The sequence below is a fragment of the Vespa velutina genome, chromosome 15 (assembly GCF_912470025.1).
Source record: "Vespa velutina chromosome 15, iVesVel2.1, whole genome shotgun sequence".
Lineage (NCBI taxonomy): Eukaryota > Metazoa > Arthropoda > Insecta > Hymenoptera > Vespidae > Vespa > Vespa velutina.
In genome coordinates this window covers 3,317,020-3,388,787 of record NC_062202.1, presented here as the reverse complement: position 1 = coordinate 3,388,787, position 71,768 = coordinate 3,317,020, and the positions used below count along the sequence as shown (strand labels likewise).

At 37.2% G+C, this 71,768-nt stretch overlaps 2 protein-coding genes and 1 long non-coding RNA gene across 4 annotated transcripts in view; all 3 read left to right on the top strand.

Moving 5' to 3' along the window:
* Nucleotides 1-13,655: 13,655 nt before the first annotated feature.
* Nucleotides 13,656-53,663, top strand: LOC124954324. The gene is made up of 3 exons (XR_007102517.1): nt 13,656-13,735; nt 49,255-50,079; nt 50,507-53,663. It is a non-coding gene; the product is annotated as an uncharacterized LOC124954324 (long non-coding RNA).
* Nucleotides 53,664-67,694: 14,031 nt separating this feature from the next.
* LOC124954318 (histone acetyltransferase Tip60-like) lies at nt 67,695-69,974 on the top strand. 2 transcript variants are annotated; one of them, XM_047507087.1, is made up of 5 exons: nt 67,695-67,837; nt 67,936-67,993; nt 68,140-68,208; nt 68,280-69,360; nt 69,450-69,974. In XM_047507087.1, exons 1-5 carry the CDS (start codon nt 67,793-67,795, stop codon nt 69,556-69,558), a joined length of 1,362 nt encoding a protein of 453 aa, XP_047363043.1. In that variant the 5' UTR covers nt 67,695-67,792; the 3' UTR covers nt 69,559-69,974. The 2 variants fall into 2 exon arrangements, with proteins under 2 accessions (XP_047363043.1, XP_047363044.1); XM_047507088.1 differs by having other exon boundaries at nt 67,936-67,997.
* A 227-nt stretch (nt 69,975-70,201) lies between these two features.
* LOC124954319 (histone acetyltransferase Tip60-like) overlaps nt 70,202-71,768 on the top strand; it is a 2,843-nt gene continuing 1,276 nt past the window's right edge. The window contains exons 1-4 of the mRNA XM_047507089.1: nt 70,202-70,598; nt 70,701-70,758; nt 71,168-71,236; nt 71,336-71,768. The exon at nt 71,336-71,768 is cut by the window's right edge and continues 648 nt beyond it. Of these exons, the coding sequence (XP_047363045.1) occupies nt 70,554-70,598; nt 70,701-70,758; nt 71,168-71,236; nt 71,336-71,768 (605 nt within the window). The 5' untranslated portion in view covers nt 70,202-70,553. The remainder of the gene's footprint in view (nt 70,599-70,700; nt 70,759-71,167; nt 71,237-71,335) is intronic.

The window sequence follows — 71,768 nt, the reverse complement described above, 5'->3', positions numbered from 1 at the left end:
GTGCGTTCTCGTTCTCATAGAATCGTTTGAGAGACGAGAACATTTTAAAGAAGAAAATTCTTTATGTCCTGGAAAAGATATAAAAGAGAAAGAGAGAGACAGAGACAGAGAGAGAGAGAGAGAGAGATAAAAGAAGGACAAAACGACGATTATATCCTACGAAATGCAGTTTAGGCCAATGCATCCTTCTCGTCACTCCTCTCTTCAAAAGGGAATAACGCTCGTGCGTTATTGCGCGCGTGTTCCGCCGGAGAGAACTCGAGAGATGTCGGCTGACCCTTTTGCGCGAGAAAAGACGTATCAGGGAGAAAGAGAAAAAAGAAAGAAAGAAAGAAAGAGAGAGAGAGAGAGAGATAGAGAGAGCGACAGTTGCGCAAGGGACTTTCTTCTATAAAGGAAGAAAAGGACGGAGATAGAGTTCCTTAGGATGTTCAAACGTAGAAAAAGGGTTCGTGAAAAAAAAAAAGAAAAAGAAAAAAGAAGAAGAAAGAAAAAAAAATGATCAGGCAGGATCTAAGATATAAAAAAAAGATTTCGTCCCCTTTCGCACCCCTCATTTTATTTCCTTCTCTCTCTCTCTCTCTCTCTCTCTCTCTGTCTCTCACTCTTTCTCTTTTTTGCTCTCTTTCTCACACACGTTATCCTTTCTTGAGGGTAAGCCAGGAGGAGTGTAGGAACAGCGGAACGAGGACGGTCACGATGATCTTGGGGGTTTTTGCAGCTGGCTAAAGAGGCATCCCCCGTACGATTTACCAACGAAAAGGATTCTGTAGGCTCGGCTTCTCCATTCTTCTCATGTGGACGAACGAGCTCGAAAGAACCTGCGGAGTCCATGCTCTAGGATGCACCTCTGACCTGATCCATCCTTCTAATTCTCTATTTTTCGATTCAACTTAGATTCTCAGGTATCCACTTATCGTTGCCGTCGATATTCTCTTCTTCTCGATTTGATCCTTTAGATATTCTTTATAGTATCGCCATAAGGACAGGATATTTATACATACATACATACATACATATATATATATATATATATATATATATATATATATATATATATATATATATATATTACAGTTCTAGCTTTACGTGCTTTCTTTTTTATTTATTTATTTTCTTTCTCTTTTTTCTTTCTTTTTTCTTTTTTGTTTTTTACTTTCATTTTCTTTACCATTCTTCTTTTCTCGTAACATCGAATCAAGCGTAACATCCAATTAATTTATTTTTTTTTTTTTTTTTTTTTCTTTTTTGAACGAATCCAAATTCTCTTTTCGTAGATTCATCAAATCACGCATTACTTTGTTTTAAGGGGAATATCTTTTATTTTTCATTTAACTTTTACTTTTCTTTACTCTTTTTCTTTTTTATTTATTTATCTAATTTTCTTTTTTTTTTTTTTTTCGTTCTTTTCAATCTTCCTACATCATCGTATCAATCGTTTCAAAAATTCGAGCTCAATGTCATATTCCTAAGATACAGATTGATATGGAATACGCGTTTAACGAAGAAAAAAAATAATTACAATTTTTATCCCCCCCCAAAAAAAAAAAACAATAAAAAATATCATGTAATACAACGTGGCATTATTATTTTATTACGTTGTTGGTACACACGATCGTATCCTCACGAACGAATTTTTAGGTCATCCATTGATGTTCCCTTTTGTAGGTATGTTTTTTTTTCTTCCCTTTTCTTTTTGTATTTATCGAAACTCGGCCGTTCAACGTCCTACTCTTCTCCCTTGGGACACGTATCCTCTCGCGCCATCAGGATGCAGGACAAAGTGTACAGAAAAGCGTTCGACAGGATTATGTCACATGGTCTGGCACGTTTACTCTCTCTCTCTCTCTCTCTCTCTCTCTCTGTTAAGAAACGAGATTCGTTTTTGTGGTCCAACGAGGAACGTGAAAGATCACAAATTGCTCGGACAATTTTCTATGGGGGATCGATCTTCCTTACTAAAAACGCGGAGATCCGTAAGACGTATATTTCAAAGAAATCGCCGGGCGCGAAACTAAACGGATCTCTTTTTTGATTTTTTTTTTTTCGTTCCTTTTTACGCGAACTCTCCTGTTTTAGAAATTTTCTTTTCTTTTCTTCTGTTTTTTTTTTTTTTTTGGTTTCATTTTTCTCTTTTTCCTTTTGTTGTTCTTATATCTTTTTGTTTTTTATTACTAATAATTTATTTATCTCTAAATTAATTTACTAATAATCAGTAATAAGTTTATTAGCGATAATCAATTGATCTCTTAATTGTTTATTACTAATATAATTGTTCCTTAGAACTTTCCTTTTAATCTTTCTCTTTATTTTTTTTTTTTTCATTTTTCTTTTTCTTCCTTTCTCTCTCTCTCTCTCTCTCTCTCTCTCTCTCTCTGTCTCTCTCAGTCTCTTAGACAAAGTCAACTTATTATTATTATTATTATTATTATTATTATGATCGTTATTATTATTCTCTATCTTTTATTCATTATCTTAATTTTTATTAATTATAATTTTAATATAATTATAATTAATATTAATATAATTTTTATTAATTATAGTATATTGATATATACTATCTCAATATATTATATCTATATACTATATTAATTGTATATTATATACTATTTTTATTATTTATTATATTATTACGATTTATTATATTATTACGATGGTTTATTATTATTTATTTGGATTCATGTATGATAAATGAATCTGTTCGTATTTATATAAATTAATTCAAATGATAATTTTTTTCAATTTTATATATGACTTAATTAATTGAAAAAAAAATATTAATATTAATAAGATGTTATTTTTCTTGTCGAAAAATTGTCTCGTAGAATTGATCTCAAAAGGCAAAAAGAATACGAGGAAAAAGAAGAGGAATAAGAATCGTTTCAAAGAATCGTGCCAGTCTTATCTCGTGCAAACGTAGTCAGAATCAAAGTATATGTCCAACGATAAACATCCCGGGTTTTCGAAGTTTTGCATTTAGGCGAAGAAAAGAGTCACGTGATAGTATTTCGATAGGTGGGCCACGAGGAATGATTTAAATGATGGATCACGATGTCGACGACAGGGTCACCGTATCTTCTTCTTTATTTTCCAAGAAAGAGATGGAAAACTAAACAGAAGACGAAACGAAACGAAACGAAACGAAACGAAACGAAAGGAAACGAAAGGAAACGAAACGAAATGAAATGAAATGAAACGAAATGAAACGTAGAACGACGACGAAACGAGGCCGAATATTCTATCTTCGTCTTTCTCATTTATATCCCTACTCTTTACCTTCTTATTACGTATGTATGTATATTTGTTTATGTGTATATGTCTGTGTATGTGTGTGTATGTATATGAGTAATGCATATGTATTTGTGTGTGTATAACATGTGAATGTATTAGAGAACGGTACAATAAATTAATTCTAGTCCGAAAAACCTCCGTCCGGAATTTTTTCGTCCGTGGTCACGCAGAAGGTGGCGTCGCCAACGCAAACGGGGGAGCAAACAATTGTACAAATACCGCCGTATTTCATGATAACACATGTACAAACAGCCTTACGTAAAGCTGGCAATTACGATAAAACTGGACGGGCGAGAAAAAACATGCTCTTCGTCGCTCTGCGCTTTTCGTGTACACACAAAGAGAGAGAGAGAGAGAGGGGGGGAGGGGGAGAGGGAGGAAGAAAAAGAGAGAGAGAGAGAGAGAGAAAGAGACACGGAGAGAGAGAAGATCAGGCGTGGTTACTAAACACACGTGTGTGACCCTTTCTTAACTTCTTTTTTTCTTCTTCTCTTTTTTCTTTTTTATTTTCGTTCTTTTTTTATTTTTCTTCTCTCCCGACCTCCCCCTACTTCTCTCTCTCTCTCTCTCTCTCTCTCTCTCTCTCTTTTATGCAGAAACTAATTTTTTTCCTTCGATCTCATAGATCATTAACAATTTCAAATTTTAATATTAATTTTTTCACTTTGATTTTAAATACTTTATATATTTCATTACATAGGAATTTCTTACGCGCTATCATATTTATCGAAATAATTCAAATGATTTGATAAATTTGTATTTTTTACTAAATGACAAAGTGATAATAGTTTTCTACAATATCGACGGTAATGAATAGTGGTTGTTACGTTTGTGTATAAATAGTTGCCATTCTTCAGGCTTTTCTCATAGTAAATCATTTTCTATCACTTTTTTGCTATCACTTTTCTTTTGTTCTTTTTCTCCTTTTAATATATATATATATATATCTTTTCAATCGTTTACATGTCATCGTTTCAAGGACACTCGACGATGAACTTCAATCGTTCAATCGTTCCTCGATTATTTTCTTTTTTTTTTTTCTATAATTATTCATCATTAATAATGAAATATCGACGAAGACCTTTAAATAAATTTGATTCGTTTAATTAAATGTCAAAATTACTGTTAAATTAGAAACTTAAATGAAAGCAATATTACGATTATTTCCTTTGTACGATATCGTTTATTAATAAAAATTTTATATATTAGCTCTAACGAGCTTTATTCGCGCATTATGGAATAACGATGGATAGAAATAAATCATTGAATCGAAAACTATCGAATTGTTGAGAAAGGCAAGGAGGTCAAAGTTCAATCTAGGAAACGAACGCAGTCGACCTCTATCGTGAGAAGTATCAAGCACCGTGAACTAAAGAGTTAGCTAGCTGCCCAGAAAAGGGGGGGCACATGCGCCGAGCGTACGTCAGGCATCTGCCGTATCGATCGGGTGAGCCTGGAGTGGAGCCTAGGAGTCATACGAAGAAGGGCTCGTAGGACGTAGCAAAAGGGATAGGTAGGTAGGTAGGTAGGTAGGTAGGTAGGTAGGTAGATAGGTACAGATAGATAGAGAGAGAGAAAGAGAGAGAGAGAGAGAGAGAGAGAGAGAGAGAGAGAGAGTAGGGGAAAACGTTGCACGTATGTGAACGGGGATATCTCTCTTGGTGTGCTCCTGCGGCTAGGCAACCCAACTTACATGAGATTACGCGGAGCCAATAGCGTAGCAGGAGCGCCCGTCAAAGGCATATCTCAATGTGTGGCATGAGCCCAAGTCTCTAAAAGGGGATTAGAGCTCCTCGTATTCCAGGATATGTCACCCACGTTCGCTTGGAAGGCATATGTGTGTCTACATATATATATATATATGTATATATGTATATATATATATATACACGTGTATGTATATGTATAGCATATAAGTTGAACACCCAAAAGCAACCACCCACGAACCACCTCGTGTCTCTATATATTTCGTCGCTTGTACACGCGTGCAAGGGTGGTACAGGAAGTCTTTGCTCGAGGTACGGATTCACGAAGGCGCGATCAAAGGCGAATAAGGGAGAGACAGAGAGGAAGGGGTATTGCGGGGAAAATGTAGTAGGAGAGGAAGGATCGGGATGCTGAAGGATAGCGCGTTTTTCCTCGTATAAAGCGAAGTATTCGTTCTTATGGTCGTATCCAACAGACCTATCTCTTTCTCTCTCTTTCTCTCCTCTACATGGTCTTTTCTTTTCTTACGTTTAAGAAAAAAAAAAAAAAAAAAAAATAAAAATAAAAAAAAGATTCTTACGCGCGTGTCCACGTATTCTATATTTTTCCTTTTCCCTTATTTCTTTTTTGCTTTCTTTTTCTTTCTTTTCTTTTTTTTTTTTTTTGTTTTTAAAGAGAATCTCGTCTCAACAAAGATAAACAGGAACGATAAAAGTATAAAAGAGAAGAAAAGAAAAAACGAAGAAAAAAAGATCAAGGAATACATTATTAAAAATAAAAAAGGAAATAAATAAACAAAGGATACAATGAAAGGGTAAAAAAGAATCAAATCTCTCGGTTAGTGTCACCTTTTTCATTCGTTGCGAACTCGTTGTTATCGTTATTTTTCAGATAAAAAGAGCGAGAGAACGAGAGAGAGAGAGAGAGAGAGAGAGAGAATACGAAGTAAAAGTCGAGGTTAAAGTTATCGCCCGGAAAGTTTCTTGCCTTCCAACGTTACGAGACTCCAAAGAGAAATAACAGAGGAAAAGGTTCTCAAAGTCGTCGACTTTCACCCTCGGCAATTATGCCGGCGCGCTTTCGATTTTTCCGCCAGTTACGACGGAGTCCCCGACCGTAAGTTAATTTGAATAAATTTCTAAACGAAGGTTCTCTCTCTCTCTCTCTCTCTCTCTCCCTCTCTCTCTTTTTATCTATCTTTCTTTCTTTCTCTCTCGGTCTCTCTGTCTCTCTCTTTCTCTTTTTAGCTCTCGCTCTCTTTTACTTTCGTCTTCTCTCTCTCTCTCTCTCTCTCTCTCTCTCTCTTTCTCTATCGTCTGCCTCTTTCCGCGTGGCGCCGTAAATCGCGACTTCACTTTCAACACTTTTCACCTAGTTGGCGCGCCGCCAGTACGATGAGGGGGTGGGTGGAGGAAAAGGCATAAAAAAAAGAAAAGAAAGAAAGACAGAGAGAGAGAGAGAGAGAGAGAGGGAAAGAGAGAAGAAGGATCCAACCGAGGAACTTAACTTTTCGAGGCGCGAAACTTCCCCTTTAAGACGGTAGGACTTTAGTCGCATCTCGCAACGTCATTTTCCCGCGTTACTATTTTCCTCTTACCTTACGTTTCCGAACATGTGGAGAGAGGATGTGGAGAAGAAGAAAAAAAAAGAAAAGAAAAGAAAGAAAGAAAAAGAAAAAAAAATGTAGGGAAAAAAAAAGTGTGGAGTAGGGTGACGGGATAGGGCGGGTGGGTGGCTTTTGAGGGAGGCAACGGGGATTTTTATCTCTCTTACGGATAGCGATCGAACGAGCTCCCTGATTTCTTTGATCTCTCCTTATAGACTTTTATATCATACGGGATATACATCCCTGGTCTCTTGAAAATTTCTGCATCGTTGGCAGCTTCTTCGATACTTAACGCTCGGATAAATCTTGAACGATCTTGTTTCACAGATTATTGGATTAATAAGCAATTAAGATATAGAAATATTGCTCAGTTCGTTTATCCGCGTGCATTTGAGAACTAACATCGAATGACAAAGAACATTCATATAACTAATTGCGTGCTTCGAGGTGTATAGTATAGATAAACAAAAAATGAAAAAAGAAGAAAAACAAAAGAAAAAAAATTGGAACAATTCGAAACGAAACGAAACGAAACGAAACGAAAGAACGCAACCAAAAACAAAAAACAAAAATTGAAAAGAAATAAAAAGAAAAGATCATATTTCGTACAGCGAACACGAACGAACCCATGTATCTATGAATTATTACGGTATGTAGAAAAGTTTGAGGGAAACAAAAGAAATCCTCAAACGAAAAAAGAAAAAAAGGGAGAAAAAAAAAAAAGGAAGAAAAAAATATCAAACAGGAAAACAAAAGCGAGAGAGAAAAGGAAAAAACGAAAAAATCAACAAAGGAACAATGCCAATAGAAAATGTCCGATGAAACCGCAATGTCCAGTCGACACTGGTCGACAGGGTGGACCTGCGCGTGGAAAGAGCTTACGGTAGTACGGAATCGAGGCAGCTCATTGGAGCAGACTGGTACAGGGGGGCGGGTTCTAAGCCGGTTTAGGGGCAGTTTGCGCGCAGCAGAACCACCCTCCCTGACCATAAGGAGGGTGGAGGGTGGTTAAAGTAGGTACTAGCAGTAGAATAGGTAGTAACAATAGCAGTAGCAGTAGTAGTAGTAGTAATATTAGTATTTGTAGTAGTAGTAGTAGCAGTAGTAGTAGTAGTAGTAGTAGTAGTAGTAGTATAGTAATATTTGACAGCGTGCCTGACCCTTATACAGTTCAGGTGTAGTCTCGGTCAAACTTAAAGACTTGAAATAAAATCTTTCCTTGACGAAGATGATGGGCACGTGCCGTACCCTGATAGTTGCAGGTGTGAAGAAGGTAAACTAGTTGACTCGATCAAAAAATAAAAAAAGAGAGAGAGAGAGAGAGAGAGAGAGAGAGAGAGAAACAAAATGAGAAGAAGAGGAAGAAGAAAAAGAAGAAAATAAGAAAGAAGAGGAGGAAGAAGAAGATGTTTCAAGGGATGTCGTGTCTGGCACGAGTCAACGATTGTGAATGGCCGAGCGGGAGAGCCCGGCCGCCAAACAATCGATATATGCGTTCAAAATGGCCGCCAGGAACGCGACTCAGCCCACTTCGTCAGCCACCCTCTTACTCTCCTTTAGCCCACCCCCGCCTTTACCTCTCTCTCTCTCCCTCCCTCTCTCTTTCTCGGTCTCTTTCTCTCTCTCTTTTCTCCCTCTCCACATGGACTCAGTCTCTTTCTCTCTGTCTCTCTCTCTCTCTCTCTCTCTCTCTCTCTCTCTTTCTCTATCTATCTATCTCTATCTCTCTTTCGCTTTTTCTCTCTGTCTATCTCTACCATTATCTCTATCTTTCTCTTACTCGTTTCATCCCTCTCACGTATGCCCCCGAAGCTCTTTAACTCGGAGACCCAGCCACTGACTACTGCCAACCAGCCAATACTACTCACCCTTCTTCCTCCCTATCCTCCTCCTTCTAACTCTCTTCTATCTCTCTCTATCTCTTTATCTTTCTCTTTCTCTCTCTCTCTTTCTCTCTCTCTCTCTCTCTCTCTCTCTCTCTCTCTCTCTAGGGACGCAGAAACGATGCTCTTTTCCCTTAAAAATAATGCTGTCACAGATAAAGCGTCGAAATTTATTACTTACCCTACGGCATTGTTAGTATGCGTGAGATGCGTAGAAATCGACGTCCCTTTTATTTTCTCCCTTTCTCTCTCTCTCTCTCTCTCTCTCTTTTCATCGTAAAATTCTAATTCGTTCGATTTCGAAAATTCGAACGCCGGGGGTAAGGGAAGTAATCAAAATTCGACCGTATCACGGGTGAATACACGCTCCTATTCTCTTTTGGCCTTGATATTTTTACCAGATGAAAAAAAGAGAAAGAGTATGTATGTGTGTATGTGTATGTGTATGTGTATGTAAGAGAGATAGAGAGAGAGAGAGAGAAAAAGAGAGAGAAAGTAGCGGTGGTAAAAGGTAGGAGTTTATTAAAATATAATGGCGTTATCAGAAGAGCCGCGAGAGAGCGAAGGGAGCACCGTCAGCTTTAAGAGGGAAGTTTTCTTAAGTGTTCTTAATTAGAAGAGACCTGTTGCTTCGGAAAAAACCAGGTCACGGCCGTAGACACGCCGACGACTACGACGACGACGACTACGACGACGACTACGACGACGACGACGACGACGACGACGACGACGACGACGACAACGACGACGCAGACTCGCCCGAGAGCCCCCAGACTCTCTATCTCTCTCTTCTTTTTTTTTTCTCTCTCTTTCTTACTCACTCACTCACTCACTCACTCACTTTTCTGAGAGTCATTATTTTCTTCTTCTTATTCTTCTTCTTTAGTAACTCACCCCCTCTCTCTCTCTCTCTCTCTCTCTCTCTCTCTCTCTCTCTTTCTTTCACTTTCTCTCTCTCTCTCTCTCTCTCTCTCACACACTCTCTCACTCACTCTCTCTGTTCATTGAGTTCCTACTCCATCCTGTCTACCCACCATCCTACTCTTTCCTTCACTTTTTTCTTATACTTATCCTTGTTAATCTAAACTACCGCAATACTCCATGGAATATTTAACAGGTCACACTTTCCAGCTTTAAAGGGTCTTGAAAATGAACGGGAAGTAAAAAAAACACGACAAAAAAATGATCATCCGTGAAATAATTTCGTGAAGTTTTTCTTCATTTTGGATATCATTTCTTCATCGTTCATTCTCTCTCTCTCTCTCTCTTTCTCTCTCGTTCTACCTAAGGTTTATTATTGTCTTTTTTTTTTGTCTATCATCGTATAACTCGAAATTGTTTTAATGAAAAGAGATAATATCTGATAAAAGAAAGAGAGAAAAAGAAATTAAAATTAAAATTATAATTAAATATCTCAAGCAATCGTTCAATCGATCAAATATTATTCTTTAACCTCGTATAATTGTAAGTACGAAACGAAAGGATCCGTATCGAGAAATGACGAAGGAGACATTGAATCGTACAAAAAAAAAAAGAAAAAGAAAAGAAGAAGAAGAAAATCATTGTTTCATTTCTAATCAATCGCCATTAAAAAGATATACACATATATTTAATCGACGATACGTATTAGAAAATATTCTTTCAATTTCACGCAGTTCTTATTTCATTAATGTCAAATTCTTTTTTTCTCTCTTTTTTCTCTTTTTCCTTCTTCTTCCTAATCCTTGAAAATATTCCATCACTCCAATGAAGATTAAAAAATTATTCTTAAATTGACAATAAATGATAAACAGGATGACGATCGTAGAAAATTAATTCTTTCCTTTATACATTCGAATGATGATCTATTATTGAGAAATACATTCAAAATATATTTCCTATTACTGGTATATACATACGTAGAAAATGACACAGTTCTTGTTTGCAAGAGCAGACGTATTGCAGCTGCAGCCGTCGCTTCCGTTCCAGATTCGCGGACAAAAAGAAAAGGCAGAGAGAGAGAGAGAGAGAGAGAAAGAAGAAGAGTGAGTAAGAGACAGAGAGAGAGAGAGAGAGAGAGAGAGACAAAGAGGGTGAGAAAGAAAGAGATGCAAATTCTTTTCCTTCCTCGACTACCCCAATAATAAGCAGAGACGGTAAAACGTTTCTCTTAACGGTTTTTTTTCAACTCGAAGAAGGTGTATATATATATATATATATATAAAGAGAGAGAGAGAGTAAGAAGGAGAGAGAAACTCTGTCAAATAAATTTGAATATCGATGCCCATTGAATCCGATCGAAGGGTTCGTCAGAAGTCTCCTTTCATAAATAGGAAAAGGGTTGCAATTTGAATATTCTCGCCGGGGTAACTAGGAGGTATGTATCTTGGGCCGAAGAGTGGGGAAGGGGAGAGGATGGTGTAACACTACTAGGCCGGAGAAACGCAACCCTTTGCTTTCTCTCTCTCTCTCTCTCTCTCTCTCTCTTTTCCTTTTTTTTTCTTCCTTCTCTCCTTTTCTTTTCCTTTTCTGTCTATTTGTATACTTCGCGAAACGTATTGTATTCGAGTGAAAAAAAAAAAAAATAACACCCAATACCCGAGCCACCAAAGCCCCGAGGCCATTCTGTTCCATTATTAAAGTAATCAGCGTCATTGTAAAGGGCGTTCGGTTTTGACTAATACCTTTATGGGGAAAAAAAAAAGGGGAGTTGGATCGAAGTTGGATTGGCAGGTAACTAAGTAAAATTTAGTTTTCTTTTTCCTTGTTTTTCTTTCTCTCTCTCTATCTCTCTCTTCTCTTTTCCTCTTTTTTACTTACTGCTTACAATTAAAAACATTTCTTTTTGATTTTCTTCCGTTCCAAAGAAATAAAGAAATATATATATATATATATATAAGAAAATGAAAATGGAAGAAATGCAGAGAATTTAGAAGTTAGAAAAGAAAATTTCTATGATTTATTTATATTTAATATAATTGATTTCTAAAAAGCAATTTCTGTAAACAACTTTTAACGAAGAATTAAGATATTTGCATTGTATGATGACGAGAAGGACCATTAAAAAAAAAAAGATAGAAAAATTTTTTATAATCAATCCTTTATCAAGGAATGAAGTTATCGTCGTATGATGACGGGGAAAAAATTTCTAAAAGAAAATTTCTATAATCAATTTTTAATAAAAGAATTAAATTGTCGTCGTCAAAATTTACGACAAAAGTTTTCTAAAAAAAAAAAAAAAAAAAAAAACAAGAAGAAAGAAAGAAACAGAAAAAAAAAAGGAAGAATTCTATAGTCAATTTTTAACATTGAACTAAGTTATCGTCGCATGATGACGGGGAGAAAATTTCGAAAATGAAATTTCTACGATCAATTTTTAACAAAGAATAATGTTATCATCGAATGACAACGAATGAAAATTTCTAATAAATGATTTCTCCTAATCATTTTTTAAACGAAGAATTAAATTTGCATCGTACGATGGCGGCTAATTTTCATAAAAAGGAAACTCTTTGAATAATTTTTATTCAATGAATGAAGTTTTCATCGAATGTCGACGGAAAAAAAATTTCTAAAAAATAATTCTACGATCAAATTCCTTTCGACAAAGAATTGAATTTATTCGTCGTACGAGGACGAGCAAAAAAAAAATTGTAACAAAAAAAAAAAAAAAAAAACAAAAAAAGAAAAAGACCAGAAAATTCCTATAATCAATATTCAACGAAGAATCAAGTTTTCAGTCTCACGACGGCGAAATGGAAATGGCGTGGTTACATTTTCGAATGTGAAAATTCCCTTAACCGGAATCCGTCCGACGGCCGTGTTAAAAAGAGCGACCGTTCCTACCGAATAAGAGCCCTCGAGAGTTACGCAGGCTATCTCCAAATCGCGGGACCCATCGAGTGCCCTCAAAGATAAAAATCAAATTTCTATACAAGCGAAAGGTGCGAAGCCCGTGCATGCATGGCTGACCTTATTGTTCGCTCCGATGACGTCTTAACTAAGTCCTAGACGTACGAATGTACGTACGTGATGGAGGTGGGGAGATTAGAGGGGGAGGTGAAGAGAGAGAGAGAGAGAGAGAGAGAGAGAGAGAGAGAGAGAGAGAGGGAAAAAAGAAAAAAAAAAAAAGAAAAAGGTCGAGAAACTCGTTACGATCGTCTCTATGACTATATCTCTTTCTCTTTTCGTTCCTTCAATCCACATTGGTCAAACCTATCGAGATCTTTCGCATCTGTCCGCATTGTGGACAATGACACTTCCATAGGATGACCTTATATAATACATATCAATCGTATACGGGCGTTGGTTAATCAATTTTTAACGAAGAAAAGAAAAAAAAAAAAAAGAAAACAGAAAAAACGAGTATATAGATATGCCGTAGAATTCAGAAAAAAAAAAGAAAAGAAAAGAAAAGGAAAAAAAGAGAAGAAAAATATTATTACAAGGAGATTTAAATTAATTTCCGCAACAAACAGCCACGTTTCTCTTTTACTACAAATAACGATTTAAGGATCATCTATCATCGATAATCATTCATAAGTCATGAACTATAGAGTCAGTCATTCTATCCAGAATCTACAATCGAAAATCCATTATTGTCGAAAGTCGAATATGATAGAAAGAGAGAGAGAGAGAGAGAGAGAGAGAGTCGAATCAAATTTTTTACGGGATGGATAACGAGCTTTCTCATCTCTGAGATCATTAATTATGGTTGTAGGAAGGGATCGTAGAGATCTCTCTTCGTATGAAAGTCACATTACGATAAGCAATAGTTGTCAACTCAGAGTGAACGACTACCAACCAGGTTTGAGATCGTTTCTCCCCACTCTCTCTCTCTCTCTCTCTCTCTCTCTTTCTCTCTCTTTCTCTCTCTCTCTCTGTTTTTCTGTCTCGCACTAAGGAAAAAAAAAAGGAAAAAAATTCAGGTAGCAACTAGAACGGCATTCGTTTTCCATACGACGATACGGGGGGCCCCACCTGGGACCCATGTAAATGTGTGTACGTACGTATACATGTATGGAGTAGGTATATCTGTTCATATAGAAAACAGTAGGTACCATAAGCATGTATGCGTGAACGTGCTCTCCTATCAGGGTAGGAGAAACGCACATGGGACCCCATAGAATATGCATGTGTTTTGTATTCAGGAATATGTTAACCCTTTAGCTTAGTCTTTCGATTGGCACCGTAGAAGCAACACCTCGGACGAGGAGAATCATGGTGAAATTTGTGATCCGTCGGATCGACGATATATTTTACTGATCAGGTTAGATCTATTTTTTTCCTCTTTCGTTCTGACATTTTTCATCGCCCGCATCCTTCGCCTCTCCGGAGAGGTGCCTCCACCCTCCCCCGCCCAAATCCTATGCCTCTACCCTCCCGTTCAAATTCTATTCGTTCTTTTTTTTTTTTTTAATACGAGTGAAGAATCGAATTAGACCGATTGAAGTTTCGTAATATTTCAATTTCGTTGGAAATTTCATTAAAAAAAAAAACAAAAAAAAAACAAAAAAAAAAAAAAAAAAAAAAAAAAAAAAAGAAATAAAAATTTAAAGTATAAAACGAGCGAGATACATTTGGATTAGGTTTATTGTATTAAAATCGATGTTATAAGGATAATTAGAAGTAATTAACGTTCATTCGAGAATTAATTGAGAAATATTTTGTGGGAAAATATTTGGGAGTACGTTGAAACGACAAGAATGACGATCGTTCCTTCATGATTGTCAATTTCGTCGATGTCGGGTGCGTGCGTGGGTTCGACGTTTCTTAGAATAGGAAAATGGCGTGACGCCATTTTGTAAAGGTCACCCCATTCTAAATTGCCCCAACCAGACGAAGACTAGTCTCGACCACTGACTCTCGATTCGGTCGAATTAGTTCGAAATGGCGCGGTCTTTCGTTTATAAGACCGCCTGCTGAGAAACGCTTGACCGCTGGTCGAATCCTTGCTTGACCGTAAATAATTCGATTACCGAACTTAAAATGAAATCGAGCGAACGAAAGATTCGATTGGACGTACCAAACAAATCCCTAGATCCAACCTGTCGTTTGTTTGATCATTAAAGGCAAAAAAAAAATTCTAAACAAATTCAATCACGACAAATATAAATTTTATTTCGAAACTCTTAAAAAACGATTTAACGAAACGCAGCCAAATATAAACGTGAGTTTCGTAAAAATTCTAATGTTAATTTACAAATTTCTAATTCCAATTCTAATTCTATTATATAATTCAATAAAAAAATTGACTCGAGAAAAAAAATCAGAATATCCTTTCGAATTAACGTAAGGTAAACAATCGCCGTGAGTGCCATTAGAATTCGAAGAATAGAAAGGTTCGAATAAATAATTTGAAAATTTCAAATTCTAATTCTATTTCAATAAATAATATACTCGATGGAGGAAAACAAAAATTGCGAGAAATAATAATACCGAAAAGGATCGTTAAAGACGATTTAACGAAAGGCAAAGAATAAATGTGAGTCTCGTTAAAATTCGAAGTATAAAATGATACAAATAATTCGTCAATTTCTAATTCTAATTTTAATTAAATAAATGATTAATTCGATGGAAAAGGGAAAAGAAAAAAAAAAACAAAACAAAAAGAATCCACGATAAATAAGAATATTCTTCCGTAAAGTCCGACATAATGAGAAATAAAAATACTCGAAGATCCCTAAAGACGATTTAACGTAAGGCAAACAATAACCGTGAGTGTCATTAGAGATTAGAAAGGGTAGGAAGGTGCAAATGGGCGATTAATAATTTGACGATACGTGAAGGTTTAGAGCCATCGATAAATCATCGGAGGAGGATGTTCCTTGAGGCGCGTGCCATAAAAAAAGGAGTGACCGGCATTATCGTTGGCCTGAGTCCAGGTCAATCGTGGCAAGAACAAGCTAGAAAGAGATAGACAGATATACAGAGAAAGAATGAGAGAGAGAGAGAGAGAGAGAGAGAGAGAGAGAGAGAGAAAGAGAAAGAGTAGAAGAGTGGAAAATCCGGTTCCAGGTGGAGAGATTTCCGGTATTACGTCTCGTGGCCACTCTGATGAAGGTCAGCAAGGGCCCTGACCCTAAGGCCTAAGGGTCAGCCCAAACAAGCTCTCTTCGGGGTCAGCCCACTGCTTTAGCGTTTCTGATTTATGGCCGGCACTTATATGAGAGAAAGAGAGAGAGAGAGAGAGAAAGAGAAAATACAGTCGATAATCATTTTCTTACCGGAAACTAACCACTAACTCGTGATACCTCGAGAATGAGAAGTGGATGACTGATCGATTTGAGAAGACTTTGAAATGTCAAGAGGGATCGTTAAATAACCAGGTAATTACTTACATTGAAATGAAAATAAAAAAGGAATAAGAAGAAGAAGAAGAAAAGGGAAAGAAGAAAAAGAAAAAGAAACAGAAGAAGAAGAAGAAGAAGGTAAAGGACGAGTTTGATAGAAGGATATTCGTATATTCGGATAATTCGTATCAAACGAACCGAAGATACTTCTTGTGCATTTCATTTCGATGATGAAATTTCATCTCGTCGTACGAAAATATCTTTGCGCTTAGAACGATAGACGAGGATTGGGTAGAGAGTCTGGAAAAGGGTGGTGGTGTGGATGTAGGAGCGAAGAGGAAAAGAGAGAGAGAGGCAATGAGTAGGAGAAGTAAGGGGGAGGAAGGAGAAGGTTTTAGAACGATGGCAAAGCGTTCTAAAGAGCAATGCCAAACGCAAATTGGCGCAAATTGGCGTTGGCTTCCGCGCAGGACGCGCGACGCAAACCTGCATAAGATGCTGAGCCACTGGCAAGCAATTCGAAGTCTTCGCTACGTCGAGCCAACGAGAAAGAGAGAGAGATAGGGAGATAGAATAAGAGACTAAGAGAGAGAGAGAGAGAGAGAGAGAGAGAGAGAGAGAGAGAGAGAGAGAGAGAGAGAAGGAGGTTCCTTAGACATCTTACGTCTTACGTTCTGCCAAGACGAAGGAGCAGCAGACTCTAGCATGTACTATTGCACGTACAGCATGCCCCTTCTGTTCGTTGGCTGTATGTACGCGTAAGGAGGTAGGTACGCTAGGGTGGTTTTGGCAAGCCCATCCTCCAACGTCTCTCCAAAACCAAGCCCTCCGAAGCAAGCGAGAGTTGTGAACCGTTCTCGTGTTCGTTCAATCCTCCCAGTACGAATGATTTTCTCTCTCTCTCTCTCTCTCTCTCTCTCTCTCTCTCTCTCTCTCTCTCTCTCTCTCTCTCTCTTTCTATCTCTCTCTTTGTCTCTCTGTCTCCCTTTTAATTCCTTATTAAATAATTTCAATCCTAATTACGTACTTCAATATATGAATATTCTCCTTCTTTCATAATCGTCTTATTTGTTGTATATTCTTTCGTACGATATTCCATTCGATGATTACGACGGTTCCATCATTTAGTACGATGAACGAGCACATGCATCGAATCATTAGAGCAAAGGAAAGATTTGAAAAATTCACGACAAATGCGCGTGAACATTAGGGTAAAAAGGGATAAATGGATTTTAATAGATACTCTTAAGGTATTAACGTTAGAAAATGATAAATAACTTTAGCTCTTATCTAACATATCTTGGATTTCGTTCTTGATCCGTCAGATTTGTTTTCACGCGATATTCGTAAGTTTTAACATGTTTCATATTAATGTCCATGTATATATACGTACACATATATAAAGTACTTAGAGTTTCTTCGTATGACGCTTCTAATAAACGTTCACACGTTTCATATATGTACTTATTTTTATTTTTTTTTGGGGGGGGGGGGGTTTTTTTCTTTTCTTTCTTTTTTTTCTTCTTCTTTCATACGACGCTTCATACGTTCGCGCGTTTCATATACATAAATTTTTTCTCTTTTTTTTTTTTTTCTTTTTTTCTTCTTCTTTCACGCGACGCTTCATACGTTCACACGTTTCATACGCTCATTTTTTTTTCTTTTTCTTTTTTTTTTTTTTTTTTTTTTTTTCATACGTTCACGCGTTAACAGATATCTTTTCATACGATCTTCGTACGTTCACACGTTTCACGTTCGTTTGCACGCGTTGTTTACACATTTCACACGTTTCGTGTTTATTTCGTTCGTTTACATGTTTTTTCTACGACCGATCTTTTCTTTTCCTTTATTTCTTTTTCTTTCTTTTTTTTTCTCTTTTTTTTTTTTTTTTTTATGAAAACGCAAAAGATAATTTCTTCTAAATCAGCTGTTTCATAAATCGTTCTTAGATGTTCTTTCAACCGAAAATTGCTTCGTTGGCAAGTGTTCCTTACTGACTGGCATAAAGTGTGTTCAGGGCATTTTGGAATAGGCGAAGGGTTCCTTTAGGTAACTTTGAATTAATTTCAAACATAGGGAGAAACAATACCCTATGGCGAGACATTGCTACCACAGGGATCTCTCTTTCTCTCTCTCTTTCTCTGTCTCTATCTCTCCGAAGCTTCCCATAATAATTATTTTCAGATAGAAACTCAAAGTGCTCTTTGGATGATATTCAAACATCACAACAAAGAAAATGTCTGAATGAGGAGAAGGATTAAGGCTTCCTTATCATCAAGTTCAATACAAGACGAACTAAACGAACAATTTATTTATATTTTACGAAAAACGAAATGAACAAAATATAATATAATAATATAATAATGTAAATATAATCATATATATTATAAAATTAAAATTAACAAAAGGAATAAAAAAGAAAACGAAACCTTGCTGTGTCTCTTCACGAGTAGAAAAAAGAAAGGAAACAAAAAAAAGAAAAAAAAAAAGAAACAAAAAAGAAAAAAGAAAAAGAAGAAAATAAAAATAAAAGAAAAAGGATAGAATTCGTGTAATTTCAAGATAAAAGAAGGATCGAGAGTTGGAATCGATTATACGAAACGGGAGAGTTTCGTATGGAATTTGATTCAAATAGAAAAAGACAGGTAGATAGAGAGAAATAGAGAGAGAGAGAGAGAGAGAGAGAGAGAGAAAGAGAAAGAGAGAGAGACGAAAGGCGAGTCAAGACCTCGTGTAATTACGACGTGAGGATTCAGAGATGCCTCTGCTCCTTCTCCATGTTCATCCTCCACCTCCTCCTCCTCCTTCTTCCTTCATGGAAGTTGCGGTGAAGACGCATTTGGCTAAGGATAGAGGATGCCTTGCCTAAGGTAGGGAATGGTGGCATTGCAGACATTCGTGCGACGACCCCGAGGACACGAAATATTCCAACCTAGTATGGTACATTTCGGGGGCTTCCTTCGTCTTGGATACCAACCAAGCTCACAATTTCACAGTGCAAGGACACACGCGTACTAAATAACGTGTACAGTTAATCGTCGGATCCACGTCTTGGTAGTCTCTCGAAAATGCTCTTGTAAACTGGAATGTTTTAACCAAAATGATATTCTGAGAGTGGAACCGAATATCAGCAACGATCTACATTAAAGAAGGTTAAATTTATTTCTGAATGTTCAACGATTCAAATACTTCCTTCCTTTCCTCTTCTTCCTCTTCATTCGTTCATTCGTTCGTTCCTTACTTACTTCCTTCCTTCCTTCCTTCCTTCCTTCCTTCCTTCCTTCCTTCCTTCCTTCCTTCCTTCCTTATATCCTTACACATCCTTCCTCACGTTTCTTACTTCGCTCATCCGTAAATTAGAAATGGAAAAGGAAGCTTTAGCGTATATACGAACTTCAAATTCTAAGACACGCTTGCTTTTAGGATTCGATCAAATCTACAAAGCTTTCAAACTACGTCTCGAACGATATATCGTTTCGTATCTCTCTACGAGAAGTTAAAAAATAGGACGGGCGGAAAGGTTGGGGGGTAAGGGGCTGGAAATGGGGAAGAGAGGGGAGAAGGGAACATTTGAAATATTCGACAAAATAGCTATTGAATGTGTTTGCGTTGAATATCGGTTAGATATTACGACGAATCGATAAGAATAACGCGTTAATATAAAAAGCCAATGGAAAAATAAGATTAAACCGTAAGTAAGAATTTCTTTTCCCTTTTCTCTCTCTCTCTCTCTCTCTCTCTCTCTCTCTCTCTCTCTCTCTCTTTCTCTTCTTTTTTCTCAACAAATCTGAGAAGAGCGCGAAAAAAAAGAAGAAAGAAATAGGGTGAAAAAAAGAAGGATGTTATTTGAAAATACATTCCAACGTTTAATAAAAAAAATCGTTTGGAGCAATGAAATGACGTAAATAATATCTAATTTCTACGATATAATATAATATATGATTGTTCGATTAAATGACATTAATAGTAAAATATTAGATAGTAAGAGGTATATATATGTATGTATGTATATATATATATATATATATATATATACAGAAAGAGAGAGAGAGAGAGAGAGAGAGAGAGAGTGAGATAAAGAGGTTGAGGTTGAGGGTGAGGGGGAAGGGAAGGGATTCGTCGATCGAAAGACTTTGCCAGGGTATTCTCGAGTGTCCTACGATTTCGAATCCATGTGCGGCAAGCAGATCCTGTAGGATCAGAGTTCCTGGCCGCGTCTTAGCCGGCAATACGGTGCACCCCCTCTAGCTGCTGGGAACCCAGAGAGTTACCATGACGACCAACACGTGACGTAACCACCCACCGCCGTGCCCACTGAAACAAATGAAGGCACGTCCTCCACCTATACCACCCGCTCGCCATCTCCTCTCGTCCATCCTCTCTCTCTCCACCCTCTAACTCTATACCTATCCCCCTCTCTCTCTCTCTCTCTCTCTCTCTTTCTCTCCCCTCTAACTCTATACCTATCTTTCTCTCTCTTACATATACGTACGTACGTAGGTACATACATACGTATATACTATCGTGTTGGTCCACCTTCCTCTTCGCTCCCTCCCATCCTCCCACTCTCACCCAACCGCCCATTCTCTTCTCTTCTCTTCTCTTCTCTTCTCTTCTCCTCTCTTCTTCTCTCTTCTCCCGTAGCTAACGCTCGAGGAAACGCTTCGAAACGTGCTTTCGATCCTGCGGGAATAGAAATAGAACGTGGCTGAAGTTAGAACTTGTACAGAGTGAAAAACGAAGAGCGATCCATTTGCGAAATTATAATGGCTGCTCCAGAGAGACGTTAAGGAAAAGAAGGAGGAGTAGACGGGAGAAGAGGAGGAATTGGAGGAGAAGGAAAAAGGAGGAAGTGGAGATGGAGTAACACGAGACAGTCTCTTTAGTTTCTCATCAATGTTTCTTTCGGTCTAATTATGATTTTACATGATCGTTTTATTTTTCGATCATTATTATTATACGTATCAATATGTACTTCAATTCCTCCTTACTCTCTCTTTCTCTCTCTCTCTCTCTCTCTCTATCTATCTATCTATCTATCTATCTGTCTATTTATCTATCTATCTCTATATTCTTTTTCTTGTGCTTGTAAGATTAGCAAGATTATAAATAATCTTTCCGAGTTATTCATTGATCTTCGATTTTTTGTTTCTTTGTATAAATCATACGAACGTCATCTTTCGTTTATGAAAATACATAACGAAGAGACACGTGTAGACGATTTAGTACGAAAAGAAGAAGAAGAAAAAAAATGGGATGCCCGAAGGGACGGAAATCATTCTCTCTATCTGTCTCTCTCTCCCTCTCTCTCTCTCTCTTTCTTTTCTTTCCTTCTTTCTTTCATTCACTATCGACAAGTGGGTGGAGATCGACAGATTTTTCTACTTTTCTCTTTCCCTTTCTTTCTATACGTACGGGATTCGTACGTACCTTCTTTCGTACCCTTCGTACCTTCTTCTACTATTTCGACGTCGTTCGTTCGTTCGTTTCTTCGTTCGTTCCTCTCTTTCCTCTTCTTTCCTCTCCTCTCTTCTCCTCTCTCGTCTCGTCTTCTCTTCTCTTCTCTTCTCTTCTTTCCTCTCGTCTCGTCTCGTCTGGTCTCGTCTCGTCTCGTCTCGGCGATAGGAAAATTCCAATAGCTTTTTCAATAAAATCAACACGGCGTAAGGGGTAGAGAAAATTTACGTAGCAAAAGTCGTTGCTGATGAAACGCGCACTCGAACCCAAAAGAATATTCCTCCCTCCATTCTTTTCCGCAACGATACGCCTATTTCTTATATTTCCCTTTCTACTCGAATAAACCGCCGAGGCAAATTTTCGATAACGTTGGAATATCTCCGAACGTTCTTGTTATTTCGCCTTTTCACTTACATATATATATGTATAATATATACATTGATACGTATATACATATATATATATATATGTATGTATGTATATATAGATACATAGACATGTAGTATATACATATATACGCTACATAACTACCTAGAACATTTTAATATTTTGATTATTTATTATATATATATTATATATATATATATATATATATATATATATATATATATATATATATATATATATATGTGCGTGTTCAAAAGAATAGAAGTTTTAACATAAATTCTATAGTACGTCATGCGTTCGTATATTAAACGAAAAACAAAAAGAAAAAATATAACATTATTATGGCAAATCTTGTTTTAGAACTGAAGAATATGAATCTGATTTCGATTTCCTCTTTTTTACTTTCTTTTTTTTTCTTTTTTTTTTTTTTTAATTTAATTAGAAATCTTTGATATTCAATGAATATCGATGATCGATCAGAAGAGAAAAAGAGAGAGAGAGAGAGAGAGAGAGAGAAAGAAAGAGAAAGTAATTAATTGGAGGTGCATAAACGTTTCACACCACCGGATCCTTCGCCGACAAATCGATCACACTCTTCCGATTTCAATTAATCGAAAAATAATTAGCGGGAACCGAGGTAAATGAGAAATGAAGTAAAAAAGAGAAAGAGAAAGAGAGAGAGAGAGAGGAAGAGAGAAAGAGAAAGAGAGAAAATAAGAAAATAAAAGTTAGAGGGGTGTCGTCGATCGAAACGAAAACTCCTGTTCTGAGTGTCACGAGTCGTGCCATTATCCTTTTAAATTGCTTATTTTCGGTAAATACCATTTTGAAAAGCCAATAATGTTGTTTCCCTATTGTATCGGCTTACCCTGTGCTTTCTCCCTCTTTCAAACATACACTTTCTATCCTTATATCTTTCTCTCTCTCTCTCTCTCTCTCTCTCTCTCTCTATCTATCTATCTCTCTTTTCTTTGAGCCGATTTTTCAGAACAAACTCTTTTCCTTCTTTCTCACTCTCTCTCTCTCTCTCTCTGTCTGTTTGTCTGTCCGTCCGTCCGTCTGTCTCTTTTCCTTTCCCTTTTGCACATCGGGGTGTCCCGAATAGTGGAACCGACAAACGTAATCCCAAAAACGGTACAGGTGATGCTGCTTTCACAGTGGGGAGAAAAAAAAAACCGAGAAAGAAAGAGAAAAAAAATCAGTTCGAAAGTATAAGCAGAAGGATGAAAAAAAAAAATGGTGGAGGGGTATCGCCAGGTATAATAAACCAACCAACCAACCCAACCAACCCAACCAACCAACCAACCAACCAACCAACCTACCCCTCGTAAACTTTTCAAAGAGAGAAAAAGACTATGTGATAGAAAAAGAGAGAACGTCGATATTCGATGGATACCTGTGATAGTTTATCGTTACGTACTGTATGAAAAGAGAGAAGGAGAGAAGGAGAAATAGAAAGAGTGACAGAGAGAGAGACAGAGAGAGAGAGAGAGAGAGAGAGAGAGAGAGAGGATGAGAAACAGGTCGAAAGTACGAAAGGCAATTTTCGAGTGGCGTCAGGGGTTGCATCGGGGTTCATTCGTTGTAGGAAAAATGAAAAAGGAATCCTCGCTTTCTCTCTCTCTCTCTCTCTTTCTCTTTCTCTTTCCTTCTCTTTCTCTCTAACGTCGAAACGAATCACAAAGTCATGATCCGTCACCGTCTTTCAGAGACACTTCTGAAATAGGATAGACAGGTAGACGAGAAGAGGTCATTAGACTTTGATAATGCTGAGAATAATACGATATATTATACAGCGATGGAAAAGAAAAGAAAAGATAAAAAAGAAAAAAAGAAAGGAAGAATAAAAGATAAGATTAAATAAGGAAACAACGTAATTCTTATCTCTACGACTTATGTTAAAAAAGGAAATAAAGGGACTGATTGTATGTAATTATAAAAATACATTCATAGATATGAAGTATGAACATGTACGTTCTACGTAAATATATACATTGCAATTGCATTACGTTACGTTACATTCGTACGTAAAAAATGAAAGAACAGGAATGAATATTAATTTTATCCCGTGGTAAAGGTTGAATAGTAAAATAAAATTTCCATTATGAAATTACGATCTCGTCCTTCCCATTTATTATTATTATTATTATTATTTTTCTTTCTTTCTTTTTTTCTTGTTTCTCTTTGTGTCTTTTTTTTCTTTATTCTTTCTTTCTTCCTTTTTTTTTTTTTTTTTCGTCCTAACATTATCACACACGAACACGATGTATCGAGCGTGATAACTTATTAACAAGTAACTTTGAATAATTTTAAACGAACGATCTAATGATCTACGTTAAAAAAAGAAACACGAAAACTTTCTTTCGATCGATTAGCAATGAGTACACGATAGAGTAGGCCAAAGTCTTTCGCGTTCAACGATGAAAGAGTCGTCGGGTGGGCTGCTCGGAGAAAGTGAGAAGAACGCGGAAGAAGAGCGAAGAAGAGCGGCGTAAAACCCAGGCCGACGTGGGAGGAGGAGGAGGAGGAGGAGGGAGAAAAGGTGGGAAGGAAAGAAAGAGAGACAGAGAGAGAAAAAGAGAGAAAATGAGTGAGAAAGATAGAGAGAGAGAGAGAGAGAGAGAGAGAGAGAAAGAATAAGAGTGAGAAAGAGAGAGAGAGAGAGAGAGAGAGAAAGAGAGAGGAGTCAAGGTAAACTTCCCCCGAGGCGTCGACCTTGAACTACATTTTTAATTGCAACTTCCTCGCGCGCGCCTTTACCGCGTGTCCCCCTCTCCCGCCCCTTGGCCCTCCTCCTCGCCATCCTACGTAGCAATAGAGAGAAAAAGAGAGAGAGAAAGAGAAAAAGAGAAAGAGAGTATGGCGACGGCGCGGAACTTTTCCAGGCGATAAAAACAAAAGAGAAACAGTTTTCTGGCGGCGGGCGCCGACGTCGCGAGTTTCTCTATCTTTCTCTTTCTCTCTCTCTCTCTCTCTCTCTCTCTCTCTTTCTCTTCCATTCTTCCCCACCGCCCCCCTTCCCAACCGCGGATTTCTTTCACCCCTTCGATTCACCCCGGCACTCCCATTCGCGCTACCGTCGTCGACGGGGGCCAACCAACTTTTACCCTCTCTTCCTCTCCTCCTCCTCCTCCTCCTCCTCCTCCTCTTCCTCCTCCTCATCCAGCAACAGCAGAAGCAGCAGCATCACCGCCACCACCACCACCATCACCACCACCACCAGCACCTTCGTCTCTACTCTCTTCCACCTCCATCTCCAAGCACCTCCGAGCACCACCAGCGCACCTTCTCCCCCTTTTTTCTCCGGTGCAACAAGTAGCGCGTTCATTTAAGACGCGTCGGCGTTCTTTTGTTCGTTTTTAAAAGGCAAAGTTCCGCTTTAAGAGGGAGAAGCCGTTATACTTTACGAAGGAAGGAGGTTTGCCTAACTTTGTAATACCGGATATATCTTACGATCTATCTTTTATATAAATATATATATATATATATATATATATATTTTTTTTTTTTTATATATGTATACATATATATGTATAAAATATACTTATATCTATCTATTATTCTCTTTTGCCTTTATTGCTCTCTCTCTCTCTCTCCCTCGATCTCTCTCTCTCTCTCTCTCTCTCTCTTTCTCTTTCTCTTTCTCTATCCATCTTTCTTTCATTCTAACGAAAAGTAATTCGATGCTAGATAGGAACAAACACCATAACGTTTCCCGCGTCATTTTGATCGACACGAAAGAGAGAAGGGTAGGTTAGTCTTCTAAGTTAAGGGGTAAAAAAAAAGATAGGGCAGGTTCACGGCATATGGCTGCCGGTAGAACGGTATCCGCCTAGTTAGTGAAACCTTCACGATACACCTATGTAATATGTATGTATCTACATATCCAAGAATTAAAAGAGAGAGAGAGAGAGAGAGAGAGAGAGAGAGAAAAAGAAAGAGAGGATCGAGAAGGTCCCAGCATCCCATTCAAAACCATTCAATGGACCATCTCGCTTCGTTAACCAGTCTGTCGCATTTTTTACCCATCACCTATATATACATATATGTATATATATATATATATATATACCTAAATGTGCTCGCGCGCACACTAACCAACCCTTTTTCTCGCAATCTGAATACATTGTACCCTCTCCTAGGTCGGCATACATATGTATATCCAACCGATAGTTTCGTCTGTCTTTCTTCCTCCTCTTTTTTTTTTTCTTCGATTTTTCCTATACTCTCTCTGTCTCTCTCTCTTACACACACTCTCTTTCACTATTTCCATCTCTTTTACGAGTATCGCAGTTTCTACCTGGGTAAACCTACTGCTAAAAGGGGGGAGGTAGGTAAGGAGGGAGGGAGGGAGGTAAAAAGGGGGAGGGTTTTGTTGTAGCTTGACCGAGTTTTTCTTCCTTTCTTTTCTATCTTTCTCTCTCTCTATCTATCTCTCTCTCCCCACCCCTGGACCAAAAATAAGCTATACAATGCATCTGATTTTGATTTATATGACGCGACCGACAGCTCGAATCACCGAATCGTATGGAAAATGCAGGAGAGAGAGAGAGAGAGAGAGAGAGAAACAGATAAAAAAGGGTAGTTGCCAGAAGTTGGATGCGTGGAAATTATAAATTCATGTGTGCCCCCTCCCCTTCCTCCTCGATACCCCCTAAATCGTCCCCCTCCCACCGACGGAACAGGAGGCCGTGAAAAAAAAAAAGTTTCGCTTCGGGAAATCTACGTTATCGAGGCCCCTCCCTCTCCTCCTCTCTCTTGAATTTCTTTTCTCTCTCTCTCTCTCTCTCTTTTTATTTTTTTTCTCTCTCTTTCTCCTTTTTTTTCTTTTTTTTTTTTTTTTTTTTATTCCTCTCATATATCGTATTATGTATATGTATTCGACGTACTGTTCTCTTTTCGAGAACTAACAGTATAACGAATAATACGTGAACGATTGGGTGCGTCGATCAAATCTCGACGCGATGATTGATTTCTACGTGAATCATTTATATTTATATATTATACATGTATATATGTATGTAACGAGTGTGTAATTGAAGGAAGAAATATGCATAAGTTCAATAGAAAAGGAGGAGGAAAAAAAAAAGACAAAGAAGAAGAAAGAAAAGAAAAGATAAGATAAGAAAAGCATTCGACAAATAGACTTTAGTTTTCTATTTGACAATAACTTGAATATGAATATGTGTACTATTGTATAAAGGAAAAACAACATTGAGATCTTTTTTCTTTGTTATTTCATCGAATTACGTATATATGTATGCATGCATGTATGTATGTATGTAAGTAGAGATGTCAATGTTGTCGTTGTCGTTGACAACAACGATTCTGCACGAGAAAACGTATAACGATCGAGTTATCAGTCGTTGATAACGAGCAAGAAATAGCGCGATAGAAAGGAGAGAGTAGGTCGTTAGAAGAGAAATCTCGAAGTATATAGTGGGAGCAGGCGAGAAGGAGGGGACAAGGGGGGTAGCGAAGGGTGACGGGGGACGGGTTCCTCTCGTTGTTGTAACGTTCTTTCTATCGGTAGGTACTCTTACTCGTTAGAACGGATCACGTTTAATGCATTTTTCATACAGACGATGGAGTTCTATCATTAGAATGGCTAATATCGTTTCTTTTCAATTTGATCTAATAAATTCGATTTATTTTAATTGATAATATTTTTATGTATTGATAATATTTATATTATTACATAATAAGTATTTTTAATTAATTGTCGATCAATTGGTTTTGTTCTCTTTCTTTTTTACTTCTTTCTGTTTTCTTTTTTTTTTTTTTTTTTCTTTTTCCTTAGACTTCATAATTATTTAAACCACCTGTTAATCATACGTAAAAGTTCGAAAGACAAAATTTACACGAGATCATCTATAACAATCATTATTTTAATTTTCAACTTAATAATAATTAATCAATTAATTATTCACTCGTGTTTATATATAAAAAAAATCGATCGGTACCATTTCAAAACAATTAAAATCTATTAATGAATCAATAATAAAATTCTATCGTTGTAGTTTACGAATGGCTAATATAGAATTCATCTTTAAACACAAGAATAATTTTGTAATTCGATTGGTTCACCGAGAAAATTTAATTCTCACGAAAAGCTTTATAGCAAATATTATCTCCCTCTCTCTCTCTCTCTCTCTCTCTCTAAATTCTTCTTGGCACGCATTATATAAATCATCCGTGGATCGTTCGTTGAAGGGGAATCGAAAAAGGAATACGTTAGAAAAGCGCGACGAAAAGGGAAGAAGCTGAGAAGAACGAAACTCAAGGCGCGAAATATCGTGGCGCAGGTATGTATATAAGAGAAAGAGAGAAGGAAAGAGAAAGAGAAAAAAAAAGATAGAGAGAGAGAGAGAGAGTAGAGAGTAGAGAAATTCGAGATAAGGTCCCTTTTGTAGTCGAAAGACGAACGACTTTTCAAACCCTTAACCCTTTCGCCTGATCTCTCACGAATCGCATGTGCAGGAAAAGCGTGCGACCTTCGACAACCCTTTTCTTCACACACGCACACACATACACACACACACACATGCGTCTCTTCAATATCAAAATTGAAAAGAAAAAAAGAAAAGAAAATCATACAAACAGAAGGAAGAAAAAAACATGGTCGATAAAAAACGATTGAAATATTAAAGAAAAAAAGAAGAAAAATAAAGACCAAGAAAAAAAGAGAAAAAGAAAAAGAAGAAAGAAAATATTCCATCCGATTTCTCTTCATAAGGAAATTTTCTTACCTCCTCCCCCTCCCCCCTCTCTCACTCTCTCTCTCTCTCTCTCTCTCTCTCTCTCTCTCTCTCGTGCGTGCGCGTTGGCTTTCGACGTCTCTTTTCTTCTTCTTCTTCTTCTTCTTCTTCTTCTCTTTTTTCATTTTCTTCTCAAGGAAAGAAAAAGAAAAAGAAAAAAAAAAGAAGTAAAACGAAAAAAAACCGCGATCATTATTTTCACGAGGAAGGAAACATTGGTTAGTAGTCTTATTGTTACGTACGGCGGAGAATTCGTCATTTAAAATCCAAAGTGTTAAAGTAACAGTCGTTTTAAACCATGAATGTGGTTACGGCAAAACAACTCTCTTTCTTTCTTTCTTTCTCTCTCTCTCTCTCTCTCTCTCTCTCTCTCTCTCTCTCTCTCTCTCTCTCTCTCTCTCTCTCTTAAACAACCGTGTGTAAAGGAAACCCTCCTCGGAATCGTGGCAAAGTAGTTAGGAAAATGTCTTACTTAAGAGAAAGTTCGCCGACCGGCATCAGAAGAAATGAGGGATAAGGGGGGGAGGAGAGGTTGGTTGGTTGGTTGGTTCGTTGGTTGGTTAGAATAAGAAGAAGAAGAAGAAGAAGAAGAAGAAGAAGTAGAGTAGAAGTAGTAATAGTAGTAGTAGTAGTAGTAGTAGTAGTAGTAGTAGTAGTAGTAGTAGTAGTAGTAGTAGTAGTAGTAGTAGAGTACGAAGAAAGAGGGGTTGAAAGGTGGAAAGAGAGAAAGAACGTTAGTTCAAGGAAGATCGTTCTGAGGCGACCCTGGCCCAGAAACAAAAGCGAGAAGAAGCTTGTGAATAATTCAACTACGCGAGAAATGAGGAAGGAGTACGCTAAAAAGTTTTCACGAAAGAATTTTATGCCGGTTTTACTTCGACCTTACCTCTAACCCTCCCTCCCTCAATCCCTCTCGTCCTCCCTCTCCCCGTTCCTTCTACGCTCGTTCCACCGTTCAACCTTACCCCCGCCCACTCATCCCCAATTCATCCCCCTTCTTCACTCTTCTCGCTCCTATCTCAACCTTCTACCCTATCCCATTCTACTCGTATAATCGTCTTTTCGTCGTATTTCTTTTTCTTTTACGTCGACTGGATGGATACTCACTTATCTTTGGATTTAAATACGAATTTGATTATTCGTCACTTTCGATTATGTCTTTTTTCTTTTTTGTTTTTCTTTGTTTTTTTTTTTTTCGTTCTCTCTCTTTTTCTCTCTTTCGTTGTCGTTTACGTTGTTTTTCCCTTCGTTTCTTGATCATCGGTATATATATACTTAACACACTGCGGATCATTCAGTTTTATTTTATTGCTAGAATTATTCAATGATCGACTAGAGCTATACTTTTGATGAATGAATACAATAAAGATTTTACATAAATTTTAAAGGGTAACTTTAATATTAAATACCTATTGCATTTTGAAATTATATATTTTTATAAGATAATGTATTACTTACAAGATATAACATTTTTGATTAATTTTTTTTTATTGATATCGTCGTCTTCCTTCCTTCTTTCCTTCCCTCCTATTTATTCTTATAGTATTAAATCCACCCACTTTTCATAATGCACTTATTTTATATATAAACACAAAATTGATAAATTTCATACGATTAAATGATCTTTCAAACGAAATTAATATACAATAGTAAGAAAATTTTCTCAAGATGATACTTCGATAGACGTAAAAATCAGTACGATTCTTCTTTCTCGTTCTTTTTGTCCTTCGAAATCATTGAAAAAAGAAAGAAGAAGAATAAAAAGAAATAGAGGAGAAAAGACAAGGAACGAAAAGCAAAAGAAAAGTAAAATAAAAAAAAAAAAAAGACAGGAAAGAAAGAAGAAGGAAAAGATAAAAACGAAAAACGAAGAAATAGAAAAAAATAGAAACAAAAAAAAAACACAAGGAAAAAAAACGAAGAAGAAGAAGAAGAAGAAGAAGAAGACGTGTTATTTTTTAAAATAGTAAAAAAAAGAAAAAAAAAACAAGGAAAAAAAACGAAGAAGAAGAAGAAGAAGAAGAAGGCGTGTTATTTTCTAAAATAGTAAAAAAAAGAAAAAGAGAGAGAGAAAAAAAAAAGAAAAAAAGAAAAAAGGGCAAAACAATGATAGGAGTCAGTCACATCGAGCTGAAAGATTCGAGTCGACCAGATGAATTCGATCGCGAGGGTGAACGCGCGTCCGTTCGTTCGTTCGCTTCGTAAACGGGTTCTCGGGGTTTGGGCACGAATTTCGAGGTTCGGCTAGCATAGGTTTTGTTCGTTCGCGCGATATCCCGCGTACCTTGTCCTCTTTCTGTTGACATTTCAAACAGGAAACGTTTGCCGGGACCTACCGCAAAGTCGAGAGAAACGACTAGTACGAGAAGGAGAAGGACTCGCCGAGCGAGAAAGAAAAGAAAAGAAAGAAAAAAGGAATAAAGAGAAAAATAAAGAAAAAAAAAATAAATAAATAAATAAAAAAAGAAAGGAAGAAAGAAAGAAAGAAAGAAAGAAAGAAAAGGGTTTCGCTTCACGGCTGCCGCGACGACAGGGCCATAAAATTCACGTTGATGGCGGAGAGGTGAGGAAGGAGAGAAAGAGAGAGAGAGAGAGAGAAGAGAGGGCACCGCACGGTACCATAAAACAAAAGAGCGTGGGGGCAAATTATGGATTCAAACGGCTGCCTTTTGTCTTTTCATGTTTATTTCTTTGTTTTTGTGCCGCCTGCATTGTTTCAGGGGGAAACAAGAGAAGAGAGAGAGAGAGAGAGAGAGAGAGAGAAAGAGAGAAAGTGAAAGAGAGAGAGAGAGAGAGAGAGAGAGGGGCCAAGAGGAAAAGTGGAAGGCCAGGCTTTTGCTTTATATGTATGCATTGTTTGTTTGTGTATGTAAAAAAAAAAAAAAAAAAAGAGAGAGAGAGAGAGAAATCCCGGTAGCTTTGTTATTTCTTGAACTTTTCCTTCTTTCTGTCCTTTACCACTGACCCGTGCTCCCATACTTTTTTCTCCCCCCCCCCCCACCCCATTCCCCGCTAACTCTTCCTCCACCTTCTTTTCTTTCCTCTGCGTTTCTTTTTCTCTCTTCCTTTTTTTCCCCCTTTTTTTCTCTTTCTTGTCTTTTTTCTTTTTTTTTCGTTACCCCTTTTTGTTCCGACATACAATACATACGTACATACGTATGCATATATATATATATATATGTGTGTGTGTGTGTATATATACATATGTACGTGTCGCACAGCTGACAGCATGAACTATAAGAGAGATCCGTGGCAAAAGTCGATCGGTCCATGTCCTCCTTGACACTTGGTCGGACTCTTTCTTTCTCTCTCTCTCTCTCTGTCTGTCTGTCTGTCTATCTGACTATCTGTCTCTTTCTATCTCTCTCATTGTTGGACTCTCATCGTAGTCGTCGTTGTCACCTCCCTCTCTCTCTCTCTCTCTCTCTCTCTCTCTTTCTCTCTTTCTTTCTCATCCGTTAGACTCAGTGAATTCTAGAAAGAAGATAAAAGAAAAGAAAAAGAAAGGAAGAAAGAAAGAGAAAGAAAAAAATAAAAGAAACTACGATTTGTGATAGGTCTTCCGAAAGGAGGTCGACGATACATACATAAATATATACCATTCTTCCTTCGTTAACTCTTTTTCCTTCTCTTTCTTATACACGCGATCCTAAAAAAAAAAAAAAAAAAAAAAAGGAACAAAAAGAGAGAGAAGAAAAATTAAATTGAATTAAATTAAAAAAAGAAAAGAGAAAAATAAAGAAGAAGGTGTTCTGTCAGCTGAAACGGATGAAAAAGTAAAAAAAAAAAAAAAAAAAAAAAAAAAAAGAAAAAAGAAAGAAAAGAAAAAAAATCATTGGAAATAATTCAATGATCGAATCGTCCCAAATATTTGCGATGATATACGCGTTCGTACGATCGTGATTGAGTATTAATTTCTTTCAATTAATTTTCTTTCGATCAATTTGTTCGTTCGATTATTGTCATGGGTAAAAGAAAAAAAAAAACAAAAAAAGAGAAAAAGAAATGAAAAAAAATAATAATAATAATATTGAATTTTGTCAAACGTATCGTTCGTAATAATGTTCATCTTACGATATTATTTCGATCGTGTTTTCTATTATATTTGTTTTTTTATCTTTCTCTCCTTCTTCGTAATAAAACCAAGAAAAATCAAAATGAAGAAGAAGAAGAAGAAGAAGAAGAAGAATAAGAATAAAATGAAGAATAATATAGGTGAAATAATTTTAACTTGGGATAATATTGTGAGGATACGTTTATTTCAAGTCGATTAATTAACACGATTATTTGATAGGGCAAACGTTAAGAGGATAAATCCTTCTGTTAGGAACCCGATAAAATCGTGTTGGATGCTTGTCGGTCATGCTTTTGACGGGAGTAAGGAAGAAAGGCTGAAACGAGGTTGCAATTTAAACGTGCAAACGCGTGGCTTTGCGGTAAACTGACAACGAACGTGACGTTCTTCAAAAATTCAGAAGAATCTCTCTCTCTCTCTCTCTCTCTCTCTCTCTCTATCTCTTTCTTCTTCTGCATACGTACGTACACATACAAACACACATACAAACGGTGACATTAAATTCTAGACGTTTTCCAACAAACCGTCCGCGCCGAAAAGATATTTTCGTGTATGTACGTACGTATGTATGTATGTGTGTTTGTGTATGTGTGTCGTAATTCACAGTAGAAAAAGTTTCTCGACCAATATTACATGATTTCCTTTCGTGTACGAATGATTTCGATAAAATCAAACGACGAACAATTATTTAATATCAAATAAGTTTCTTTATTACACGTTGTAAAAACGCAATCGTCATCCCTCCTCCCTCTCTCTATCCTTCCATCCTTCCATCCCCCCTCCCCATTGATATAAAAATCATTGGAAAATATAAATTTCCACGTCCGATCGCAAATATATCCTCCTGATGGAAATGCGATCGAATTAAAAAAGAGATTCGGTGGGACGGGAGAAGAGGGGGCACGATTGTGGGACAAAAATAAAATTCGAACTTCTTCTCTTCTTCGTCTTCTTCAACCCCCTCCCCTCACTCCTATATATATATATATATATATATATATATATATGTACGTCACGAGTGATTTGATAAAAAGTTCAAATAAATGGCGTTCGTTTAATCCGACGTAAGAAGGATCTCTGTATCATTTGAGTTTCGTTGTTAACATAATTGCAAATATCTAAGCGGGCATATCGCTTTACGGATATCAGTTTGGCAATAGAACACGAAAATGTCGTTTATAACGACATTTAAAACGTTTCGAGTAGGATTAAACGTTATTCTATCCTTAATCGTCGAAACCGAGATAAAACGAGTTGAGACGTTGGAAAAAGAAAATAATTTCAAATGTAATAAGAAAAAGAAGAAGAAAAAGAAGAAAAAAATAAAAAGAGCGAGAGAGAGAGAGAGAGAGAGAGAAAAGAGAAAAAATGAGAGAATAAGTATTCAATTTTTTATTATTATTGTTTATCATTCGTTATAAGAATAAGTGCGGCGAGAAAGAAGGAAGAAAGAAAAAGAGACAAAAAAAAGAGAAAGAAAGAAACAAGAAAATAAGAAAAAAGAAGAAGAAGAAGAAGAAAAAAGAGCCCAAGAGAAGGTCTTCGTTCAGACAGGGTAGAGAATTGCATTGCTCGTTGGTCAGACTCGACGACCTTCGACCCTTCGAGTTCGTTCGAATAGGGGAAAACTCTGACGGTGGTTGCGCTAGTTGGGAGTGTAAAAGGGGTGCTTCGAGGAGAGTACGGTTGCAGGGAAGGAGGGAGGGAGGGAGTTGGGGCAGGGGGTAGTCGAGGGGGGAGGTTTGGTTGGATGAGGTGCGGCGGTCGGCAAGGACCACGAGATCAATATGTATGTTGGGGGATGTGGACCACGTGGGACGGGGGTGGCCAGCGAGTCTCGGCTGCTGATTGGCCAACGGCCACCCTAACGCCACGCCCACTCCCACACACGCTGTCTTTACACACACACCCCACCAACTCACCCCCGTGAGCTTCCATCAATCCTCCATCCTCTATCCTCCTCTGCCTCCTCCTCCTCCTTCTCATCCACCTCCTCCTTCTTCTCCTCCTCATCCTATTCCACCTGCCGGCCTCCCACCAACTTCGAAAGCGTCAGAGAAGAGCCACCGCAAAAGGGGGGAGGGGGTAACAGGGGGGGTGGAGTGTACGATGCCAAGAGACTACCCCCCTAACACTGTTACCGAATTCGCCGGAATCATCGAAAATTGAAAACCGGCTTAACTCCATACACGGGGAATACATAAACCCCCATCGATCTATGGAATGGACCTAAGTGTTATACGGCAAACGTATTGAATTTTAAAATACCTTTAGACATGTGAGAATTGATAATTTAACGTCGTCTTACATTATCTACGTATTTAACAAATAATAATATTTTAACGCACTTGTCAAGAATTCATGTCGTATGAATTTAAATCGTTGTTCTTATTAATTGTTATTTTTCTCTCTCTCTCTCTCTCTCTCTCTCTCTTCTTTTTTTTTTCGTTAAATACAATACATTCATTTGACATTCTTTGAGTCTTTTAAATTCGATTTGTAGATTAATCTCGATAATAACTTTTATCATCGACCAAACTCAAGTTCGATTTCCGTAGAACTTCCCTTTTATACACAGACACACAGACGCACATACAAACATATAGACATAGACACAGACACAGAAACACATGACTGACGCAATTTCCGATAGGTTCGAAAATGTACATTAGAAAGAAAAAAAAAAAAAAAAAAAGAAAAAAAAGAAAAGAAAAAAGTAAAAAAGAAAATAAAAAAAAAAGAAAATAAAGAAAGAAAAATCATCTCTATTCCATTTCGTTTATATCGTTGATGTAAATAAATAATATTCTACTCGAAAGACAAGAGATTTAATTAAGCGTTCTATAACAGATCTCGATATACGGAAGTGGAACGATCGACGACTACTAACAACGTTAGCCAACCCTTCGTTATGATCGTCGATAAACGGGAATCACCCCGGAGACTAATCCGTCGTCCCGTTCCCTTCGTGTCCCGGATATTACTGTTCGTTCAATAAGAAAAAGAAAAAAGAATCAAAAAAAAAAAGGAAAAAAAAACCGTAAAGTAAAGTAAAGAAAAGAAGAGAGAAAAACAAATCCTATATCGATTTTGATTACGGGAATATATCTTTTAAGTGTCATATGTTGTTGGAAAAAATTCGAATCAGAAAAAAAGGAGAAAAGGAAAGAAAAAAGGAATGACTAATTAATTTTAATTTAACGATCTCTCTCTCTCTCTCTCTCTCTCTCTCTCTCTCTCTCTTTTTAAATTCATTAAGTTGATATGAAAGTTCGACGATAATTTCGAATAAAAGTAATACGATCGTTTAATCGAATCTTTTTATATATCGTCAAATACATTCGATAAAATATTTATCGAAAGATAGAGTATAGAGAGCCTTAAAGTTTAAGTAACAACCAAAGTGGTAGAGTTTCGATGGGGTTAATGTAACCGCATAGACGTAATAGCTGCTTGGATACGTAATACGCGACACAGTTTTCATTTGATAGTCATCGATGAGTTCGATGTTTAATCGTGATATCGAGACGAAATCCATTCGTCCTCGATAATCCTTCGACGTTAACCGTCGTTCACCTAGAATCCGATAAGTTCGCTAATTAGTCGCCGTGGCGGCGCTTAAACGCGAAGAAAATTAATTATGCTACCGCATGCATCGGCATAGAGTAAACCGTTCCGTTCGTTAGTCGACGACGAGCGGACGTCTTTACGTTCAAAACCTTCCCTCTGTGCCTGTCCTTCGGTAAACGCTTATGATGATACGTCAACGTGATTAATTTCCTTTCGTAACTATCACGTAATATTCGATCTATATCTTATAATACTTATATCAATTATTATTCATCATCGAAATTCAATTAATAATGGATTAACGTGAAATAAAACGTAAACTTTTTACAATGAAGTTTATTGTCGTTTATCGTTCTCCGTTATTAGCGATAACGATTTAAATATTAAGAATCGTAATTAGGAAAAAAAAAAAAAAAAAAAAACAGGAAAAAACAAAAAGAAAAAAAGAAACATTTCAAAATCAAATCGAAACTCAATCGAAGTACAAGGAATTTTATCTTCGTTTATAAATTCTTCAATACGTTCCCTCGAGAAAATTTCAATTCTATTATTATAAAGAACGTTCATTGTAAACACTTTTGATGAGATATATGCATATCGCGTGTAAAAGAAATGTACGCGCGAGATTTTTCATTCACAAATTCATTCGACAATTCTTTGAAAGCTCGAAAATATTATTTTGAGAATGTACGCGAATCAAGCCTACAAACAAACTAACAAACAAACGAACAAATAGAATAAATAAATGAATGAATGAATAAATAAATAAATAAATAAAACAGCAAAAGGAATGAAATTGAAAACGTAAAAAGAAAAAAAGGGAAGAGAAAAAATAAATGGAAAAAAAAGAAAAAAGAAAGATAAAAAGAAAAACTTGACTCGTTTTATTCGCAAACCAAGCGGTATAACGATAGTAATAATAATAATGATAATAATAAAAAAAATGCGGAAATCAGAATATTATCATGAGATGAGTAATAAACGTAAGATATGGGGTGGGAGAGGGAGGCAGAGATTGGAAGTTGGGGAACACACACACACACACACACATACACATACAGTAATAGGGGAGAGAGAAAGAGAGAGAGAGAGAGAGAGAGAGAAAAGTGCAAAAAGAAAAGAGAAAGTTATCGGTTTGTACTTGGAAAAGAAATTTCTACGTTGTTAGGTAAGACGAGAGAAGGAAGCGATTATGTTCGCTGAGACGTTAGAAAGTAACGGGGGAGAGTTTAAGGAAGAAAAACTTAAAGTATCGCTATTAGTCGGCTCGTCGCGGTCGGGACGAAAAGAAAAGAGAATAAAAATAAGGAGTTTGAGTTGGAGGTGGAAGAATAAGGAAAAAGGAAGATGAAAAGAGGAGGAGGAAGAGGAAGAGAAAGAGAAAGAAAAAAGAGAAGAGAGAAAAAGAGGAGGAGGAGGAGGAGGAGGAGGAGGAGGAAGAAGAAGAAGAAGAAGAAGGAAAAGAAAAAGAAGGAGGTTGTGACCCAGCTCTTCTTTCCTCCCCTCCCTACCGCCCACCGTCACACCCCCCGCCCACTACCGCTACCACCACCGAGCTGGTTCAATGTGCTTCAACGACGTTTTCATTCATAATTAGAGAAAAAACAGAAGAGTTGCGGCAGCTCGGTCGGTGCAGCGCCGAGAATGAGAGAGAGAGAGAGAGAGAGAGAGAGAAGAAGGAAGAACGAAAGAAAGAAAGAGAGAGAGAGAGAGAGAAGGCGTAGTACGCTCGCGTAGTGGAAAGAAAGAGTCAATGAAGAAAGTGCCGTCTCGTGGTGGGGGTGACTGCTCAATGAATAAGAGAGTAAGGTTGCTGGCTGGTGCTGCTACTGAGGGGAGGGGGTGAGGAGGTAGTGAGAGATAGAGTGAGAGAGAGAGAGAGAGAGAGAGAAAGAGAGAGAGTGAGAGGTAAAGGGGGTGAGAACAGCCGCGTACTCCGTGAGAACGTGGAACGGGAAAGCCGGTCGCGGGGAATCTTAAAGACTTTCGCCATTCTGTTAATTTTCTTCTTAAAGTGGGTTAAATTATTTTATGACTTCCGCCGTTCCTCTCTTCTCGTTTCTTTCGCCCTATATAATCTAACGTTCCAATTGTCTTCGTTCAACGAACGACACAGGATATCCTTTTTTCTTTTTTTCTTTCTTTTTATTTATATTTATATATATACATATATATATATATATATATATATATATATATATATATAGAAAGAGAGAGAGAGAGAGAGAGAGATTATATTATTTTATATAATTATCATATATATATTTATATATCATTTATATATTATTATAAGTTATATATTTTATTTTTATTTGTAGTATATATATATATATATATATATATATATACAAATTTTTTTTCTTTTTCTTTTATATATCTACTTTAATATATTTGAGGTAAAATTTTCGAAGGATCAGAGATTTAAAGAAAAATCTGTAATGTAAACAAGAGATTCGTAAAAGGAAGGAATAAGAGGAAAAGAGAGATAGAGAGCTAGAGAGCTAGAGAGAGAGAGATAGAGAGAGAGAGAGAGAGAGAGAGACAAAGTGTCACGAAATTTATGGCTGCATCCTCGTGTATGTTTCCATTTTATTGAGTCCATAAAACTGAAGGAACACGGATAGAATTGGTCCGATTTTAAAGCAACGAAAAGTCCCCGTGGAATTTCTACGAGATAAACGAACTTGGTCGTCCTGAAGTTTATATAAAGTTTCTTTCTCCACTTACATAGTTGTAGAATTAGGCAAAGAGAAAGAGAGAGAGAGAGAGAGAGAGAGAGAGAGAGAGAGAAAGAAAAAAAGAAAAAGAAAAAAAACAAGAGAAATCAAACGACGAGAAAGAAAAAGAATCGAGGATACTCGAGTAAAAATATTTGTTTCATACAAACGATTATTATAACACGATCTTGAGACGTCGTGTTCTAATAACGATATGTTAAATCATTTTCTCCTAAAAAAGGAAAAAAACAAAAGGAAAAAAGAAAAGAAAAAAAAAAAAAAGAAAACAGAATAAAGAAAAAAGAAGAACAATGAAATAAAAACAACAAAAGGAAGAAAACAAAAAATGCGTACCAGCGCACATTCGTACTTGTATTATATTAACGCACATTAATACATTCATTTGAATAATGAATATTTATAAGGAATAATAAAGACACCCTATTTTCGATTGGTTTTCGATATGTTATGTAAATGTAGAAACGAGAACAGCGGGACGGGAAAGTTTTCTAAAGAGAAAAATAAATGCGAGAAAGAAAAAAAAAAAAAGAAATAAAAGAAAAAAGAAAAGAGGAGAAAGGAAAAAAGGAAAAAGGGGGAAGGAAAGAAAGAAACAGAAAGAAAAAAAAAAAACGTTCGAGCGTAAAAAGCATGAAGATTTCATCACGGACGAGTCGATCGGTAACGGTGGCGGTGACGGTACTGGAGGTGCTGGAGGTGGTGGTGGTGGTGGTGGTGGTGGTGGTTATCGAAAATAAGTCGAACCGATGGCAGAGACTCTCACAGTAGTAGCAGCAGCCATAGGAAAAGCGAGAGATCTCATATAGAAAGAGAGAGAAAGATAGAGATAGGTAGATAGATAGATAGAGAAAGAAAGAGAGTGAGAGAGAGAGAGAGAGAGAGAGAGAATATCTGTCCTCTTCCATCCCCTGTTGTCGTCGTCGTCGTCGTCGTCGTCGTCGTCATCGTCGTCGTCGTGGACAGAGGAGTACGGAAATAAAAGTGGCGAGCGCGAATGCACGTGCACGTGCGCGCACTCCATTCTCTCTCTGTCTCCCTTTATCTAGAGTACACGCGCGCGCGTATGTGTAGGGATGTGCCACGATCGGTCGAGGCCCTTGCGCCGGCCAATGGCGTTTCACCCCCGCGCTGAGGGTGAGTTGCCATGGTAACCCCTTGGCATGCACGTACGTACGAGCAAGAGAAAGAGAGAGAGAGAGAGAGAGAGAGAGAGAGAGAGAGAGAGAGAGAGAGAAAGGGAAGAGAAGAGAAGAGACGCGCATATATATACACACGCACGCACACGCGCGCGCGCACGTGAAGTCGAGTTAGAAGAGAACAGAAGAGAGAGAGAGAGAGAGAGAGAGGATAAGTAGGAGGAGGCTCTTCCACCCCTTGGACAAGCCCAATCGATCGAGGTGTGCTTCGGCCGGACGAAACTCACCCCCGGTCCACCCTCCTTCGGCTCGTTCCATCGGCGTCGTCGTCGTCCCGCCGTCGTCGTCGTCGTCGACGTCGTCCACCCCATACCACGCAAATCACCCCACTACCACCACTTCTTTCTCTCTCTCTCTCTCTCTCTCTTTTTCTCTCACTCTGCTACCCCATCCACGTTCTCCATCCCAAAGCAGCGATGCCTGTTATTTGAATGGGGGGCTGCCGACGGCGGTCGGGGGTTGAATGTGACAGAGTGCCACCCCCGAGGGCTTCTCCCGTCGAAAGTGCGGCGAGCTCTTTCCCTCTCTCTCTCTCTCTCTCTCTCTTTCTCCCTCTCTCTCTCTTTCACTCACCCACACCTGCTGCCACCTCCTACCCGTAGCGTAGCCTGACTCGCAGGGCTTGAGGAGAGACCCGCTGGGGGTGGCGTGGACAGAAATCAATATAAGACGGGCCTCTACGTACTATACCTCTTTCCCTCTCTCTCTCGTTTTCGCCATTCTCCTCTTCCTCCGTCTCTTTCTCCTCCTCCTCCTCTTTCTCTTCGTCCTCTTCCACCATCTCCTCTCTTCTTCTTCTCCCTCTTTCCATCCCTCATCCTCTCTCCATGGCACTACGTTCCCTCGAGGGTGGACTACACACAGACACACACAGACACACGCTCGCGCGCACATATATATATATATATACACGCACGCACACACGTACACATGTACGCACGTATACACGCGCTCCCACGCCCGCATACACACGGGTTACGGACACACGAGCTTTTGCTACCTTCTGCACGTATATATAAGAGCACGCCAGCGCACCGGCAAACCAAGCATTTCTGTACAGGGTGTGTTTCACCACCTAACGGGTGATACTATGATCTATAACAAATATCCATGATCGAAGCTTAACATCGATATATAAACGAGTTCTAATTATATCGTATTATTTTCATTTGTTACAGTGTCCCTCGATCTAATACGGATGGGTAGATGGTGGGGGGGTGTGTGTGTTAGAGAGTGGGGAGAATGCGAGTGGAGGGAAATATTTTTAATCATTTTCCCTCGTTCGATATCAAGCACAATCGTGAGAATTATCATCGACAGATATAATCGAAATTAATCGCAATCAAATTATTCTCTTTTCATTCGATCGATTTCATCTTTCTTTGTAATCCGTAAAAAAAAAAAAAAAGAAAAAGAGGAAGAGGAAACAACAAAAAAGAAAAAAAAAGAAACAACAAAAGCAATCCCCTAAATTTCATTGACGATTTCGACAACAATAACGAAATGTTTATAATAATCGTGATCGGGAGGAAAGGTTATTTTGCGGACACCCGTTGCCTCGTGTTATATAGGATCGATAGAGGGACAGCAAACGTGTGGGGAGAGTGGAGTTCGTATCCTGCGGATAAGGGAACGGCATCCATAAATTACGACGCAACTCTGCAGGGTAAAAGTCCTGTACAAGAGACCTCCTATGTACGGCTGAGGTCCCTTCTACCCTCTCTCTCCTTCTCTCTTTCTCTCTCTTTCTCTCTCTCTCTCTCTCTCTCTCTCTTTCCTGTCTTCGTCCCGTGCACAGTCGAGTCCTCCTCCGCACCGCCACCACCACCATCGCCACTACCACCATCAACACTGCCACCACTACTAGCACCAGCTCCAGCACCACCTCCTCCTCCTCCTCCTCCTTCTCTTTCGTCTCCACCTCCATAGCGAGCATCCCGAACGAACCACCCGAAGGGTTTCTAAGGGTGGTGGTGGGCGTGCTACGGAACTATAAATTTTATCGTTAAGTTGTTTAGACCCATGGTCCGCAAACGTTCGTTCACTCTACCCTCTCAACCCCTCGTAGTCCTTCTTTCGATCTCACAGACTCGCTTTCCGCCAATTTCTCTTTGTTTCGTCCTCTTACTCTATACCTTCCTCCTAACTCCTCCCTCTCTCTCACCGATTCCATCCCCCTTCTGTCTTATCGGCACACCGGATACGCGTAGGAAGAGAGAGATAGAGAGAGATAGAGAAAGAGAGAGAGAGAGAGAGAGAGAGAGAGAGAGAGAGAGTGTGTGTGCAAGTGGAACGAAATCGTATCTTCCCCGTTAACGCCGTTCCACCGACAGGAAGTTCCTCAGTGGTTGTCGATGATCGAATTTCTTTTCGTAGCCAGACGGAAGTTCGATCGAAAGGGAAAGAGAGAGAAAGAGGGTGAAATTGTCCGCTTCTTTCGAAAGAATTCAAACCTACCCCCGCTTTTCCCTCAATCCTCGTGTTTTCATTCGTACAAACTTGTAATCAGAATCTATCGCGTAACATACATACTTATCGCTCGTATCTCGTTCTTTTTTTTCTTTCTCTTTTTCTTTTTTTATCCTTCTTTTTTTTGTTCTTAACTTTATTTCTACGTTATTTTCGTTTTCATTTTTTCGTTACTTTTTATTTTCTTTTTTCTCTTTTCTTTCTCTTTTCCTCTCTCGTTTACAAGTAATATCAGGGGACCTCGAACACCATGTCAGATAACGAGTCATCTCTCTTGTTTTACACATACGTGTGTGTGTGTGAGAGAGAGAGAGAGAGAGAAAGAGAGAGAAAGATCTTCCATCTGCTTCAGGGAATTCGCTTGATAAAAATGTTAAAATAAATAAAAAGGAGAAAGAGGAGAGTTACGCGTAGAGAAAGAGGAAAGAGAGAGAGAGAGAGAGAGAGAGAAAGAGCGCGAACATGAACGCGAACGCGAGAGAGAGAGAGAGAAATGACTCGTGGTATAGAAAAGAAGGGATTCGATTCCTCGAAAAACTGTACGTTTTTCTCGCCGATAGAATGGCCGGGACGTCACCTGAATACATTATGTGTTTTCCACCCCTGGGGCTAGGATATTGAAATTTTTAATATCGAGGGGTGGCGAGTAAGCGGGAGAGCGGCGTGTGTTGGGGGTAGATAGGTAGGTAGTAGGGTGGTAGGTGGTAGGTGGTAGGTGGTGGTGGTGATGCTGATGGTGGTGGTGGTGGTGGTGGTGGTGGTGGTGGAGGAGGTGGTGGTGGTGGCGGTGGTGGTGGTGGTTCTCGTCGTGCGGACGAGGACGGATGGATGGAGAGCAACGGAACGTCTATGGCTTCGCGAAGCATCCCTCGTGTAAAGACACCCTCCCACAGCGATCCCTTATTTTGCCGTCGATATACTCTCTCTCTCTCTCTCTCTCTCTCTCTCTTTTTCTTTTACACACACACATACATACATATATATATATGTGCGTACGTTTATGTTGGTATGTATATATATATATACACACGCATACATCTTGCTGTGTATTGTACACGAGCATACAGTAGAAAATCTATCGGCGTGCACGACTTCGCGTAATGCGCGCTCTTTTTTACATAATATCGACGATGATGTATACATCGTCTCAACTTCGAAGCTAACCGAGCGATAACGTATTGTTGGAGATCGAACGAGACGACAAGAAAGAGACTTTTTTTTTTTCCCTCGATAAGATTCGAAAATACTTACTTCGACCATCTAGTATTGTACGACGAAAGAAATTTCTAGGATAGGGACTTTTGATGTTACGCTTTTAATGAAGTCGTCAAAAATTCGATACTTTAAGGGAAAAAGAAAAGAAAAGAAAGAAAGAGAGAGAAAGAGAGACAGAGAGAGAAAAAGAGAGTGACTTTAACGTGATTGGTGAGTTGAGAGAGCAACGGTATAACTCGAATCTCTTTGAAAATGGCGTGCAAGTGATGGCCATTCGTATATATATATATATATATATATATATATATATATATATATATATATATATATATATATATATACACAATAGTTTCGATCCGGTACAAGATCGTTGAAAAGTTCTACCACGACCCATATTTCATTGGTGAAAAAAAGAGAGAGCGAGACAGAGAGAGAAACAGAGAGAGAGAGAGAGAGAGAGAGAAAAAGAGAGAGAGAAAGAGAGAGAGAAAGTACCTACGATATGTTGATATATATACATATATATCTACCAACCACTCTTCGAAGGATACGAACCACTCTCCGAATGTGTCCCGATAATTTGGACTTCTTTGACCAGTAGGATGAGCCAGGCACGAGTAGCCAGTCCCGTTTTTTCGTTTGCCTATAAAAGGATGGGCGCGTGCTGGTGTCCCCTTTTGCGCCAAATTTCAGGGCATGACCGGTGTGCCCTAGTTGGGTCATCCGTTGACCTTGGGCGTGCGGCCCGGCCCTAACCTCTTCGGTGGTCAAAACAGGCGGAAACATGGCCTGACCCTCGTATATCATATAAACTGTCCACGAAACTTTTCGCTATATCTATTTCTTCGTTTTTGCATTGAGTAACAAACTGGTCACGCTTATGCTTCATTAAAATTAAATTTTATGCTTTCCTTTTATTATTTCCTTGTTTTCTCTTTTACATTTTCTTTTTCCTTTCTTTTCTTTTCTTTTTTTTTTTTTCACATCCAATTTTGTTCAATCAACGATCTCACATGAGAAAGCGAATTAATTCTATTGATTTTGAATGATAAATATCACAAATAATTGATCGCAATTACATATCTGCGATCTTATTATCGGATAATAATTTACGTTCAATTTCATTTACCTCGATGATCGTTCTTTTCATGTTAATTTTAAAATAATTAAAGTACGCGATATTAGAACGAAGATAAAGAGAAAAAGAGAAAAAGAAAAACTCTTGAACGGTCCGTACAATTGACCCATTACTACTTATTGCTACTCATTTATAAATATCCACAGTGAAAAGTGGATGTCCGTTCGGAAGATAAAGATAATATCTAACATAATTCTTTCTACGTTTACAAATTATCAACTTTATCGGAGAATCCTTTGTTAATATAATTACGCTTATCTCCTACGTATAATGAAAAAAAAAAAAGAGAGAGGGAGAGAGAGAAGAAAAAAAAAACAAAAACAAAAGTAATGATTTCGAGCTGATTATAAAAAGTTCAATCAATTAGACGGCAATATCAATTTGTTAACGTTGCTAATCAATCATTAATCAATTATCATAAATCATGAGATTTGCATTAAATCGATTAAAAATCATATCATAGAACGATAGAAAGTGATCGTCGTAAGTCTTATTCCTTAAATGTTACCTATCCAAACGTATGTTATTCCACGAGAGGAAGTAGATTATTTCATTCGTAAGCCACGACCCCGGTATGCCCGTCCTCTTGGTAAAAGGAAAGAGGAGTGAGAGAGGAGGATACGAAACGTTGGTCGGGCTGGCTCGTGGTGGTGTGTGCTCGTTACAGCGCCTCCACTCTGCGAGATTCAATATTCTAACCAAAATCCCCGGGGCTACGTGGCGGCGAGAGGGAGGGAGGGGGAGAGGGTTGGGGGTTAGGAGGGTTGGGGGATGGTATGGCGGTGGAAAGAGGAAGGGGGGATTGAGTCGAGGGTGTAGGTCGGGTAGAGAGGGAGCTTGGGCAGAACTTTCCAGGCGTGCAGCCACTGCAAGACGTGCCACGAACGATGCTCCACGTCCGGGAACGAGCACATCTATGATGGTCCAAATTTTCTCCGTCGTCGTCGTCGTCGTCGTCGTCGTCGTCGTCGTCGTCGTCGTCGTCGTCGTCGTTGTCGTCGTCGTCTATCTCTATCTCTCTCATTCTCGTATGCCGTCGACATTCTCGACGACGAAGACGACGACGACGACGACTACAGTAAACTCACAGTCCATATACGATTTCTCTCTCTTTCTCTCTCTCTCTCTCTCTCTCTCTCTCTCTCTCTCTAACACTATCTATCTCTATCTATAACTATCTATCTGTCTATCTATATATCTATCTATCTATCCATCTATCTCTCTCTCTCTCTCTATCTCTTACACTTGCTAAGCCACACGAGTTTCTTGACGGACCTGACGTTACCTCCTTGCGTACAGTTACCGCCAAGAATCTGGCTCTCGCACTTTTGGAATCCCTAAAATTTTACCTTGTAAATCTTCCTTGGAAAGGCTCGCGAAAGTTTTACGACGTAAAGGGGTGGAAGGGGGAAAACTCTTGGAAATCTTTAGCGTGCCGATGAGAACTACTCGTGTAAGTTATAGTAAAGTGTGACGGCGTTGCTGTTAGTGGTGGTAGTAGAAATAATAATGTTAGATAGTAGTAGTAGTAGTTATGGTAGTAGTAGTTGGATCAAGTAATCGACGGATCGAATCTACTCGCCGAGAATGAGAAAATCTTTCTTTTTTTTCCTTCTCTTTCTTTCTCTCTCTTTCTCTCTCTCTCTCTCTCTCTCTCTCTCTCTCTCTCTTTCCCTCTCTCTCTTTCTCTCTCTTCGAGAACGGCAAGCGTTTTATGAGAGTTTCCAAAAGAAAAAGACGACGTCTCTCGCGAGACACGTTGACTTTAAGAAATCTAAAGCCGATATAAATCTTCGATATCGAGATACTACGCGCGATATATATATATATATATATATATATATATATATAAATATATATACACCTAGCAATGTGATTCTTGTGTGAGTCGTAGAAAAATGCTTTAATACATATTGAAAAGTTATAGGCAACGCGTATAAATGTCCGAATTCGCGACGAAGACAAGACGTACAGGTGTGCAATAGGGAAACAGAGAAAGAGAAAGAGAGAAAGAGAAAGAGAGAGAGACAGAGAGAGAGAGAGAGAGAGAGAGAGAAGGGGATGTAAACGAAGAAGAAGTAGAAGAAAGAAGGAAAGAAATCTAAAAGGGAGAAAGGAGAGACATTTTCAGATTTTTCTCAGTGTCACCGAGGAAATCGAGCTTACGCGAAAGGACGATAAATGTCTCCTTTTCTCTCGATTCGAGTTACACCCTACATACACACACACACACACACACACACACTCTCTCTCTCTCTCTTTCTATCTATCTCTTTCTCGTTCTATATTCTAAATCCGGAAAAATATACGCGTATGAGCGATCTCGAAATCACAGCCGGGGGCCGACCAATCGAAATCGTTGGCTTTATCGTTGAAAATAAGGGTGGCTAGGTGGTTTCTTGTAGGGCCCACGAATGGAAAAGGAAACTAGTGGGAGGAGTGATGTTAATCTCTCTTTCTCTCTCTCTCTCTCTCTCTCTCTATCTCTTTATATCTCTTTATCTCTCTCGGTCTTTAATACCTACTGTACACTCAAGTAGAAAGAGATGAACATATAGGACGTCCTCTCCTGTACAGAAGGAAAGGCCTCGGGCTATGGCTTCTCGTCTTATCCTCTAACACACTCCCTTCTCAACCTCTCCTCGTCATCCTTCTCCTTTTCCTCCTCCTCCTCCTCCTCCTCCTCCTTCTCTTCTTCTTCTTGCTCCTCCTCTCTTTCTCTTCCCGTTACCATCTCTTCCTGGCACTCCCTTTCCGCGTGTCTCTTTACGCGCGTGCATGCCACGACGATACGAGAATGGCGAACTGCAAAGCTGCTTCTACTACTATCGCACAGGAGAGCCATGTTTCTTCGTTACACACGACGGAACTTCAACGAGCTCCATCGTCTTCTTCTCCTGAAGAAACAACGATGGCGTACATATTCGATCTTCTTATTTCTTCGAAAACTATACCGAGGAGGGCATTGTTAAGTGGGTGGTTTGGTGGATGGATGGTTGGGTCGCGTCTCCTTCGGAACGTTTTATAATATAGGTTTTTAAAAAGAAATAAAAAAAAAAAAGAAAAAAAAAAAGGAAAAAAAAAAAAAGAAAAACGAATGATTATCGAATCTTTTTTAATCTATATTTCGCAAGGATAAAGATGATATAAAAAATGGGAAAAAAGAAAAAGACGAAAGTAAGAAAGTAAAAAAGTACGAAAGAAGAAGAAATGAAAGGACGACGTACATAGAGATTTCGATATTATTCTCTTCGAATTTGTCAAATAAAATAATAAATCGAAATGAAAATGATTTTATTTCGATCGACATGTAAACGTCAACGTTACACTTTTCGTTATCCATAGATGAGAAACTACAGACAGAGAGAAAGAGAGGGTAGTAGAAGAGGGTAGAACACCGTTGTCCCGGATTTAGAGTTTAACGCGGCTCTAATGAGGTATGCCACGCATATATATATATATATATATATATATATATATATATATATATATGTATACCCGTTCAGGTAGCAAACGAATTTTTTAATGGGACGCCGTGTGCTCTGCTTTTTCTATCCCCCTTCACGAATTTTCTCTATCCATTTCTCTCTCCTTCTCTTATGCTTTTCGTACGCAACCCTTTTTACATTGGTAGTTACCTGAGAATCCTAGGTAGGCAGATACCTACTCGAGATCCCTTGGGGGTTAGACACTATCGAAAAGTGTCCGTGTAGAGAGAAAAAGAGAGAGAGAGAGAGAGAGACAGAGAGAGAGAGAGAAAGCAAAATTGAAATTCAAATGAGACCGCGAGGATATTCTAATTCCTGGTAGCAACCCCTTTTTTGCATATCGGGACCCACGCAGCTGCCGGCAGGGTCCCAAATTATATACATCTTTTCTTTTCTTTCTTCCTCTCTCTCTCTCTCTCTCTTTCTATCCTTTTGATTTTGTTTTCTCTCTCTCTCTCTCTCTCTCTCTCTCTCTGTTTTTCTCTCTTTCTATCTCAGTGTTTTCCTTTCTTCGATAGCATGAACGTTGTCGAACGATCGTTGGTACAGTTTGACACGTTCCTCGTGCGTGATCTGCAACAATCGAAAATCGACAGTATTCAAATCCAGTGACGTATCTGTCTACCTAAGCTCAGTGCCTACCGACTTGATATCGTCTTCGTTCGGATTTTATCGAAACGTTCACGTTGGAGAAATACGAGGGAAAAGTTACGAACGAGTTTGCCTTTCGGATATCTTGAAATTTAAATACGGCTTATTGGTTGGAACCTTAACGAAAGATATAGTACACATGCGTATATATATATATATATATATATATATATATATATATATATATATGTACATACATACATAAATCGGTGATTGATATTGACCCGAGTTATATACTTTATGTATGTATGTACGTACGTACCTAATTTAAAATCCGAACGACGAAAATAAAAATACAATTCTGACACATATCTTATTTATTTATTTATTTTTCTTTTTTTAATGTTTATCTAGGAACACCGAAAACTACGTCGACTGAATTGACAGGCGAATTAAGAAAAACGCAAAAAAAAAAAAAAAAAAAAAAAAAAAAAAAGAAAAAGAGAGAGAAAGAAAAACAAGAAGAAAAAAGAAAGAAAAAAAAATAAAGAAACTAATCGTCATAATTTTCATTCGTTCCATTGATAAAATTCAACCAATAATAGATTCAAAGTTCTTTTTTTTTTTTCTTTTTTTTTTTTTTTTATGGGATCGGTAAAAGAGCATCAAGAATAATTTTGTTTCAATAACGTCGGAATCCTTAATGGTCGATGGCGTCGCCATCAAGAGTTGGCAATTTGACTGGTCGAACTGTGTACGTGCTCAAGAGTGGCACATAGAAAGAAAAAGAAAAGAAACAGAAGAAAAAGAAGAAGAAGAAGAAGAAGAGGAAAAGAGGAAGAGGAAGAGGAAGAGGAAGAAAGGATAAGGAAAAGGAAAGAAGAAAGAAAATGAAGGAAAACACGGAAACGGTTTGATAGTGTGGTGATAGTGATGGTGATGGTAGTGGTGTAGTTGTAGTGGTAGTGGTGATGCTACTGCCAGCGCGCTTCTGCTTTGCATAATCAAATCCTACGACAATGTGGGAGAATGCGAAGTACAGAAGAGAGAGTCCTCCCCTCTCAAACCTCCACCACCCCTCCTATCCTCCGCCCATCTCTTCTCACCCCGTTCTGTCTTCAGAGAGGGTAAATCCTCTGAGCACGCGAGGACTTCGAAAAATGCACTTTCAACTTTTCCCCATACCTTAGGGAAGATGGACCAACCTTTTGGTCATGATGTTCGAGGGGTTTGCAAATGGTACGATAGTATTTACTGACTTATCAACCCCCTAGTGAAATTCCAGGAATAAACTCGAAACACCAAAGGAAAATTTTCACACCAACGAGATAACGCCTGACTGATCGTACATATTTCTTTCTAATTTAAACAATTTTATTTGGTTTTATTTATATTGATTTTGGAATAATTTATAATGTCCTTTTTTTTTTTTTCTATATCGTTACTTTTAAATGACTCCCATTATTTAGTTTCTCATTGTCTATCGTGTTATTATATTTTTCTTTTTCTTTTCTTTTCTTTTTCTTTTTTTTTTTTTTTGTAATTATAATTCATTTATCGTCTCAACGAAATATAAAAAGAAACTGTTAAAATCTTAAAAGAATTATAATTATCTACGATAATGATTTAAATATCTATTGGTTTTTCTTTTTTTTTTTGTTTTCAGATCGTTGACAATCATTACCTTGTAAAACGTTAAAAAAAGAAATCAGAAAATTAAAAGGCGATATGGCATCAACTTATATCACATAAATGGAATATACAAGATTCAACGGAATGGATTTATTCGAAGCATCAAACTCCTATGGTGATTCTCTATCGGTGATTAAATCTCCTTTTGTTCCGCGCGTCGGATTATTCTAATTTCTCTGAAACGTAAACGATTCCAATTATAACGAGATAGTCTCTCTCTTTCTCTTAAAAAAAAAAAAAAAAAAAAAAAAAAAAAAAAAAAAAAAGGGTAACGCATTTCGGTCAATATTTTTTTTCCCCCTACATAAACGTCCAACAAATAATTATTTACATTCGAACGATAGCAAAAACAAAATAAAATAAAATCTATTAAAGGACGTTGATAATTAGAATTCTCATTGAAAATCGCGTATTTTTTCGCTTACATTATTTTTCGAATATTACGCTTGATTCGTCGATATGATTGAAAAAGAGAGAAATGAAAAAAAAAAAAAAAAGAAAAAAAAAAGAAAAAAGAAAAGAAAAAGTTAGTCAAAGGGAATGAAGGAAAATATCCTGCGACATTTGGCAAGGCAATGTGAAGAAAAAAGAGAAAGATAAAAGAAAAAAAAAAAAAAAAAGAAAAGAAAAGAAGGAAAAAGAAGAAAAAAAAGATAACGTGCCTTCGCTTAAGGATGGAGGGTGAAAAAAAAAAAAAAAGAAAAATAGAAGAAAAAGAAGAAGAAGTAGAAGAAGAGAAAGAGATGGAAGAGGTGGTAGAAGAAGAAAGCGTCGGAAAGTTTGACGAAAGGGAAGGAGAGATGGCACGCACTCCCTCGTCAAAATGGACGGGCTAAGCTCGTATAAGTCTAACGGGATTTTCGATCGTGGGTGGTGGAATATACATATATACATATATACATATATATATGCATTTACATGTGTATGTGTGCGTGTGTGTGTGTAGGCCACAGCCAATGCGAATAAGAGAGAAAGAGAGATTGGAAGAGTAGGTGGGACTCCCTCAAGATGGCGGCTGTAAGGGATGGTTTAGGGCGCATGAGGGTTGCGGGTGAAGCAATATATCAGTAGAAGACCCTTCTCTCGAGGGTAACTTCAACCCCGACCGATGGTGGCCGTTACCATCTCTTTCTCTCTCTCTCTCTCTCTTCGTCTTTTACCCTATGTAGCCTCCACCATCTTCTTCTTCTTCTTCTTCTTCATCTTCTTCTTCTTCTTTTTCATCCATCCATCCATCCATCCATCCATTCGTTCATTCTTTCTCATCTTAAGATACGTCTCAAAGATGCTTACCCTCGATCAGTACCACCCTCAAGAAAAAGTGAGAAAGAGAAAGATAGGTAGAGATAAAGAGATAGAGATAGATAGATGAGAGAGAGAGAGAGAGAAAGAGAGAAAGAGAGCCCAGGGGTCCGTTCACGAAAGTATAAACGTCACCGAAGACTGATGGAAATGGACGAGACGTTCGAGGGAGGAGCGGACGATCGGGAAATGGTGGAAAATCGAATGGAGGGCGAAACGAGAAAACAGGACGGACTTGAGGGGTGCATTTCTCTTTCTCCCTTCCCCCGTCTCTCTCTCTCTCTCTTTCTCTTTCTCTCTTTTTCTTTCTTCTTTGAGCTAAAAGCTTCGTTCATCGGACTTCTCTCTTTCTGTCTCTCTCTGTCTCTCTCTCTCTCTCTCTCTCTCTCTCTCTTTCTTATTTTCCATTCCGTTCTTTTGTCACGATGATGTCGAATCGATGGAGCAACCCAGAGATATCCTATCGGAAGTGACTGGAAAAGGGAGTCCCTATGAGTCCCTCAGAGACGACGAGTTTGACCTGGGGCTTGAGAAATTTATTATAAATTTTTCTGATTGGTTAGATCAATAATACATTAGATATATTTATTTTCTTCATCACCGTCGTCGATATACTATTTGATGTTATTTTTCTGCGACTATTGGCGATAGCAAATCGTTCCTTCGAGAATAATAATAATAAAAATAATAATAATAATAATAATAATAATAATAATAGTAATAATATTAATAATAATAAAAATAATAATGAAAAAGAAAAAGTAAAAGAAAAATAAATGATCATGAAGAAGGGTTATTACGCGACCTACGTAGAAACTCACACGGTTTTACGGACAAAACTCTTGGTTATGAATTTCTCGACCTTCGTATGCTTGTTCATATAATAACTTCGAAATAGAAGGGGAAAGGAAGGAAAGAAAAAGAGAAAAAAGAAAGAAAGAAAGAAAGAAAAAAAAAATAAGAAAAGATACGAAAAATCCGCCATCCTACGAATTTCTCCTCTAATCACATTTTGTCTCTCTTTTTCTTTTTCTCTCTCTCTCTCTCTCTTTCTCTCTCTCTCTCTCTCTCTCTCTCTATATATATATATATATATATATATCTCGACGGAAGAGTCGTCGCATGTCGAAATAGAGGAAAGCAAGAGCATCGAGATAAAAGGAAAAAAAAAGGAAAAGAAGAAAAAAAAAGAAAGAAAAAGAAAAATGACGAGAGGGAAGAAATTCGTAAGAGCGAGGACAATACCGAAGGCTCGCGTTAATCGACGCTTGCGGAACGAGACGAAAAAAGAGAACGAGAGAACAAGAAAACGAGTAAACGACAGAGAGAGAGAGAGAGAGAGAGAGAAAAACAAAAAAGCATACGTTGGGTCGAGGTAAATCGTGCTTCTCGATGAGGAAAAAGAAAATTTCGAAAGTAAAAGAAGAAGAAGAAGAAGTAGAAGAAGAAGAAACGAAAACCGTTCACGGAAATCCAGAGTTGAACGAAATCGCAGAGCTTTTCAATTGCGATTTCCTCTGGCACACTCGAGAAATTCAACCTCTCTCTCTCTCTCTCTCTCTTTCCCTCTCCTTTTCTCTCTTTTTCTTTCTGTCTCTCTCTCTCACTTATTCTCCCCTTTCTCTCTTCCTTTTCACCCCAAGGTTTCTTGCAAAGATCAGCGAAGGTAGGTGGGTTTGCTTGCAGGATCAAGAATAACACTATTCGAAAAGCTTTTTCTACGTTTTTAAAATGCACGTTCGTACCGAACCGATGCGTAACTCGGTAGAACGTAGTAGATGCGGGAAAAATTGTTGAAGGGAAAAATTTTCAAGGCGTAAAAGAAAAACTGCTGCTAGTCGATCATATGTATATATATATATATATATATATATATATATATATATATATAGTTTTTTTTTTCATTTTTTCTCTCTCTCTCTCTCTTTTCTCTGGTAAGGTGCAAAGAAATACAGATGTAAAACAACGAAAGAGGAAGCACAGAGAGAAAGAGAGAAACGAATAGGCATAAGAAGAGAGAAAAAGAGTAAGAGAGAAAGAGAGAGAGAGAGAGAGAGAGAGAGAGAAAGAAACGAATGAAAAGCTTCGAGCGTGCGGTAAACATCGAGCGTGTAATTCGCTCTTTAAAGAACACTTGGACGATAATTAAGCTGGCGTAGGGTGCTCCGAAAGGGAGTAAGTTAGAGAAAGAGAGAGAGAGTGAGTCAGTGAGAGAGAGAGAGAGAGAGAGAGAGCACGACGTGCGAAAAAGAAGGAGAGAAAGACGAAGTGGAAGTCAACGGAGGAGGGCAGGAGTGCGGACAGAGTTGAAAAGATCTTTTTCCGTTTATTTTTCGTAACCATGGCATGGAAAGACACGTGGTGCGGTTTTTAATTAGCACCAGGGGTACACTCCCCCAAGCGGATGAAGAATCTCGGGCTTAGAATTTACCTACTCCTCCTCGCCCGTCCTACCATTCTCTTTCTTTCTCTCTCTCTCTTTCTTTTTTCTTCTTCCATCCTCTTTTTTTTCTCTCCATCTCTCTTTCGTCGACGTCGACAGCGTCGTCGTCGTCGTCGTCGTCGTCGATGTCGATGTCGTCGTCGTTGCATTTGCCAGTCCCTAGATACGTTTCTCGTTCTCTCGTGTTCGGTCAAGAGGGTTGGCCTGAAAACTCAGACGACGATTTCGAGAATCGTTGTGTTATTATCGAAACGAAAAACGACAAGCGCGAGTTTTCCTCGTTTTCACCGAACTCCTCTCTTATCGACTCCTCTTCTCTCATCTTCTCTCTCGATTCGTTTCATCTCGCTCGCTCGTTCATTCGCTCGCTCGCTCGCTCGTTCATTCGCTCGCTCGTTCGCTCGTTCGCTCGTTCGCTCATTCGTTCGTTCGTTCGCGCGCGAACTTTTTCTATCTTACCAATCTACCTATCTACCTACCTATCTATCTATCTACCTACCTACCTACCTACCTACCTATCTACCAACCTATCTACACCTATTTTTACTAATTTTTTTTTGTCTTCTCCTTTTAATTCTTCTTCTCCTTCTTTGATTTTATTTTTTGCTTCTTTTTCTTTCCTTCTCTTTTTTTTTTTTCTTTTTTGCTATTACGTTTGACCGAATCTCCGATTGGAAAAATCTCTTCAACTATTTCTTACCCTCTTCTTTGGCCTTTGGCATGATTTTTCTGGTTTACTTTTCCTTTTTTTTTGTTTTTCTTCTTTCATTTCTTTTCTTTCCTTCTTTTATCCTTTTTTGTTCTTTTAATTAAGAATTTTTCGAACATCTATAGTGTGAGAGAGAAAGAGAGAGAGAGAGAGAGAGAGAGAGAAGAGAGACATTAATAACAGAGTCTTTCGATTTGTCAAAGATCAATATTAATATTGTTCTTCAATGTCGACTGAAATACATATATTTTATCATTTGTCCTTCCAAATTGGCAGCTTGGCATACTTAACCAAAGTAGCACGTTCCGGTCAATGAAGAGAAAAAAAGGGCTCAAATATTGAACTTCCTTTAACCATTCCTCTCTCTTTCTCTCTCTCTCTCTCTCTCTCTCTCTTTCTTCTTTCCTCTCTTTTTCAATTGTCCGCGTTTCCTTAGGGAGTTTGCTTCATTAATTAATGCCAGAAGGTAATACTGTAATTTCAGTAGTTACTGGAGCACCTCAAACGAGTCGATTCTTTGTAATTCAAGACGACCTCCTTTTCTTATTCGTCATTTTTCAATGTAACTAAAACGATGACAATCCAATTCCTCGTTGATTGTACTTACATACATACATATTTATATATATATATATATATATACAAAACGTTATAACATACAAATATATACAAATACGGATATAATTAATATAAAAGAAGATTTAAAAAATATCTTTAGTCCGAATTATCTAAATTAATTATTATTTTCACCCATAATTTTAATACTTCAAAGTGAAATATTTTTATTCTTAATATTTTTTTAATTGAATTAATATCACTATATCTAAATTGCTCTTCCTTTATTCCCCAAAGGCAAATTAACTTTCATATGTGTGCTTCTAATTTATAATTAACATTATAACAATACAGACAAAAAAAAACACATACACATACTCATACATACACACAGATATATTATATATATTTATATATGTATGTGTGTCTCTATATGTTTGCATGTTAATAATAAAACAAAAGTTTGACGAGCTCTTATGGTCTTTCATTCCTTTCAATGAGGCCCATATTGAAGGATAAGAGGGAGGGAAGAGGTGGTGCTACTGCTGCTGGTGATAGCCAGAGTAGCAAAGACTGTAATAGCAAGAGAACCAACATGGAATAGGGATAAAGGGAAGGGGGGGGGCCAGTACGGAGGTGAGTTTAGGGGGTAAGAGTGAGAGGGGGTAGTTGAATCGTCGAGTTCACCGACGTTTTATACGTCGTCGAGTTTCATGCGGCAGGGTAATTTTTTTATTAGCTTGAAAACCACTCGACGCTTCGTCGTCGTCCGTCGTCGTCGTCGTCGTCGTTGTCGTCGTCGTCATCGTCGTCGTCGTCGTCGTCGTCGTTCGTCGTTGTCGTCGTTGTGTCGCAAACTCGTCTGTGAGAGATCCACCCTTGCTAAAAAGATCGGCCAACCATTCCTCTCATCCACGATAGATCTGTCCCTCTTTTTCTCTCTCTTTCTCTCCCTCTTTCTCTCTCTTTCCCTCTCATTTCTCTATCTATCTATCTCTCTCTCTCTCTTTCTCTTTCACAGTCAGTCAACCCTCCTCGTCGTTTCTCGCACACCCACACGAAAGAATACAGACTTTTTCCCATTTAAACTCTCACCCTCTTCCCCCTGCTCACTAACCCCGTCCCCCTTGCTACCTACGCCGCCGTCCACCCTCCTCACTCCGACGAAACTCCCTCCTTCTCCTCTCCACTTGTCCGTCCGTCCTTCCAGAATCGTGCATCTCCAAACAGGCAAAAAGGAGCAACGTAGTCACAGCTAGTCGTTTGCTTTATTAACTAATTTCATACGAATCAAGAGATTTATCCCGAAACGATCACTATTATTAGAATCACTTATTTCCTTAGTTACTTTATCGTTATTATCGAATATATCATCGATAAAGGAAGTTGAAAGAAATGATTGAAAAAGAGAAAGGATATCGAATTGATTAATATTTTATTTACATATATAATATATTTCTCTTTTTCTCTCCTTTTCTCTCTCTCTCTCTCTCTCTCTCTCTCTCTCTCTCTCTCTCTTCTTTTTTTTTCTTTCCCTCTCATTTTTAAATAAAGTTAACGTATACCATTAAATTTGCATTCGATTTCGAAGGTAACTCATTTTACAACGATTAGTTAGCTAGCTTCTTTTAATTTCTTACATACCTCTCTCTGTTTCTCTCTCTCTCTTTCTTTCTTTCTACTTTAAACCGGAGCAAGCTTGCTTTTCTTTGACTTTCGAAAACGTGATTCGAAACGACGTCTTTCACGAGGAGGAAAGTATTCCGCATCGACAGGTGAGCAAGTCAAGAACTTAAGACCTTAAGCAACCCCTCCCCTCCCCCGACCCGTTCCCCCGACCCACCCCACTTTTCTCCGTAACCGGGGTGCTTAAGAACTTTTAAAGGGTGATGAACTCGTTTTACGTGCACGCGCCGCTTATTACGTACGACGAGCCGAGAAAATACTACCCAAGGTTTGCTCGAGGCTAATGATATTTCGAGCGGAGAGAAACGCGATTTAATCATTTTTAACGCTAATTTAAGCGTACCTTTTTTTCTTGCTTGTCTTTTCTCTCTTTCTCCCTCTCTCTCTCTCTCTCTCTCTCTTTTTTTTGCGAACTATCATGTTGAGAAAGAGAGAGAGAGAGAGAGAGAGAGAAAGAGTTTACAACATCTCTACATTTAATATACGAGGAAAAATATTCGTTCCATTTCTTTTTTACTTTTTTATTATTTTTTTATCTTCTTTTTTTTTTGTTTTTTTTTTGGTTTTTTTTTTTTTTTTTTTTTTTTTTTTTTTTTTTTTTTTTTAATATTTTTCTTTCATTATCATTCTCTCTCTCCTTCGTCTCATTTTTTACTATACCAATATCATAGAAATCTTATTATAAAAATATTTTCTTATTCATAATAATGAGAATATCCATTGAAACGTTACTTATAAATCGATATTATTAAACAGTATTTAATTAAGGAACGAAAATAAAGCGAACGATATTAATGAATTATATCATTCGATTATATAAAATGTATTTTTGGATTTAAGATTTCTTATCGTATTTCGTTTTTGTGCTTCTTTTTTCTTTTCCTTCTTTTTTTCCTTTTTTTGTTAGAGACAAAGTTAAATAAAATTCTCTCTCTCTCTCTCTCTCTCTCTCTCTCTCTCTTTCGTTAAAATCTCAAGGGGATCAACCCTTTGCTTACTTAATGCTTTTCATATTTTTTAAAAGTTACTAAAAAAACGAAACAAAAAGAACAAAAAATAAAAAAGAAAAAGAAAAAAGAAGAAGAAAAAATCGTTTCGCGTATTCACGAACATTAAAGGAAAAGAAAACGTCTTGAGCGAGTTCCAATCGGCGACGTAAATAAATCGATCTGCCCACCTATTTCTCTTCGTCGTCCTGAATCCCCACACTCGATCAGAGACATCGAAATACGTCGACATAAAGAAAGAAAGAAAGAGAGATAGATAGATAGATAGATAGATAGAGATAGAGAAAGAGAGAGAGAGAGAGAGAGAGAGAGAAAACATAGGATCGTTCTTCCACTTGCCAGAGATCGAATTTCTCGTTAAGCCAGTCTTACTCTCTGCCAGTGCCCGAAACGAATTTGCGATCAGTACGACATTGAGGATTTATTTCCTGTGAACGTCCTTTTATCATCCCTTTCTTCCCTTTAATGCCGACTAAAAAGAAAAAAAAAAAGAAAAAAAGAAAAGAAAGGAAAAAAAAAGACGAAGAATAAAAAAGTAAAGAAAGTGAAAGAAAAGAAAAGAAAAGAAAAGAAAAGAAAAGAAAAGAAAAGAAAAGAAAAGAAAATTCCAATCCACTATGTCAAGTAAGGTGACAATAAATGGATTTACGGATCGATTACTATGTAATTCGGCTAAGTAACAAGAACATTGGCCACAAGAGAGAATCGTAAACGTAGCCCTGGTGCAATTAATCACCGAACGCTAATTATTTAGACGGTTAGAACGAGTTCTAAGCGTCCACGAGGAGTAGTTCCGTCATCAAATGTAGTAGGGTCGTTTGAGAAGGTGAAAGGTTGCTCTGTTGGGAGAAAGAAGAGGAGGAAGAAGAAGATGAAGAAGAAGAAGAAAAAGAAGAAAAGGAAGAAGAAGAAGAAGAAGAAGAGGAAGAAAAGGGGAAATATAAGGAGAAGGAAGAGGAAAAGGGCAGAGGATGAAAACAGAGAGAGAGAGAGAGAGAGAGAAAGAGAGAGAAGATAGAGGAGAGTGGAAACAGTAGTTGTGGGGAGGTGAAGAGTAGGATATGCCGGGTAGGTTGAGACTCACGCAAGAGTAAATTGATTAGAATTAAAGGGTTGGCTGGCAGCTGGTGCTGCGGGGGTGCTACACTTTCATAGAGAAAGAGAGAGAGAGGGAACATGTGGAGAAGAGAAGAGAAGAGAAGAGAAACGAAGAGAAGAGAAGAGAAGCGAAGCGAAGAGAAGAGAAGAGAAACGAAGAGAAGAGAAGAGAAGAGAAGAGAAGAGAAAAGGGTGGGAGGAAGAGAGGGAGAGAGGATACAACGGTGACCACAGCCTCGACGCTGATTGGTCGAGTCAAGTTTGTGGCAAGATGGCTGGCTGGTGGTGCTGCCGTTGCTGCTATTGCTACTGCTTCTACTGCTATTGCTGCTACTACTACTGCTGCTGCTGCTGCTGATGCTACTGCTATTACTGCTTCTGCTACTGCTACTGCTGTTGGCACTGGCGCTGTCGGTGGTGTTCTCTATCTACCTTTCTCTCTCTTTCTCTTTCTCTCTCTCTCTCTCTCTCTCTCTCTCTCTCTCTCTCCCTCTCTCTCTCTTCTCTTTCTCTCTCATCCTCAACGCCGACGGCGAGTTCCCTTCTACGCGGCCTCTAAGATGCTTTACCTATGTGCCAAATAGATGTATGTACGTGTACACGGCTGTTCGAAACAATGCTGGGCGTGCAACCACCTCGCAACCCTTCTTCACCCTTCTCTACCTTCCCTCACCTATCTCCATCTAACTTCATCTATCTTTCTCTTCGTCCTTTTGCTACATCTTTCTCTTTCCTTCTTTCCCTCTCTCTCTCTCTCTCTCGTGCACTGTATCTATCGTTCTATCTCTCTCATACAAACCCTTACCACTACCTTTACGTATTACCACCAACCACCACCCACTCGCCCAACCCCATCGTAGTTTCCAATGCCGTCCCTCTCTCTTTCTCTCTCTCTCTCTCTTCCAACATTCGCCGCCATCACCTCCACCCAGGCCGTTCCCCCTTCTCCTCCTCCTCCTCCTCCTCCTCCTCCCCCACGCCCTCTTCCCACCCTTTCCTCCGACAGGCTCCTTTCTCGATCCAATCCACAAGCAAGCGGGTAGCAGCGTAAGTACGAGAACACCGGCGCGGTCTCAAAGAGAATGCGATAATACGAAGAACTTCGACTAATGAGTTAATAGTTGGTGCCTCGCGTTATACCGGCGTACCGTGAGTACTTTATTCGACGTCGCCCAGAGCAACGAGATTATAACGCCTTATGTGAAAGCGTGGAAGTACGTTACGGATACTACCATGCTTATATTATATATTATATATTATATACATATGGTGTGTCTATGTTTGTATATATATATATATATATATATATATATATATATATAAAATGTATATTTCTATATTTCCACGCTAATACATTTGCACGTATTATATATATACATGTTTATTTCAATGTTCATTTAAAAAAAATTAGAAATTATTGTAACTCTAGCAGCAATTTATTTTATATATATATATATATATATATATATATATATATATATATTATATATATTTAAGAAGAAAGGATCTTATATTATATTATATTATATTATATTATATTATATATTTTCACGAAAGGGCTGTATATCAGTAAGTGACTGTCACGTTCAGAAGCTAATTACCCTCGAGGCCGATCCTCATCCTATCTTTTCCTAAAGTTTCTCCTTTTGATGTGGTATAATATACGCACATTGTACTCTCCATAATGATCTACCTAAGTATCATATAAAATTCTTTATTCTATGAATCTACGGTTTTATATATATATATATATATATATATATATATATATATATATATATATATATCGAGTATAATGCAGTGACATGAATGATACGACGGATCAAAATCGGTAAGAAGAGAATTTCTCGTTAGTTCTAACCCTTCGATAACGAACAATACATACGTACGTACCAAAAACTTTATCTTTCATTATACGCGTTTCTTAGATTTCAAAATCATATTTTTAATACCATATAATCCATATTGGCAAATCGGAGACTAATTTATTTCGAAATTATTATTATCCGATCGATTATAATCAATAATGATCGATCTAATTAATAGAACGATCAACTGGGTAAGTAGAAAAATGGTTGAACGTAATCGAATCGTCTTAAAGCTAATAAGAAAAAGAAAAAGAGACTGAAAGAAAGACTGAAAAAGAGACCGAGAGAGAGAGAGACAGACAGAAAGAGATGGAAAGAGAGAAGAAATGAAAAGGAAAAAAAGAAAAAGAAGGAAAGAAAGGAAGAAAGAAAGAAGGGTTAAGGAAGTTCTTTCACGGCTCGGTGCGTGCGTTCTCGAGGGCCTCGGGGTACGTTTAAAATCCCGCTTGAAAAATCCGCGCGCTCCTCCAGAAGAAGCTGCGACGATTCGTTCTTGGATCCGCGACACGCCGTCGCGATTAAGGAGAAGGAAAAGAAAAAAAGAAAGGAAAAAAAAAAAAAGGGAAAAAGAAAAAGAAGTAAAGAAGAAAAAAGAAGTAGGAAAAAAACGTGGCTCTTCGTAGGTACTCAGCGATAAAAAAAAAAGAGAGAGAGAGAGAGAAGAGAAAAAAAAACAAGAAAAAAAGGAAGAAAAAAAAGGAAAGAAGAAGAAGAAAAAAAAAAATAAGAAAAATAAGGAAAAGAAAAAAAAAAGACTGGAGAATGTTGAGAAAGAAGTCAGGAGAGATAGAGTGAGATGAAAAGCGAGAGGAGGGTGAAGGAGGGAACGGTGGGGGAATTGGCGGTGGTGGTTTGCAAGAACGAGAAAGTCGAGAGGACTGAGGTGGAGGAGGGAAAGGGTAGGTGGCACGGACGGAGGAGGAGGAGGAGGAGGAAGAGGAGGAAGAAGGGTGAGAAAAATGCAACCAATAATTTTATTTTCCGCGATAAAGCACGGCCTCTCTCCTCATGCCGTCTCTCGAAGACACTTTGCTAAGGACGAGACGGGCAAGCCGCGTATCTTTAGTAAGTAAACAGAGCGCCTTATGAATTTTAAGCAGCGCGACGAAGAACCGCACGATATTCTCTCTCTCTCTCTCTCTCTCTCTCTCTCTCTCGTTCTTTTTCTCTTTCGTAAGCTCGTTCGCTCGTTTTCTTCTCATCCTCCTCTTCCTCTCTTATTTCTTTCCTCTTTCCTCGACGACGCATTTTTTCGCTCATTTTTTTCCACATACACATACACACGCATACACACACACACACACACATTCTCTCTCTCTCTCTCTCTTTTTTTTTATTCCCTCGTACTCTATTTTCTTTTCTCTTTCGTTCAGCTTTCTCCATCTTTTCGAGTTCTCGGCCTCTTACGTACGCGCTCACCGCTAAAAGAAGGAAGGGCAACGTAATTTTCGAAAAGTATGTATACGCTTCAAGATTGTATGTGCGAGGCGTCGTGTACCCGTTCCCCCTTCCCTCTCCTTCCTTTCTTCTCGCTTCCTCTATCCTCTTACTACCTATCCCCTATTCTCCCTTCCTCCACCCCAACTACCCCCCAACAACCATCGTCCGCCTCAACTTCTCCACCAATCCAACCTCCCGCGCTCTTCACCGTTAACGTCCTCGTCGTAAATCGACGGCATCGAGAACGACGACGACGACGACGACGACGTCGAACTAGTCTTATGGATAAATTGAGATCGAGCAACGTGCACCGAGTTAAAGAAAATAAAATAAGAAGGAGAAATGAAATGGTAATAGGTACCTTGAAAAATCTACTCATTTCTAATCTCTGTAATATATATGTGTGTGTATGTGTGTACGTGTATATGTGTGCGTATGTATGCGATTCTTTTCTTATCGATATAAAGTTCAGAAAAATCAGAAAATGAACAGAAGGAGAGGAAAATAGTTAGGGAGAGAGAGAGAGAGAGAGAGAGAGAGAGAGAGAGAAAGAGAGAGGGGGGAAAGTTTCTTTTGATAGTAATCTCTCGATAGAATAAAAAAAAAAAAAGATAGAGAAAGGATACTACTAATTTCTAATCTCTAATATTTAAGATTTCCTTTTTTCTTATTTATATAAACTTTAGAATACGAATATTAAACGAAAGAAATATTGTAAGAAAGAGAAAAAGATACGATAAGAGATCAAATAATAAAATTCCAAACAATTTTAACGAATGTAAAAGAAAATTAGAAGAGAAAGAGAGAGAATTAGAAAAAGAATGTGTGTGTGTGTGTGTGTGTGTGTGAGAGAGAGAGACCCACTAATTTCTAATCTCTATAATATACCATCATTTTCTTATCAATATGAAGTTTCGAAAAATTTAATGAATATATAAAAGGAAATAGGAAGAGAGAGAAAAAGAGAGAGAGAGAGAGAGAGAGAAAGAGAAAAAGAGAAAGAGAGAAAAAGAGAGAGAGAAGCTTGTTTTGATATTGATCTTCGGATAGAATAGAGAGAAAGAGAGAGAGGAAGAGAGAGAGGAAAAGAGAGAGAGAGAGAGAGAGAGAGAGAGAGAGACTATCTAAGCATTCTAATGGCAAGAGACAGGATTCTGCGCGCTACGAAGCGCACGTGTCTCTAATGATTTTAGTGTACCGGGATATACCTCCGAGCAATGTGTAGCTATAGGTGGCTACGAACACGTATTACATTCGCGTTACCGAGGCACAGCGTAATATGTCGGGACTAGGAAAAGGAGGAGAAGGAAAAGGAGATGGAGTAGGAGGAGGAGAAGGAGGATGAGGAGGAGAAGGTAATACAAAGAGAGAGAGAGAGAGAGAGAGAGAGAGAGAGGGTGTGTGAGGAGAAGGGAGAAAGACAAGGAGTAACTGAGATGGTCTTGTGGGATTCTTAATGGCAAAAGGCCTCGAAGGTAACACTATGGCTATTAAATGCAGACCCTGTTCCTTGTACCCTTCTTCTCTCTCCCTCTCTCTCTTTCTAATTCTCTCTCTCTCTCTCTCTCTTTCCCTCCCTTTCTATCTATCTATCTCTATCTCTATTTCTCTGTATACTATTATTCGTCGTGGTGTCCTTTTTCCTTATTCTACACCGTTCATTTCACTATATCGTTAAATTCGATGGGATATATTTCATAGATTAAAAGCATTTGACTCTCTATGATATATATCTAATCGTTCATTTCTATATTCGAATTTATACAGTTACAATGCGTGAAGAGAAATTATCTATTTTACGAAATGAAAATCTTTTATTATTTAATATTTTCAATAATTAATTGTTTATGTATATAATTATTGAGAAAAATCCGCTATTTTGGACTTTACTCGATTCTAGTTTAATTCATGTTTCAATCTAATATTTATTTTTATGTATTTCTCTCTCTCTCTCTCTCTCTTTTTCTTTGTCATGAGTTTACCATTTTGAAAAATGATCATTCGAACGTTCTTTCTATACAAAGAAACATAGTAATTATAATAAATTATTATTATTATTATTATTATTATTATTATTATTATTGTTGTTGTTGTTTTTATTGTTATTATTATTATTACTATTATTAATAGCATTCTTTGTATTATTTAATAATAAAGAATATTATCTCTTCAATATTCAATAGTATAGCTATATAAATAACATTCATTAATAAATCAAGCGATAATGTGTACGTGTTCTTCGATTATATTTTACAAATATTTATTACTTATATAATTAAAATAATAATATCTTTATTTAAAAAAATCTTTTATTTGCATGGCTATCTTAAAGTCAAGATTATTTATGCTTCAGAAATTCTTTTATGATATTTCTCTTTATACGAAAGGATTAATTAATAATTATATTGAAAATAGAGAGAAAAAGAGACAGAGAGAGAGAGAAAGAATAATGATTTTCATTTATATAAATACTTCATATTATTAAAAAAAATATCCTATACCCATACAACATTTATACTCATATAAATATGCCTCAAAAATTTATTATCTTTTATAACGATCCTGTTATCCCTTTGCTAAAGATATTAACAATAACGTGAAATATAAAATTTAATAATAATAAATAATAATATTTTTCAATAATGTCATTCAATAGTATCGCCATAAGTAATACTCGTTATAAGAATATTTATATACATATACCTATCTATATTTATTTACTTATATATAAGTAAATAAGCTATTTTTTATCCAATCTTATGTTAAAGATTTCATATTGTCTCGGTGACGATTTAATAAGGGATGATTGTATATCTAAAAAAAAAAAAAAAAAGGAATAAAAATAAATAATAATAACAATAATAAAAAAAAAAAAAAAAAAAAAAAAAAAATAATAAAAGTAGTAATATAAGGATCTATAATAGAAAAACAATTTTCAATTGTTACGTTGAACGACATTTAGCAACGTGAAGATCTAGAAAATTTATTTCTTTTTTTTTTTTTTTTTATTGTTTCTTTTCATCTCTCTCTCTCTCTCTCTCTCTCTTTCTCTTTCTCTTTAGATTGAAAAATAAAGAGGAAGAGAAGGACGAAAACGAATAAAAATACGAATACGAATGCGAATACGAAGATATAAAAGAAAAAGAAGAAGAAGAAGAAGAGGAGGAAGAAGAGGACGAAGAAGATGAGGAAGAAGAAGAAGAAGAAGAAGAAGAAAGAGATGAAGATGAAGAAGATGAAGAAGTTGGAAAGAAATCGTATAGTTCGATCGTAGGGATAAGCAAGGAAAATGTAAGCCTGGGATCAACCGTGCTCATCCCGTTTGACGTTGGCGTTTGACGCGACCGCTGAAATTTTTACTTCGTTCGATTTGGCCTTACCGAAGAGAGTCCCTGCCTTCTGATTGGTGGACCCTGACCACGCCCTGCATATAAGGGCGGCTTGCTTGCACGAGCACTATCAACCCTTATGTATGCCCGTCGAGAGTACACTTATGTGTCTTGCACATATGTACAAGCTTGTGGTATCGCATACACATAGAAAGAGACAGAATTAGAGAGAGAGAAAGAGAGAGAGAGAGAGAGAGAGAGAAAGAGATTATACATACACACAAAGAAACATACACCACATACTTGCATACATGCGTACATATATATATATATATATATATATATATATATATATATTCATAGATATACGTATGTCGATAGGATAGACACAGGGACGTATGTAGAGCCCCGGGTGCGGCTCGTACGATAGCGGTATGTGCTAGTGGGCTTTCGATATGATACGATCGATCGAACGACTCGCTTTTCCAACGTTAAAGTGATATTTAAAAGTGATAATGGCGATGAAAGAAATTTATATCCGGTAAAATGTATGGCGGATAAGTTCCTACGTGATTCTCTTAAAGGTATATCATAATGTATCTACCTACTACCTACACATATGTACATATGTAAAACATACACACATATATATATATATATATATTTATTTATACACAATAATGCATGCATAGATGCATACGTATGTAGATACTTATATATATATGTATGTATGCACGTATATATATATATATATATATATATATATATATATATATATATATATATATATATGTACAAGATGTTTTTTTAAGCTCTCAAAAGACTTAAACTTTATCGTACCGATGAAAAGATTGTTATCTCCTCTCTTAACGTTTTACACCATACTCGAATATAAATATATATATAAGTATATATAGGTGTATATATAGGTATATATATATATATATATATATATATGAAATTGACTAATTCTACAAATCGTTCTAGCGAGAATGTTAACGACTAAATTTTCGGTTCTCTTCAATTATATTACCTAGTAAATGTATTCTCCTAATTACAACGTACCGTACGATCTTGCTTCGTTAGCAAGCAACATCGCTCGTTCGCACTCACGCAAACGTATTATAGTGGAAGTATTATAATAGCTAGGATGATAATGCTTTCAAACTACTGTAAAACTTTGTAACATTTACTTCGCATTTATAGTGAGGATTCATTAATCCTACCCTTTGATAATATCTACGTTTCTATTTTTCTTTCATATTTATCATTCATATTGTATACAAGTAAAATACGTATACGTATACGCCGTATGTATAATATTGTGACTTATTGAAATTCTATCCTTTTCTTTTTCTTTTTTTCCTCATCTTTAATAAAATTTTCTTTATTATCCCGAGTAATTTGTTTTTATCTCTTATCTTACCTCAGATCTTCGTAAAAGTTGATAAGAAAATCGCTCGAAGGATCCAAATTTACGTTTAATTTTCAATATGATCAATTTCATACGAAACTTTTTTCATTTCCTCAGAGATCATGAGTTATAAACATACCACCGGTCTCATATAACGTCTCTGCAAATTATATGCCGATGGTAGCGCCATCTTACAACAATCGTTCGTACTAAATTGAATTATTTCGTCCATTTTCAACCAATAGAAACAGATCTGAATTTTGTAATATGTATTGCCATCTATATATTCTTCGTAACCTAAGAGGTTTATTGTTTAAATGGCGTGGCATGCGTTAGTATCGTAGAAGATTAAAACAAAAGTTAATGTGTGCGTGTGTGTGTGTTAAATTCGGTGAATTTTTCAATTAAAATGATCGAGGAACACGACGAACGTGAAACGATATGCGATTCCGTGGTAAGTTTAGATATTTATTAATTATAAAAATTCATTGAAGGAATTAAAATAAAAACAAGTTCCTACGAAGATTGTTATATACATAACCTCTTTTTCAGAATTCGCTTGTGGAAGGCTGTCGTTTGCCAGTCAAAATGCATGGAACGGACGATTGGCGTGAGTTAGTTGATTATTAAACATCTTTTCTTTAATGTTTCTCCTTTTTTTATTTTCTTTCTTCATTTTCTTTTTTTTTTTTTATCAATCACAAACAGATAATACTTATGTCTTCTCTAATATTATATCATAATAATTATTTATAGCCCTAGCTGAAATCATCAGTGTTAAGGAAGTACATGGTGTCAAGTGTTATTATGTGCATTACGTTGATTGTAGGTAGTTTTTTTCTTAATGTCCATATTTTTCTATTATGAACTGGTTTACATTGACAATAATGTTCCAGTTAATAAACGATTAGATGAATGGGTAACTGAAGATTGTTTGGATACTAGAAAAGTTCAATATCCTCGACGAGATGGCACAGCTCCTGGAACAGGAGCAGCTACTCCGAAAAAACAAGTACAAAGTAGACCCCCTAGTCCTAGTAGTGTCAGCAGTGAACCATTGAATGGTACTGCCGTTCTACAAGCAGCATTACAGAAGAAAATGTCTAGAAAGAGAAAGTCAACATTTTTAGAGAACGAAGATTCTCAAGATGGACCACCTCAAACTACAGGTCCAAGACCTACTGGTTCATTGGTTTCTCATCAACACGATGATGTTGTCACACGGATGAAAAATGTAGAACTTATAGAATTAGGTCGTCATAGGATAAAGCCATGGTATTTCAGTCCATATCCACAAGAGATGGTGAATCTTCCATGTATATATATATGTGAATTCTGCTTGAAATATAGAAAAAGTAGAAAGTGCTTGGAGAGGCATCTGGCAAAGTGTAATTTATGTCATCCTCCAGGAAATGAGATATATCGAAAAGGATCTATTTCATTTTTCGAAATTGATGGTAGGAAGAACAAAAATTACGCACAAAATTTATGTTTATTAGCAAAATTATTTCTCGATCATAAGACATTGTATTACGACACTGACCCTTTTCTATTCTACGTTATGACTGACTTTGATAGCAGAGGTTTTCATATTGTTGGATATTTTTCCAAAGAGAAAGAATCAACAGAGGATCATAATGTTGCTTGTATTCTTACTCTACCACCTTACCAAAGAAAAGGTTATGGAAAATTATTAATAGAATTTTCCTATGAACTCTCGAAATTCGAGGGTAAAACTGGATCTCCAGAAAAGCCATTGTCAGATTTAGGCCTATTATCTTATCGAAGTTATTGGGCTCATACGATATTGGATATATTATTGAACATTAAACCCGTAGTCGAAAATGAAAAGCCACAAATAACTATAAGTGAAATTTGTGAATTGACATCTATTAAAAAGGAAGATGTGATATCGACATTACAAAATTTGAATCTAATTAATTACTACAAAGGACAATATATTGTAACATTAAATAGGTAAATTAAAAGGATATAAGCCAGAAAGTTAGTTAATTTCAAAACAATGGATTTTCTCTAGTCATTGTACTGACGTACGTCTTTTACAGAGAAATAATCGAACAACATTCAGCATCGATGGAAAAACGCCAAGTCAAGATAGATCCAAAGTGTCTTCATTGGACACCAAAAGATTGGAGTGTTAGGGCTAAATGGTGAAATGATTTTAAAAATGATCATAACCCAACGTTAATTTGTATTAGAATTATTTTCAGGTATTCTGGAAGTGACAGTGTATAATTTTAAACTCTACAAAATTGTACATAATAATACGATCTTATGGTCTGATATTTTAAAGACTGTTAATAGTCCGTGACATGAACCATAGTGGTTTAATTATTCAATGAATCAAGTAGATTGTACTATTTGTGAGATTAATAACATTAATGAATGTAATTAATGAGTTATATGTAAAACAATGTTCGTTTTACCTAGTAAATAGCAATCTTTTAATATGGCAAAACTTTTTTAACAAAATTCTATCTATACAACTTTGTGGTTGTTTGTACAGAGATTTCGATGATACATTGATTTTGTAGAATTGCAAATAAATATGATTTTGTAACATTTGCATATTTCTAAGAATACGAATTGTCAAGAAATTACAAATTTATTCGACAACTAACATATATTTGGAACTTTCTTAAAAAAGAACAAAAAAAAAAAAATAACCTAGAATTAATTTTCATATATTACTTTTTCCGGCAGAGTCAATATACTTGCATTATACGTAGAGAAATATATGTATATAAACAATATATATATATATATATATATATATATATATATATGTATGTATACATATATATTTATTCAACACTAGGTTATGTTTTTATCATGAAGTTTAAATTTTACTTGGAAATATCGTAAAACGTTCATAAGTCATGACTCATAAATATGTCAGCTATATGTATTATGAATGAAACTAAGATAGCGACCTCAATATCAGTTTATCAACTCATTCGAAGTAAGTCTAGTGTTTCGCCCGATTTCAACCAATATAAAAAGATCAGAATTTTCTCCTAGATTTTACTTTCTATGTCCTCTTCATAGTCAAAGGGATTTATTGTATAAGTGGTGTGGTACTTGTGTAGTTTCGTAGAAGTTTAAAACAAAAAAGTGTGTAGTGTTTGATTTTGTAAATTTCAATTAAAATGATCGAAGAACATAATGAGCATGAAACGATATACGATTCTGTGGTAAGTTTAGTAACGTGATAATTATTAAAATTAATGAAATTTCTGAAAAAGCGAATAAGAAAATTTGTTTTCGAAATATCACGATATTCTAACCTCTTTCAGAATTCACTTGTGGAAGGTTGTCGTTTGCCAGTCAAAATGCATGGAACAGACGATTGGCGTGAGTTAGTTAATCATTAGATTCTTTTTTCAATCTAAATTGTCATTATTTTTAGAACATTATTGTTAGGTTTTATTACATTCGTCGTATATTGTCCATCACATAATCAAAGATTCGTTTCAACTATATTCATATCATATTCAAATAAAATTCTATGTAAAATATATGCTCGTATGTATATAGTTAAAACTATAAATTTTCATATATATTTGAATAGAATTAAAAGTTTTCCTAAGTATAAAGAATAAATAGTTTTAATATTTTGAGGTTATATTTAGCAACCATTTTTATTTCATATAATTCAATGAAAATTATCTAAGAAGTAAATCAATCGTTCATAATATTAATATCGTATAGTATTATTAATCTTTTAAACATTATGTCATAATAGTAATTTTACTATTCACAGCCCTAGCTGAAATTATCAGTGTTAAGGATATACATGGTATCAGATGTTATTACGTGCATTATGTTGATTGTAAGTAGTTTTCTTGAATGAAGCTAATGTCTATATATTTTCTTTTCTTTCTTTTTTTCTTTTAATGTGGACTGGTCTATATTGACAATAATTTTCCAGTTAATAAACGATTAGATGAATGGGTAACTGAAGATTGTTTGGATACTAGAAAAGTTCAATATCCTCAACGAGATGGCACAGCTCCTGGAACAGGGGCAGGTACTCCAAAAAAGCAAGTGCAAAGCAGACCTTCTAGTCCTAGTAGTGTTAGTAACAAACCGTTGAATGGTACTGCTGTATTACAAGCAGCATTACAAAAGAAAATGTCAAAGAAGAGAAAGTCAACGTTTTTAGAGAACGAGGATTCTCAAGATGGCCCACCTCAAACTACAGGTCCAAGACCTACTGGTTCATTGGTTTCTCATCAACACGATGATGTTGTCACACGGATGAAAAATGTAGAACTTATAGAATTAGGTCGTCATAGGATAAAGCCATGGTATTTCAGTCCATATCCACAAGAGATGGTGAATCTTCCGTGTATATATATATG

Bases quoted from the DNA above. Each gene is read 5' to 3' on its own strand.
- LOC124954318 (XM_047507087.1), top strand. From the start codon at position 67,793: ATGATCGAGGAACACGACGAACGTGAAACGATATGCGATTCCGTG. The intron at 67,994-68,139 runs GTGAGTTAGTTG...AATTATTTATAG, and splicing joins GCATGGAACGGACGATTGGC to CCCTAGCTGAAATCATCAGT. The intron at 69,361-69,449 runs GTAAATTAAAAG...CGTCTTTTACAG, and splicing joins TATATTGTAACATTAAATAG to AGAAATAATCGAACAACATT.